Here is a 72089-nt window from a genome sequence, read left to right on the forward strand (position 1 = left end):
TTTGTAAAATATTTTCTTAGCAGGCAACTGCTCTTTTTCATAAATGCTTCAGAGTTTCCGAGTGGATTCGGTGTTTCACTGCTTACTGATTATTAGCATAACAATTTATTCTTTGCTTTCAGAAATTATCCAACTCTGTTTATCATTCTTACATATTTTTCCCCAACAGAGAACAGAAACATTTTTCTGTAAAGGGCCAAATAATAAGTATTTTTGGCTTCATAGGCCACACTATCTCTGTTGCAATTACACAACGATGTTACTCAACTCTGGCGCAGCCATAGACAGTATTTAAATGAATGGGCATGTCAGTGTTCCAGTATAAGTGTAAAGAAACATCAAAGATTAAATTTGGAGTACAGGCCATTGTTTGCTGATTTTTGTTTTATCATCTGGACCTATTCTACTTTACCAACCTCAGTATTTCACATTCCGCTAATTCTTCAATGTGCTAGTCATTCCAAACTCTGCACAGTTCTCCAAACAAACATGGCATGCATTCTAATTAATCCCTGCTTTGGTTTGTATTCTCTATATCTGTACCTCAGCTTCATATTCTCTTTATGCACAGTATTCTACTTATTTTTATAAAAGTCTTCTATATAGTATGTGTGCTGGTTATTCTTCCCTTTCTCACTCCCCTGGCCCATTGGATTCTTTATCTCTTCTTCTCTGTACCTTAGAAGGCTGAATCATCTACATAGTACCTCATCCTGGGATTCTTTTACCTGCTGGCTTTTGCTAAAGATCGCCCAATGGGAGTCATTGGGAGGACATCAAAGGGTGGGTGGAGAGGTTGTGTTTTCCCATTTTTCTCCCTACTTAAATGTTGTACTGATGGAAGTGGCTGTGTCCCTACATGACATAGTCTTTTCAGGAGTCTAGCTTTCATGGATTGGATAATTTTATTTCTTTCCTTGTTCTTTCTGCCTGGGAGTGGTAATAATTTCATACTATTGTTAGTCTTTGGGTGCTTAAGTTTGTTTTAGTCCATATATCTGTAAAAACAGTCTTTTTAGTAAGCCATCAGGGTAAATTCTGCTTTTCGAAAGAAAAGAGACTCTCTGGAAACCAGTATAGCGTGAGACCAATATAGCATGTTTTATAGTGATTCTCAACTTTATGATTCCTTGTACATAAATGATATGACATAGTCAACTTAGTAACAGTGACATTAATCTTCAACTGTAGTTTTATTAGAATTGTTGTTAGGAGGAAGAAAAGGGGCAAAGTAATTGTATTTTTTAAAAAAGAGTCCCATCAGGTGTTCTTACAAAACTCATCCTGACAAAATTGTCCCCACCCCACCTGAGCTGGGAAGATGAGGTCCAGGAAGAAGCAGTCCATGGAGAGAGGTGCTGTCTGCTAGGAGATAGAACTCAGGAGGAGATGCAGCCATATGCAAGCTTTTGGAAGATAGTTTATTGGAATTAGGGTAATTCATGGCTTTGTATTTGCCAAATTCACATGAAAAGAACATTATGGAGAGAATTGTGGCCAGTGTTTTATCTCAGAAATAACTAGTGCCTTTTTTTCATGATTTCTCTAGTCCCTGAGAAACTATGAGGGCTCAGCTGGTCTGTTAATCTATAGGACATTTTTATGACAATTAAAATATCACTCTAAGGAGGGTCTTTTGTTCCACTGTCAGGTTTTATTGGCTAGTATAAGCTAATAAAACGTAATAAAATTATACAGCTCATATTACATTTAAAACATAGATTTGTAACACTAAGGCTATACCCAGAAAATATACTGGACTTTGGTGTCAACCAAACAAAATTAATCACACAGATCCTTAATATGTGATTATAATTTTTCCCTAAGTGTAAGTTTCTTTGTTTGAACCACTTAACAAGTTTCATCCTCCACAACATGATGAAAATTTTAACAGCAACTAAAATTCATTTTATATTCTTTTGTCAGACACTTGCAATGGTTGAATATAAATAAATCTAACTCCTTTCAAAAAAAATTGTCCCCACCCTTAAAAATTAGTATCTTACATTATATTCTTAGTTTGATCTGTAAAAATGCTAAACACATTTCTACCTTAGGGTCTTTACACTTGCTATTCTCTCTGCCCCACTTCACCATCCACTAAAAATAATAATCTCTCTCTTTGTCCTTTTATCTTGTTTTTTAAAAATACATAGAATATATCAATTCTTAATGTTCTGTTATGTATTTATTTATTGTATGAATCCCCTTTTAGATTATAAAATATGTGAAGGCTGATATCTTGTTAGTTTTGTTCATTATTGCTTCCTTAAAAGCTATGTTTGGCACACAGTAGGTGCCCAGTTAACACTTTTGAAGTGAATCAGTGAATGTGTGTGATTCACCTCCTTGTGTGGAGCACATTGGAGAAAGTGTTTTACTCACAGGTCTATCACAGGATGTGGCACATGATGCTTATTGAATGAATGAACAAATGAATGAGTGGATGAGTGCTGTATAAATGATTCTCTTCTTGATTGCCTCTGAGTGCATCCTGGTTTATCCTTCTATAATATACTAATGATGGTTTTAATTTGGGGAAGTAATTGTATTGAAACTTTTAGTACTTCTTTTTACGTATTTACTTATAAAGACCTAGAATCTTTACATAGAAGGTAAAAGTATATGAAGAGAAATAGAAAGATTTTTCTAATGTTATGTTTTTATTTTTCAAAAGGAAGCCTCATGTCAGTTACAGTTAAAGGAAAAAAATAATTCTCTAAGAATTATTTCTGCAGTTATTGAAAGCATGAAGTATTGGTGTGAACATGCACAGAAAACTGTACTTCTTTTTGAGGTGTTGGGTAAGTATAATACTTTAAAAATATGTCAGGTCATACTGTCTGGACAAGTTTTTAATATTGATAGGAATATCTAAGGGATCTTGAAGAAAAAAATTTTGTGAAAGGAAAATATGTTTTATTAGAATTTTTTAAGTTCTTGGTTGGGTGTGTCATTGATTTGTATGAGTTAAGTATTTGTGGCAGTATTCTTCTGATTTATAGTGTTATAATTGAAAAGACATTTGCATGTAATCTATCCTCTTGAGTTATATGAGGAAATTGGCCAAATAATTAAAATAGACTTGATTAAAATTATGAAGCTAGTTAGCAGCAGAAATTAGCCTAGAATCAAAAACAGCATACTAATGGAGCACAGCCACATCAGTGTTTATAGCAGCACAATTCACAATAGCTAAACTGTGGAACCAACATAGATGCCCCTCAGTAGATGAGTATATAAAGAAAATGTGAGATATATATATATATATATATACACACACACACATACACACACACACACACACACACAATGGAACATTACTGAGCAACAAAAGAGAATAAAATCATGGCATTTGCACATAAATGGATGGCCTTGGAGAAAATAATGCTAAGTGAAGTTAGCCAATCCAAAAAACCAAATGCTGAATGTTTTCTCTGATATAAGGAGGCTGATTCATAGTGGGGTTGGGGGGGCATGGGAGGATTTGACGAACCCTAGATAGGGCAAAGAGGTGGAAGGGTAAGGGAGGGGTCATGGGAGTAAAAAAGATGGTGGAATGAGATGGATATCATTATCCTAAATACATGTATGAAGACACGAATGGTGTGAATATACTTTATTTACAACTAGAGATATGAGAAATTGTGTTGTATATGTGTAATATGAATTGTAATGCTTCTGCTATCATATATAACAAATTAGAATAAAAACAAATTTTAAAAAAAGAATCTAGAATCTGAATCTCCTTATTCTAAATCTAGCATTTGAAGCAAAGCTCATCCAAATATAAATTAAATCATATTTGAAATACTCTGAAAGAACATTAAGAATACTGATAAGAATAACCACCCTATAACTAATCTGTTTTCTAAATTAGCATTTAAAAGTAGGTGAGTTTTGTAGAATGTTTCTGGAACTTGATCTTACCTAGAATGAAGAGATAAACAAGTAAGATTTGAGATTCAAAACATATTTATTTCCATTATTTAAATTTAATAATAGTATTTATTTAAATTACAAAATAATCCAAACATATGGAAATGTACAGAGAATATAATAAATATCCATATGACCATGTCATAGGTATATTTGATGCCCCTGTATATTTGCCTCTCTAGAGAGAGCTACTGTAGTATCTTTTATGCCCATGATTTTTATCATTTTATAGTATACATTTGATTCCATAAGCTTATATTTTTGGTTTATGTATTATAGAAATACAAAGCTTGCATTTTCAGCCAGTATACTTTTTGAGATTTAGATATGGTGTTTCTTCATTGTTTTAACTTCTATCTTGGGTAGTTCTTTCCCTCTGAAATAAAAGTCTTATTTCTGCTGCTCCCTGAAGTATATTCAAAGAATTGCAGTTTTCATAATAGTAATGACAATTGCAGACTTAATAATATCTATGGTAGACAGACTGTTGGCACCTCAGATGTCTGTGTCCGAATTCCCAAAGCCTACGAATATTACCTTATGTGGTTGAGGGACTTGGATGATATGGTTAAATTAAGGATCTCAAAGTGGGAAGATTATCTTGGAAATCTTGGTGGGCCTGACATAGTTACAAGGGAAGCAGGAAGGTCAGAGTCAGGGAAAGATTGGAATATATTATCCTGCCAGCTTTGAGTTAGAGGAAAGAGTCATAATTCAAAGAATGCAGTGTCTAGAAGCTTTCAAAAGGAACACGACCTTGCCTGACCTGTTTTAGATTTACACCACATTGTCACATTTTTAGATGAATTTCTTTTGGTTGCTCTTTCCCAGAAATAAACTAATGGACTTTTGGGTATCATTATTTCTGAATGGTAACATACCCATCACTGAAACCCTGATCTGTGTATCTGGGGAATGGAATATGCTTTGGCTTAAGTCACAGGTCACCCCTGGATCTGTGGGTGAGAACAAAGCTCACCCACATCTAAAAATAGAATAGATGTGGTTTCCAATAGAGGTTTCCTAAAGGAAAATCTGGATCTTATTAGGATAAATGTAAGTGAACCTCAAAATATCAAATGCCTACTACTAGTAGATGTTTACTGAAGGAATAAACAATGTAATTTGATAAAAATTTCTGAAGATAAGCATGGATTAGTATTTGTATTTTACAGGTAAAGAAATAGCTTTGTAAAGAGGTTGAACAGTTTGCTCAAGGGGAAGGAAATGGGGAGATATAGGTAAAAGGGTACAGATTTTCAGTGTTGTAGGGTAAACTTAGAGATCTAATTAATGTATTCATGGAGGAGTATAGTTAATATATTGTATGTTGAAAAATTGAAGAGAATAGATCTTAGGTGCTCTTTCCACATGAAAAAAGGTAACTATGGAAGGTGATGGATATGTTAATTTGCTTATCTGTACTAATTATTTCACATTTTCAGTACCGTATATGTATGTATCTTGTTATATACCCTAAATAATACATTAAAAATAAATTTAAAAACCAATTTCTTGAAGTTACAAAATATTAGTAAGTTGAAGAACTGGGACTGGAATGCATGACTTCTGATTATAATTCAGTGTTTTTACATTAAGCTGTCATGCTTATTATAATAATGTACTTATTATTATAATACAGTAGACTGGTCTGGGGATTTAACCACTATAGAGAACACGGTCTATGGAAAAAGTTTCAGATGGCCCACCATTGCCAATTGTACGAACTTGATATATAATCTGTTTCTAAATAAGAAAGGGCTCAAATATTTACTTTTCCATAAAATTGTTTCAGAAATATCATTCCTTTTAAAAATGTCTTCTTTATTACTATAAATAGAACTTTAAGAGGTTGATGTGGGAGTTATTTAAACATAACTTTTTGTTACATTTTATTTTATTTATTTGCATTTCTAATGTTGATTTTCCCCCTTATTTCAATGTGGTTTAGCTGTACTCGATTCGGCTGTTACACCTGGCCCATATTATTCAAAGAATTTTCTTATGAGAGATGGGAAAAATACTCTGCCTTGTGTATTTTATGAAATCGTGAGTATTTTTTAAAGCATTCTTTGCAAAGACCATGCCAACAAAACAAAAAATGCAGGCTGTGATTTCAGTGTATTAGAAATTCAATTTGTTTAGTACTTGAAACATTTTGTTTGCTTGTAGTTCAGATATTAAAGTTATTTACTTAATCTGGAGAGCTTCCTATGTGTCAAGCACTGCATTGGATGCAAAAGATATAATGTGAAATACAGTGATAAATGGCTTCTTCTCCTAAAGAATTTCTAATTTCAAATAGAAAGACAAATACATAAATGTTATAATGTTATATGATAGAGGTATAAGAAGGATGCTACAGATGTAGATAAGAAGAGTGGGCCAGATCAGAGAAGGATGTTCAAAGAGATCATCACCTGTATTATCTTAGATATTTAAGAACCCATAAGAGCCAAATAAGCCCAAGTGTTGGTAGGGCAATAGGTGGGGAAGATTCATTTTAAGGTGAGGGGGCAACATATGGCAAGACATGAAGCTAAGAGAAAGTCTGACTTGTTCAGGGAGCTGCAAGTAATATATAATTACTACAATGAGAAATTAGTAAGTGAAGGGGTTGGAGGTATGGGATTCTGAAGTTAAAGCAGGAGTGGCTTGGGATATAAGCAAAGGCTAGGTAACAAAGGCTAGAGATCCCAAAGGAGGCCGGAGACCTTTTAAGACCTACATGTTTTATGAAAGGTGTTGATTTTAATTCTGAAATTGGCCTCAATTCTGAAATCACACTTGGATTCCAATGTTTAGTATACTTCAGTATTTACCAGCTTTATGACATAAGTAAGCTGCTCAAACTATTTGAGCTTCAGGTTTTTAAATATCTGCAAATGGGGAGATGAATTCCTGCTTTGAAAAGTTGTTGTGGAGATGAAACGATAAAACAAATGCACAGTGCCTGACACACAGTAGGTGATCAAGAAATAGTAATTGTCATGTTAATTATTTTAATATCTTGGATGTTTATTTTTTCCAGTGTAAGTATTTTTTAAAACCCTGTTATTGAACTATAACATATACAGAAAAGTACACTATTTCTAACTGTATAGTGATATGAAGCATCAAAGTGAACACTTCCCAAGTTAAGAAGTAAAATGTTGTTGTCATCTCTGAAGCCCTATTGAACTTCTTCCCATAAATTGTATCATATGGTATATCTTTTGAAAAATGTGTGGTTGTTATCACTCAACACAATGTTTGTAGGATTCATCTATGTTATTGCATGCAGCTATAGTTCATTCATTTATGTTGCTATGTATTTGGTTATGCAAATATTCCACAATTTGGAATTTTATTGTATTGTTGATGGACATTTGGGCTAGTTAAAAGGTTTTTTTGCCGTTATGAATAATAAGCATAATGAATATGAACTTTTTTGTATATATTTCTTGTGCATATGCATGCATTTCTGTTTGGTGTATCTGTAGAAGTAAAATTGCCACGTTATAGAGCTAATATAGTGGTTATTGCCAAAGGATTTTCCAAGGATTGTATCAGTTCATACACCAACAAGGAGTGTAGGAGAGTCACGGTTTCTCTGCATTCTGTTTTTTTGTGTGTGGTGCTGGGGATTGAACAAGGCAACACTATACCAACTGAGCTATATCCCCAACCCCTCTCTGCATTCTTATCAACACTTAGTATTGTCTTTTTTATTGTAGCCTTTCTGAGCAAGTTAAATGTTCCTTCATTTCTTTGCCTGGTGACCAGTGTTGCTGAGCACGATTTCATATGTTTATTGGCCATTTAGATAACTGCTTTTGTAAAGTCTGTTAGGTCTCTTGCTTTTTTCCAATTGAATTACTGGTCTTTTTCTTATTGATTTATGGAATTTTTTTGAAAAGCTGTTCTAGGCACAAACTTTTTGTTAATATTTACTTCAGATATTTTTCTCATACTCCATGGTTTGCTTTTTCACTTTTAATGGTGGCTTTAATGGAGGGAAATTCTTCATTTTATTGTAGTCCATTTTAAAAATCATCAAGTCTTTTCCTCTGTTTTAAGTCATAACCTTTTAGTGAAAGAAGTTTCTGAATGCTTTAGTTTTATTCATGATTGAGGGGGTTTGGAGATTTCTGGTCTTTTATTCTGATTCACTAGTTCCCTTAAATGTGTAGTTTTGTTTTGGTTCCAACCCTAAACCTGGGGTGGGGTGGGAGTGATTGCTAGAATCTCTTTTCTTGGGATCATCAGACTCCATTTTTTGTTTTCCCAGCTCTAAGACTGTTAAAAATCTCTGCTCACTTCTTAGATTCTAAATTACCTTTCTGTAATGGCAGATATCTTAAGGGAGAATGCATCCCCAAATCAGGCTTCATCTTGAACTTTCATGCTGTCCAGATGAGGTTTATGTAACTCCTCACTGCTTTGATATGTCTGATGCCTATGCAGGGGATTTTAAACATTTTTTTTAGTACAGCTATTCTACTTCTCAGCTGGTAGTTAGTTGATATGAACCACCTTTTTTCTGCCATGTACTGAAAGTGGAACTCTTGACAGTCTGACAGAAGAATGGATAATTTATGTGCCATTACATTAAGAATTATTAAGTTATTTAATAAGCAGCATCTTGCTCTATCTTGTAAGAAGCCCTGTCCAAGTTCATGTCTTTACTCTGTGACGGGGCATCCATATATGACTAATTGTCATAGACTTTGTCAGCAGTGGGGCCCTGACTCAGGTGAGGAAAGTATAATATTTGGGGTGATTATTTCTAGTTGTTACATTATTTGTTAAAAAATTAAAATTTAGATGAAGTAACAAGTTTTAAAAAATATTTATGTTTTGAAAAACAGGATCGTGAACTTCCAAGACTGATTAGAGGCCGAGTTCATAGGTGTATTGGAAACTATGACCAGAAAAAGAACATTTTCAAATGTGTTTCTGTCAGACCAGCATCAGTTTCTGAACAAAAAACTTTCCAGACATTTGTTAAAATTGTAGATGCTGAGATGAGTTATTATACTAAAGTAATGAATGAAATTTAGATAGTATAAATTAAAGCATTTTCTGATATTGTTTAATTTTTTGTTTGTATAGTTATGGAGCTACTGTGTTTCTGTGTTTTACTTCTTGAATTAAAATGTTTAAATCCTTTTAAAAACGTGGAAATAGTTTTTGAAAGATGGGATGTATTTACTAAAATTCAGTGACCATTTTAGATAAAAATGCCCACTATAATAAAAATAGACGGATACTTTCTCAACATGGGATAATAATATATCTGAGGCAGCCCAAAAGCCAGTGTCTCACTGAAGGGGGATCACTGAAGGCATTGTGACTATCAGTACCATTCTTCTTAAGTACTATTATTAAACATTGTTCTGGAACTGCTGGTTTATGTGGTTCATTTAATTACTTCATTTTTTAAATTTCAAGAACAGCATTTTATTCTTCTGGTGTATAAAATACGAGGAAAAAGTTAAATCAAGGACTTAAAAGATGCTTGCTTAATATAGTTTTAAACTATAAAATTATTTCTCTGGAGGCAACTAACCTTACATAGCTTCAATCACAGTTCAACAGAGATACCAAGAAACACATCCTGTGTTCCTTTTCCTTGGTATCAATTTATTTCATTTCATTCTATTCCTTCTATTCTGTATCTTATATCACTTTCCTTTCTTCTTTCCCAACCCTCTTTCTGCCTTTTGGACAGGCTATTGCAGTCAGATCCCAGTTGGTGTCTTTCCTTGGTGGTTAGGATAGTAGATAGATGAAGAGATATGGACTAGTGATATCTCCTAAAACTTTTTTTTTTATATTAGTTGTTCAAAACATTACATAGCTCTTGACATATCATATTTCATACATTTTATTCAAGTGGGTTATGAACTCCCATTTTTCCCCTGTATACAGATTGCAGAATCACATCGGTTACACATCCACGTTTTTACATACTGCCATACTATTGTCTGTTGTATTCTGCTGTCTTTCCTATCCTCTACTATCCCCCCTCCCCTCCCCTCCCATCTTCTCTCTCTACCCCATCTACTGTAATTCGTTTCTCTCCTTTGTTTTTTTCCCCCTTTCCCTTTACCTCCTCTTATATGTAATTTTGTATAACGATGAGGGTCTCCTTCCATTTACATGCAATTTCCCTTCTTTCTCCCTTTCCCTCCCACCTCTCGTCCCTGTTTAATGTTAATCTTCTTCTCATGCTCTTCCTCCCTGCTCTGTTCTTAGTTGCTCTCCTTATATCAAAGATGACATTTGGCATTTATTTTTTAGGGATTGGTTAGCTTCACTTAGCATAATCTGCTCTAGTGCCATCCATTTCCCTGCAAATGCTATGATTTTGTCATTTTTTAGTGCTGAGTAGTACTCCATTGTGTATAAATGCCACCTTTTTTTATCCATTCATCTATTGAAGGGCATCTAGGTTGGTTCCACAGTCTAGCTATTGTGAATTGTGCTGCTATGAACATCGATGTAGCAGTATCCCTATAGTCCGCTCTTTTAAGGTCTTTAGGGAATAGTCCAAGAAGGGGAATAGCTGGGTCAAATGGTGGTTCTATTCCCAGCTTTCCAAGGAATCTCCATACTGCTTTCCACATTGGCCGCACCAATTTGCAGTCCCATCAGCAATGAACAAGTGTACCCTTTTCCCCACATCCTCTCCAGCACTTATTGTTGTTTGACTTCATAATGGCTGCCAATCTTACTGGGGTGAGATGGTATCTTAGGGAGGTTTTGATTTGCATTTCTCTGACTGCTAGAGATGGTGAGCATTTTTTCATGTACTTGTTGATTGATTGTATGTCCTCCTCTGAGAAGTGTCTGTTCAGGTCCTTGGCCCATTTGTTGATTGGGTTATTTGTTATCTTATTGTTTAATTTTTTGAGTTCTTTGTATACTCTGGATATTAGGGCTCTATCTGAAGTGTGAGGAGGAAAAATTTGTTCCCAGAATGTAGGCTCCTTATTTACCTCTCTTATTGTTTCTCTTGCTGAGAAAAAACATTTTAGTTTACGTTGTTATTGTTGATTCTTGTTATTAACTCTTGTGCTATGGGTGTCCTATTAAGGAATTTGGAGCCCGACCCCACAATATGTAGATCGGAGCAAACTTTTTCTTCTATCAGATGCAGTCTCTCTGATTTGATATCAAGCTCTTTGATCCATTTTGAGTTAAATTTGTGCATGGCGAGAGAAAGGGATTCAGTTTCATTTAGTTGCATATAGTTTTCCAAGCACCATTTGTTGAAGATGCTATCCTTCCTCCATTGCATGCTTTTAGCCCCTTTATCAAATATAAGAAAGTTGTAATTTTGTGGATTGGTCTCAGTGTCCTCTATTCTGTACCATTGGTCCACCCGCCTGTTTTGGTACCAGTACCATGCTGTTTTTGTTACTATTGCTCTGTAGTATAGTTTGAAATCTGGTATCACTATACCGCCTGATTCACACTTCCTGCTTAGAATTGCTTTTGCTATTCTGGGTCTTTTATTTTTCCATATGAATTTCATGATTGCTTTATCTATTTCTATAAGAAATGCCGTTGGGATTTTGATTGGCATTGCATTAAACCTATAGAGAACTTTTGGTAATATCGCCATTTTGATGATGTTAGTTCTGCCTATTCATGAACAGGGTATATTTTTCCATCTTCTAAGATCTTCTTCTATTTCTCTCTTTAGGGTTCTGTAGTTTTCATTGTATAAATCTTTCGCCTCTTTTGTTAGGTTGATTCCCAAGTATTTTTTTTTTTTTGAGGATATTGTGAATGGAGTGGTTGTCCTCATTTCCATTTCAGAAGATTTGCCGCTGATATACAGGAATGCCTTTGATTTATGTGTGTTGATTTTATATCCTGCCACTTTGCTGAATTCATTTATTAGCTCTAGTAGTTTCTTTGTAGACCCTTTTGGGTCTGTTAGGTATAGAATCATGTCATCCCCAAATAGTGATAATTAAAGTTCATCTTTTCCTATCTTTATGCCTTTAATTTCTTTTGTCTGTCTAATTGCTCTGGCTAGTATTTCGAGAACTAAATTGAATAGAAGTGGTGAGAGAGGGCATCCCTGTGTTGTTCCAGATTTTAGAGGGAATGCCTTCAGTTTTTCTCCATTTAGAATGATGCTAGCCTGAGGCTTAGCATATGTAGCTTTTACAATGTTGAGGTAAGTTCCTGTTATCCCTAGTTTTTCTAATGTTTTGAACATAAAGGGATGCTGTACTTTGTCAAATGCTTTCTCTGCGTCTATTGAGATGATCATGTGGTTCTTATCGTTAAGTCTATTGATGTGGTGAATAACATTTATTGATTTCTGTATATTGAACCAGCCTTGCATCCCATTGATGTATCCTATTTGATCTTGGTGTACAATTTTTTTGATATGCTTTTGTATTCGATTCGCCAGAATTTTATTGAGGATTTTTGCATCTAAGTTCATTAGAGATATTGGTCTGTAGTTTTCTTTCTTTGAAGTGTCTTTGGTTTCGGGATCAGGGTCATGTTGGCCTCATAGAATGAATTTGGAAGAGCTCCTTCTTTTTTTATTTCTTGAAATAACTTGAAAAGTATTGGTATTAATTCTTCTTTGAAGGTTTTGTAAAACTCCGCTGTATACCCATCCGGTCCAGGGCTTTTCTTGGTTTGTAGTCTTTTGATGGCTTCTTGTATTTCCTCCTTTGTTATTGGTCTGTTTAAATTGTGTGTATCTTTCTGACTCAATCTGGGCAAATCATATGAGTTATGAAATTTATCCATATCTTCACTATCTTCTATTTTATTGGAATATAGGATTTCAAAATAATTTCTAATTATCTTCTGTATTTCTGTAGTGTCCGTTGTGATATTGTCCTTTTCATCCCATATGTTAGTAATTTGAGTTCTCTCTCTTCTTCTCTTCATTAGCATGGCTAAGGGTCTGTCAATCTTATCTATTTTTTCGAAGAACCAACTTATAGTTTTATCAATTTTTCAATGGTTTTTTTTTGTTTCAATTTCATTGATTTCCGCTCTGATTTTAATTATTTCTTGCCTTCTACTACATTTGCTGTTGTTTTGCTCTTCCTTTTCTAGGGTTTTGAGATGAAGTGTGAGCTCATTTATTTGTTGGTTTTTTCTTTTTTTGAGGAATGAACTCCAGGCAATGAATTTCCCTCTTAAAACTGCTTTCATTGTGTCCCATAGATTCCGATATATTGTGTCTGTATTTTCATTTATCTCTAAGAATTTTTTGATTTCCTCCTTTATGTCTTCTGTAACCCATTGATCATTCAGTAACATATTGTTCATTTTCCAGGTGATGCAGGATTTTTCCTTTCTTCATTTATCATTGATTTCCAGTTTCATTCCATTATGATCAGATAAGATGCATGGTATTATCTCCACACCTTTATATTTACTAAGGGTTGCCCTATGGCATAATATACAGTCTGTATTTGAGAAGGATCCATGTGCTGCTGAGAAGAACGTGTATCTACTTGATGATGGTTGATATATTCTATATATGTCGGTTAAGTCTAGGTTATTGATTGTGTTATTGAGTTGTATAGTTTCTTTATTCAACTTTTGTCTGGAGGATCTGTCCAATGGAGAGAGCGGTGCGTTGAAGTCACCCATAATTATTGTGTTGTGGTCTATTTGACTCTTGAACTTGAGGAGAGTTTGTTTTATGAACGTTGTAGCACCATTATTTGGTGCATACATATTGATAATTGTTATGTCTTGTTGGTGAATGGTTCCTTTTAACAGTATATAGTGTCCTTCTTTATCCTTTTTGATTAAATTAGGTTTGAAGTTGATTTTATTCGATATGAGTATGGCCACTCCCGCTTGCTTCCGAGGACCATATGAGTGGTATTATTTTTCCCAACCTTTCACCTTCAGCCTGTGTATGTCTTTTCCTATCATATGAGTCTCCTGAAGGCAGCATATTGTTGGATCTGTTTTTTTAATCCAGGTTACTAGCCTATGTCTCTTGATTGGTGAGTTTAAACCATTAATGTTTAGTGTTACTATTGATATATGGTTTGTACTTCCAGTCATGCTTATTTATTTATTTATTTTAATTTGGCTAGGTTTTCTTCTTTGGTTATTTTTTTCCCCCTTTACTGAGTTACCTCCCACTGTTTGTTTTGGGTGCTGTTTTTCAATTCCTCTTCTTGTAGTGTTTTGCTCAAAATGCCTTGCAGTGCTGGTTTTCTGGTTGCGAATTTTTTAAACTTTTGTTTGTCGTGAAATATTTTAATTTCATTGTCAAACCTGAAGCTTAATTTTGCTGGATACAGTATTCTTGGTTGGAATCCATTATTTTTCAGCGTTTGAAATACGTTGTTCCAGGATCTTCTTGCTTTCAGCGTCTGTGATGAAAAATCAGCCGTTAACCTAATTGGTTTACCCCTGAATATAATCTACCTCCTTTCTCTCGTAGCTTTTAATATTCTGTCCTTGTTCTGTATGTTGGATATCTTCATAATTATGTGTCTTGGAGTTGGTCTATTACGGTTTTGTATGTTTGGGGTCCTGTAGGCTTCCAGGATTTGGCAATCCATTCCATCTTTCATATCTGGAAAGTTTTCTAAGATTATTTCATTCAACAGATTGTTCATTCCTTTGGTTTGAACCTCTATACCTTCTTCTATCCCAGTGACTCTCAAGTTTGGTTTTTTTTATGATATCCCATATCTCTTGGATGCCTTGCTCGTGATTTCTTACCATCCTTTCTGTGTTGACTATATTCTTTTCGAGTTGATAAACTTTGTCTTCATTATCTGATGTTCTGACTTCTATTTGATCTAGTCTATTTGTAATATTCTCGTTTGAGTTTTTAGTTTGGTTTATGGTTTCCTGCATTTCTAGGATTACTGTTTGATTTTTTTTTTAAAATCTCTATCTCCTGGTAGAGTTCATTTTTTGCTATTTGAATTTGCTTATGCAATTCATTTTCAAAGTATTCTTTCATTGTTTGGCTTGCTGTCTAATGACTTCTCTAAGATTCCATTCCATCTGAGTCAGGTATGCCTTGAGTTCTTTCTCTGTCCATTTTTCTGATGCCTCTAGGTTCTCCTGTAAATTTAAGTTGTGATGCATTGTTTGTAATCCTTTTTTTCCCTTGGTTTTTCATGGTGCTCACATTACTTTCCAACTCTGTTTGACTGCTGTGTTTCTGTTTTCTCCTATAAATTTGTTTTGGTTTTTATAGCTCCAAGATCTCTCCTTTGTGTTGGGAGACAGAGTTTAGAGATGTTGGATTTAATTGTGATTTAAGGTAAATTCATTAGTTTCATTAAAGGCCTACAGATTTTGATGGCCTATAGAGAATTGAGGTTTGAACTTAGGATTTTATGTAAGGTCGGGCGATTTGATAGTATGGAGGTTAGTATATGTTAGCTTCTTTGGGGGGTTGCTCAAATGCAGGCAGATATTAACAAGAGAATTGACAGGAGTATTTGGGGGTAATTAAGGGCTTAGGCGGACTATAGACCGACTCGTAGTATTCATCTATTTGCATTTAGTAAATTATACGTAATTGGAGTGGTCATGCTTAAGAGGAAAGATAGGGAACAGGTAAGGAAGCAAACAGAGAAAGAGAGAGGGAGAGAAGAAAGAAAGAGAAAAAAAGAAATGATAAAAATAAAATACAGTAAAATAAAAATTACAATTAAAAAAATTAATTAAAAAATTAAATTTAAAAAATTAAAAAAAAATTTTTAAAAAAGGGCACTGTTAGGCTTCTGTTTTCTTCGCTTCCAGTAGGTGGTGCTGTACCTTCCGGGCCAAGATTTTGCCCTCCGGCTGTAGGAAACAATCCGTGCGAGGCCGCTCCCACCTCCCCCACCTGGTGTCTCTCCAAACCTGTTAGCTTAGGTTTATTCCTGGTCTCTAGTCTCCTCGCTTCTCCTGCCAGACAGGCCTTCCCCAGTGTGATACCTCTCTGCAGTTCAAGCTACACTCTGGGCCTGCAGTTTCCTGGATGTGGAGCAAGGCTATTGGGAACCGGCCCCCTGTTGTTTTGATTCCCTCCGATAGCCACTCTTCGGAGAGCTGGCGAGACACGTTTCATTTTCGCTGCTGGTGGGAGTTGGAGGTCAGGTGCCTTTACCTTTCCCCACGCCTCTATTCACGCTCACTCTGTTAATCACGCCCCCGGAAAGCCAGGGAGAGATTTTATGCGATTTCCCCGCTGTATGGGAGATGGGCTAAATGTCACACACCTGTTCTATCACTGAACTTGCTGCGATCTGTGGGAAACTGGCGATGGTGACGTCAGCTCTCTAAGATGGTGGCCGCTGGCTTCCTCAGTGGGCTGTCCGGTGTGAAGGACAGAACTGGACCGCTTCCTTCTCCTGTTTCAATCCCAGAACTCAGCCCGGAGCACAGTGAGGGCACAGCCGGCAGGACCCCACAGAATCAGCAGCACTGTTCCTCTGCGTTGCTGGCACGCCGTTTCTCAGTGCGCCGCAGTCTCTAGCAGCGGGGCGGGCCGTCGATCAATCAGCCTGAATCTCCGTGCACACGGTTCAGTCGCGATTGAGCCCCAGTAACCGATCCTCGGGTGATGGAAACCCTTCCTCTAGGTTTTGGTGCACCCCAATTTTGCTGGAAATTCCTAACAAGATAGCTTTTGGCCGTTCTAACTCGTTATTCACCTGCGCAGTGACGCGGTACACGGCGGTGATACACTCTATTTGCCGCCATCTCCCCCAGTCTGAATCTGAATGTATTAATGCGTCTCTCTGTCCCCGTGATTGAGGAGGTACTGAAAGTGCTGCCTCCCTGCCTGCCGCCATATTGGGTCTCCCCTAAAATGTTTTAACAACAAGTAACAAGGTATAAACTCTAGTGCTAGGTATTTGAGTTCTTTCCCACTAGTTACAATCTTCAGCTGTACTAACCTGCCTGCCGTTTCTCATTCTTAAATGCTTCTTTTTAAAATTTGTTTTAATTAGTTACACATGACAGTACAATGATCTTGACATATCATACATTTGAATCAGATGGGATATAATTTCTCATTTTTCTTGAAATGCTTCTTTTTCTTCCTTAAAACACAAACCTGTTTTTATATGTTAATGACATGTTTGTCTCTTAAGAAAGATATGGAACGCTTCATGCATTTTATCTTGGTGCGGAGGCTATGCTTATCTTCTCTTTATCATTTGGATTTTAGTACATTTGATTTAAAGCACTACTTCAAATATTTATGAGAATCTACTCTATGTCCAATATTTTTTCAAGTTTGCTTGGAACAAAGTACTAAACAGAATAACAAAAATTAAGAGTACTAGAAAAGTCATTGTAGTCTCTTATTATAGATTATGACATGTACTTTGAACCAGAAACCCACATATGGTGCTGTTTTTCCCATAGACATGATTCACAGTTCTGGGAATCAAAGGGATGATAACAGGATGTCTTTCATTATTAAGCCAAATAACACACTCACAGAATTTTTGCTTCCCACCACTACAGTTTGGGGCTTTGTTGGCTTAGAGATTATAGATTTTACTTTCTTTCATAGCCTGTTAATGCCCTTCCCCCCAATTTTTTTTTTAAAAAGCAGAAATGTGATTGACGTCATTATCCAAAGTACATGTCTGAAGACAGGAATGGGTATCAACATATTTTATATACAACCAGATATATGAAAAATTGTGCTATATATATTTAATAAGAATTGTAATGCATTCCTCAGTCATTTGTTTTTTAAAAAATCAATAAAGAGACTTGAGACAAAGTCTTAAGTGCAAGTTTGAGGATTGTATCTCATTGTGAGAAGTGAGAAATATAGGAATATTAAATAGCGAAGACGATATACCCAATACTAGGAAGGCTTAATGACTTGGCTCCATTAAGAGTGACTGAAGCCTGTATTCATCAGCATTTAGCACCTGTAAGAATTGATATTAACTCCTCTGCACTTACCAGTTCTGCATGTGTGAGAGTTGAGCTGTTTTTTTCCATGATATTCCCTCCATGGAATCAGAGGGACCTAATGGCAGGACATAAGGAGCATATGGAACATGTCTGAGGTAATGCTGTCAAACTAACTACACAGGCTAGTGGTTGAAATCTGTGCAGAACTGCTTATTGCAGCCATGTCTTAAGTAAAAGATGATGGCTGAAAGAATTTGAAGTGGTACACAAGAAGTGTCTGCTATAATTCACAAGGAAGGAATGCTTCTACCAAGAATGCTTCAGTGGTTTCATTCTGTCAGTTAGCAATTTAGGGTTCTTTATGTCACTGAACAACAGACAAATAAGAGAGTTAGTATATTGCCTGAGGCAATCCAATCCCAGTTAATAAAGGAAATTTGCCTTTTTCTACGTAATGAGGAAAGGAAGAGACCATTCTGATATCCAGGAGATTCTGGGGGAGGGTGTCAAAAGTAAATGTTAATGGGAAATTATTATAGTAACCCAATAAAGGGGGAAAATACTGGGGATTCAGATTCCCTAGGAATGAAGGTTGAATGTAGCCAAAGTTATGAAAAAGGAAACATGGAAGAGGTTTTGAAGAAGGAGTTATAAATATCAATTATAGTTTCATGATCAATTGCAGGGTAAGGAAAAACTGGCTGCAAAATAATCTGACAGAGACTGGTTGGGAGCACGGTGGTGATGGGTGCTATTAAAATTTTCCTAAAGAGGTAAGGAGCTAGAATTAACTTAGTGGGATGCAAATTTGGATTTTCTTTTTATATTTTGGCCTGAGGAAAAATGGAACAAGATCTGTGAGAGTCCATCTTTTATCCCTGTCCTTCCTATATATCTACATGTCTTTGGGTTGTTGAATTCTAATCCCTGTAAAGAAGGCTTATTTCTCTCCTGTAGTGTGGTTATGAGGAGTTCAGTTGTAGTGAGAGATTCTTTTACTCTTGAAAAATTCTTGAAATATGTGTCTTTCATGGTGTTATTCAACTCAGAGATTACTTATAGCTTCTTGTCCAAAGGGTAAAACATCAACTCTTATACTCCTGAGATATTCACAGTCTGGCTTTTGCTTAATTTATGGTTTCTTCAAATACTATTCTTTATCTCCCAAAATATAGACTGCAGTTATACAAGACTACTCCACTCCTTAGGCCGGCAGTGAGAAAGCATGCGTCATGGAGCTTTTCTCCATCCCCACCTTTCCCCAAAGTATAGTCAGGTGTGATCAGTGGCTGTAATCAGTCAAAAATACAAGACTCTGAGAAAACTTGTCCTAGGGAGGTACTGCATAATTATTTTGTTTTTAATGAGTTGCTCCAGGATGTGGACTCCTCTGGGATGCAGAGCCCCTTAGGCCCAGGGATAAGTACATTGAGAAATGAAAGCAGGTGCAGGACAGACATGGGTGATGACTACAGAGGCTGTGACTTCATAGCCCATAATGAATGAAGGGGAGCAATATCTTGGCTCTGGGCCCTAGAGTCATCCTCAGACACTCTGGGTAAGTAGTCAGGAGGGTGAATGAGCTGGTGTCTTAGTGTCTGTCTGCCTGAGGCTCTTGATTCCCCAAGTTGTATGATATTCAGGATACTTTTCTTGTTTTAAAGATTAAAGAAGTTGATTATTGGGAGAAATGTGCGTGGCAGGGTCTCCACCCTCACTCTCTGCAACTCCCTTCAACCTTTCTAGTTGTGTATACATAGTGAGATTACAACTAGCAGGGCAAAGGTTTTTTAAATCTTATTTAAAAGAAGTGTGCACTTGTGCTATTTCAAACTAGTATGAATTCTGATAAAGAGGTGGCTTCACAGATCAGTTGGCGAGTTCTCTTTTAAGTCAGATTTAAAAATCCAAAAATCCTTGAATATTTTAGTATAAGTCTATCTCACTTGATATAAATAACACACAACCCAAGAACTGGATTTGCAACACAATAAGATGATTTTGTGTATTTCCAAAGGGGTCACCTTTTGGTTTCTTCCAGTGAGTGACTCCCCTGTTTTGTTCACTAAGTGACTTCAACTTTTCAGAAGTATGTGCACAGCATAAACCAAAGTACACTTGCATTTTTATTAAAGGTGTCCCCAAACTTTTCAGTCATCACTCTTATCATTTTTCACAGCTGTCTTTTTTTATATTTATATATATATGTAAAAATATTATATATTTATAGTATATTAGTAAAATATGTTAGTATATATTAGTAAAATATATATATGTATTAGTATACATATTCATATAGTATTAGTATACATTAGTATACATATACATATTAGTATTAGTAAAAATATATTTTTACACACACACACACACACACATATATCTATATATAAATTAAAATATGTGTGTATTTTAGTTGTAGGTGGACACAATACCTTCATTATTTATTTATTTTTATGTGGTGCTGAGGATTGAACCCAGTGCCTCACAGATGCTAGGCAAGTGCTTTACCATTGAGCAACAACCTCAGCCCCACACAACTATTTTCTTAAAGGAAAAAGTAAAACAAAATTCTCCTTCATCCATCAACATTGTCGACCATTCAACAGTAAATTCTTACCAGTAAGATTTTAAACACACTGGGCTCAGAGCCTGTGGGATTCCTGAAGCACAAGAGGCCTCACATCATTTTCCAGGGTAGATTTGTAAAAACAAAAGCAAGATAAAGTCCACAGTTGACTTAAACTATATGATCCAGATATAAACAGGACCCTGCCCCAACTACAGGAGATATGAAACCAGGGTTGCTGGCACATGGAATCAAGAACCACCTTCTGTGTGTAGAGTACAAGGTAACCTGCTGTAAGCATCTTCCAGCTTCCTTGCAAAATAGCCAGCAAGAGCCAGGAACCAAGAGCCAAATAGGGAGACAGGGGGGGGGGGGTCACAAACTGGCCGTCAACAAAGAGGGCTAAGCATTCGAGATGCTGAGAAGTAGGGAGAGTAGCTTGTTCTTTCCCACCCATGATAGTGATGACATGGGAGTTAGTGGCTCCAAGCACTTAGAATGGGCAAAGCTATTCCAAGTCCTTTCATGAACATGTACTCCTAATTCCTGTCACAGTTCCACGACAGTGATTATGATATGTCTTGAACACTCTTTAAGAACTGAGAACCCCAAAGATGGTTGTGTGTGTGTGTGTGTGTGTGTGTGTGTGTGTGTGTGTAGATTATATCCATTGATAGTTATATGGTGATCTGGCCACCACTGCCCCAGATCTGAAAGCACCCAGCTCACAGGCACCGAGGGCCAGAGCCAGAGCCAAGTGCAGGAGCTGCGCTGCTGACAGGTGAGGCCCTAGCCTCAGACCATGGCTACTTCTCACAATGCCCTTGAACAGAAAGTTTGCAGACTCTTCCTGAGCACAGCCACTACCCTCCCTTCCTGCTCTTCCCATTCTTCTCTTCAGGATACTTCTTCAGGTATGATAAATTCCTGTTTTCCATCAATTTTCCATGTTGTAAAAATATTCTGACTAAATTTTCCCACTTAACAATTTTTTTTTATTAATGATAGCATTCGTTAGTATTACTATGCAGTGTATTCTCTCAAGATTGTATCATTTAGCATACTGATGTGTCTATGAGGTAGGCATTTACAAAAGTTCTTTATCTTTGTATAATTGAATTATTCAAGGAGCTTTAAAAATGCCATAGTCCCCCTCAGAGAGATTTTGATCACATTTGATGGGGGATGGCAAAGAAATTGGTACTTTAAAAATAAATATTAACAATCCACAATAAAAAATTAAAAATTTACTTTAGTGTTAATTAAATCTTACATGAAAAAAATAAAAATGTTTGATGTTATTACTCAAAGTATAGTCTGTAGATCAGTAGAGTTAGCACCACCAAATGTGAAATTTTATCTTTTAAAATGTTGAATTTTAAGCAAGTCCCACAGTAAAACTTTTAAATCCAAACCAAAATTTAACAACCATGTGCTTCATATGTTAGATTGCCATTTTGGAAGCACTATCTTTTGTGAGTCTTATATACAGTCTAGACTCAGAACTACAGATGTAGAGGTGAGAAAGATGAGAGGTGGCATTATGGGAGCAATAAAATGCTTATGCCCAATCAGTGGCACCATCTGAGAGTGGTTCTGTACTTTGTGATTCCCAATTAAGACCCCTGAAGCCAAAGATGCATCCCACTCATTTCCCAGGGAAGCCACATTCTGAGGAATTATGTGTATAAAATTTCATTGATCACTTTCCTGTCTGAAATACCTGTATATTATGGCAGATGTAAAAACCATTAATGTGACTACGTTAGACATCATCAGCAGGGTGAAAATTCCAGCAATTGGATTCAGTATGTCTGTTTAAGGAAGGAACTTCCCATGTACCTTAATGTCCCCCTTCATTTTCCTTATCTGTGAGGTACTCTGAGTATGGATATCTGGAGAGGAACTGGAGTGAGGTCTCAAAGGTAGAAAATATCTTCATTACTTTAATTCGCCCTAAATTACTAAACCTCTCTATTGGATTAACATTTTTCACACCGATATCAATGAGTCATGTGAATAACAACACAAGAAGCAAAATGTCAGTGTGGTCAGGATAAAGACTAATGTGATTGAGTTATCTAATATTCTCCATGGATCTTAAGTCATGTATTCTGTAATAAATGGTCAAAATCTAATGTACACAGTTCAAGCTAGTGAGTTCTTCTGGGAGGATGTAGGTAGGAGTAGTGATTCTAACCTCAAAGGGAATTTGTTGCCTTTGAACTTTTCCTGATTTTATTATTTATTATAAGCTTACAATCAAAATAGTATTTTAATGGATTCTTTTTAGTTATACATATATTAGGGTTCATTTTTGATATAATTACAAAAGCTTGGAATATAATTTGCCCTAATTGAGTCCCCAGTGCTTTCGTTTTTCTTCACCACTCTGACCCCTGTTCCCTTCCTATGAAGGAAACAAAAGGAAATGTTCAATGTGCAAGGCTGAATGGCAGAATGCCCCTTGTCCAAGCTGCCAGCTTTATTTATATCAATAGGTTACATTAGGTCACTGGCATCAGTAGTATATTATTGTTCATTATGTCATTAGGCAGGTTACAGAGTTAGCAACATTATGCAGCTTATTCCTCAGTTACATACTATAGTTGCAATGTTAGGAGTTTTGTGGAGCTCTCAAGAAAATTCATTGTTTCAAGTTACTGTTATGTGGACAGGTTCAGGTGCAGCAGAGCTTGGTGAAACATTGTGGTTGTTTAAAAGAGAGTTTCTTTATTTCTAGGAGCTGTGTGCCTGAGATCAAGGGTGAGGCTGATAAGACTCTAATATAGAGCCTTCTCATGCAGAGCATTGCTACAACAGCCAGGCATTTCCTAGGAGCCAGGCATTCAGTGCCATTGCACAGAAACTTCCTTAGCCATCAAGCATGCCACAATCATGAAGCTGTCATCAGAGACCCTAATCCCAAACACAGAACTCTTACACCTTCCTTCTACTCTGATTTCTCTGCTATTAACATATAGTTGTTTGTTTTTCTTTTACATTTTTTTAGTCATAGATAGACACAATATTTTTATTTATTTATTTTTATGTGGTGCTGAGGATTGAACCCAGTGCCTCACACTTGGGAGGCAAGCACTCTACCACTGAGCCACACCCCTAGCCCTAATTGCTTGATTTTTAAATTAGTGCTTTGTGATATACATAATGTTTAGATACACTGTGGTATATTCACACATGTACATAGGAAAGTTAGGTCAGATTCATTACAAAGCTTCTGTGAATTTTGCTGAATGTATATCTCAGCCTTAAGGACAGCCAACAAATATTCATGAAACACTGGCCATATTCTGGTACCATGCCTTATATTGGCTCTGTTGCTGTCATGAATGTAGACATGGTCTTTCCTGCATGGAGTTTATGCTCTGGTGGGAAGTCAGCTAAAAATAAGAGTTTGATGAGTAGGATAAGAGTGGGATGAAAGTGGGATGAGTTTTGAGGGAGAGAGAGCATGGAAGCAGGGAGATGAAACAATAGGCTGTTCTAAAGTCCAGACAAAGTATGTCCTCAGCCCAGTCCAGATGTGGCAGTTGGGATAAAAGGTAAATGAATTAGAGAATTAAGTGATATGCCGACTGCCTGGTCCAGCTTGTGGCACTTGGGATAGAGTAGATGAATTAGAGAATGAAGTGGCAGAATCTATAGGGCTTGCTAGGTGAGCTGTTGATGGAGAGGGAAATGAACAGATACAGTACAGCTTTTGGGTGTCTGACTTGAGCCTGGATTCCTTTTATTGAGGTATGAGAGACTGGAGGAGTGGAAAGGGAGAGGGTAGAGTGCATCATGAGTTTCATTTGGGATCTGTTGAGCTGCAGATGGTTGTGGTATACCCATGGGAAGCTAATCAGTAAGCTGTTGGTGACAGGGAACTGAAGGCGATAGAGCTGTTCATCATCTGTTTAGATGGCAATCAATGCCATGAGATTAGGTGAGCATGTAAAGGTCTGTATCTACAGAATTATAAGAGAAGAGTATTTAGGGAAGAGCTCAGAAACAATGATATGCAAGACACTGTCAGAGAAGAAAGCAGTCGTAATTGTTGATAATAAATGTCCATGGAATATCAGAAGAACCAATATGATCACACAGAATCTAGTAGATGAGATTATATCAGAAGGGAGAGAAGAGTCAGCATTGTTACGTTCAATGATAAGTGAGGAACCTAAGTCTGAGAGATGGCTTGGATTGAATGGTGTGTCATAATCTCATTGTAGATGTGGTTTTGAATACTGAGTGCATGATCAATGAGATCAAATATGCAAAGAGACTGCACATCATAGAAATAGGTTTGCTTATTATTTATATTTTAAAAGAACCCTATTATTTTCTCTTAAAGATACTGGAGATAGAGCATGATAGGAAGAAACCAATCTATCATCTCAGAATTCCTCCTCCTGGGCCTGCCCATCCAGCCAGAACACCAAAACCTATTCTATGCCTTATTCCTGGCCATGTATCTTACTACTGTCCTTGGGAATCTCATCATTATTGTCCTCATTTACCTGAACTCCCATCTCCACACTCCCATGTATTTGTTTCTCAGCAACTTGTCCTTCTCTGACCTCTGCTTTTCCTCTGTTACAATGCCCAAATTGCTACAGAACATGCAGAGTCAAGTTCCATCCATTCCCTATGCAGGCTGCCTGACCCAAATGTACTTCTTTCTGCTTTTTGGAGACCTGGAGAGCTTCCTTCTAGTGGCCATGGCCTATGACCGCTATGTGGCCATCTGCTTTCCCCTACATTACACCACCATCATGAGCCCCAAGCTCTGTCTCTCCCTGGTGGTACTGTCCTGGGTGCTGACCGTGTTCCATGCCATGCTCCATACCCTGCTTATGGCCAGATTGTGTTTCTGTGCAGAGAATGTGATTCCCCATTTTTTCTGTGATATGTCTGCCCTTCTGAAGCTGTCCTGCTCCGACACTCATGTCAATGAGTTGGTGATATTCATCACAGCAGGCCTCATTCTTCTCATTCCATTTGTCCTCATTCTTCTTTCCTATGGGCGCATCGTGTCCTCCATTCTCAAGGTCCCTTCTGCTCGAGGTATCCATAAGGCCTTCTCCACCTGTGGCTCCCACTTGTCTGTGGTGTCGCTGTTCTATGGGACGGTCATTGGACTCTATTTATGTCCATCAACTAATAACTCTACTGTGAAAGATACTTTCATGGCTTTGATGTACACGGTGGTGACTCCCATGCTGAACCCCTTCATCTACAGCTTGAGGAACAGAGACATGAAGGTAGCGATGGGAAGAATCTTTAAGAAAATTCCCTTTAGCTTATGATGGTAATGCTTGGGAACATTGCATCATTTTCTGTTGCAAATGATGATATTGATATATTGATACTGATATTTGAATGTTATTCCAGACCTTTCTTCCTATATGTTACTATTTAAACATAATACAGTATAATTATCCAGTAAATAAGACAAGTATAGTTGATGTGTATTTTATATAAAAGGTTCTCAGAATCTTCTAGTAAGACTTTTCTATTTGTTAAATCTAGCTGAGGGTAAGGAGGCATAAGGTAAAAAACCCTTTTAATTGAAATTTCTCTCTGTAACTGTTAAGCCACTAATTAACTTGTGTTGTTTTTTATAAGCACTGTCTTGAAAAGCCATATCGGTTATAAGCCATATTTGCTTCAAATGATATTCTCTCCTTTCATGCTAATACTAAATCTCAATATGTGTACTATTCCTTATTTTAAATTTGACTTTCATTATTGAATAAAAAATTTCATTCTTTCTTTCTTAGAAGTGTTCACATCCTGTTTCTCTTAATCTTTTTTAAAAAGCTTCCTTATTTTCATGCCTTTTTTAACCCGATCTTAACCTTAAGTGAACTTTCAGTTTGCTCTGTTATAATAGTTTTGTTTGAATTTATCTGAGAACTCTGTAATGTCTGGGATCCTGAACATCATTCCTTCAAGCATGGAAGGAATATTTGAAGAATGTTTAAGAAATTCAGAGTTTGCTTATCAACCTCACTCTTTGATGATCTCTTTTTCCTCCTTGGTATTTTAAAAATCTATCATTAAACTTTACATCTGTCATGTTATTTTACTATTGTGAAGATTTAAGCATGGAAATGAAACTATTACTGTTAAAGACTGAAAAATGTGGAATTTGAACTTGCCAAGGTTCCAGTGTGGCGATGAATTATCCAGTTTTGTTATTTAATACTGATTACTGACTTATTTTAATATTCTCAACGTGTTGCTAAAGCTGCGCTAATTGCTATAATGGATAGGCTCTCAAAATTCAGTTAGTACTGAAATGTGGGAGGCACATGTTTCATGCTATCCAGCTGGTGAAGGCACTGTCATCTTCAACATATGGTTTCCATATTCAATTGGAAAAAGATAATGGGTAGAGGATTACATAGAAGAGTTTTATAAGCCAAGCCTAGAAGTTGCATATATCATTCTGATCTACATTTTTCTCTTCAGAATTCAGCCATATTCCTCAACTGAGATGCAGTTTTGGGAGGTAGTGAGAGATTTTTTTTTCACCTGAATTCTATTCAGAGAGTCAAGATTTTTTATGGTCCATTTTTTTCCCATTGAAAAATAATAATTATACAGAATAGGGGGATTCTTTGTGGAACATTTGTATAAGCACATAACAAAATTTGATCAGTTTTATTCCCCAGTATAGCCTCTTCCCTTCTCTTTTTCCATCTCTCTGATCTTTTCCCTCTAGCCTAGTAATGTCCCTTGTATTTTCATGATGTCCTTTCTTTTTTTATGTAAAAAATGAGGTCAAATACTAAAAAGAGACTTTTTAATTTATATATGACAGCAGAATGCATTACTATTCCTATTACATATACAGAGCACAATTTTTCATATCTCTGGTTATATACACAGTATATTCACACCAATTTGTGTCTTCATACATGTACTTTGGATAGTAATGATCATCACATTTCACCATCATTAATTACCCCATGCCCCTCCCTTCCCCTCCAACCCCTCTGCCCTATCTAGGGTTCATCTATTCCTCCCAAGCCCCTGCTCCCTATCCCACTATGAATTAGCTTCCTTATATCAAAGAAAACATTTGGCATTTAGTTTTTTGGGATTGGCTAACTTCACTTAGCATTATCTTCTCTACTTTATCCATTTACCTGCAAATGCCATGATTTTATTCTCTTTTATTGCTGAGTAATATTCCATTGTTTATATAGGTCACATGTTTTTTATATCCATTCATCTATTGAAGGGCATCATGATGTCCTTTCTTACTCCTTATTTTTTTATACCTTTATTTATTTATTTATTTATTTATTTATTTATTTATGAGGATTGAATCCAGCGCTTCGTATGTGCTAGGCGAGCGCTCTACCACTGAGCCACAACCGTAGCCCCATCTTACCTCTTATTTTCTGTCTTCTGCATATGAGAGAAAACATGATCCTTGACTTTTTGAGTCTGACTTAATTCACTCAACATGATGCTCGCATTTTCCTGCCAATGTAGGAACCATGAACTTTTGCCCTATGTTTAGGTGTCTTGCTATATTAACTCAGGGAAGTTATATGAAATAACTATAAAGTCCAGAAAGGAAGACTAAAGGGAGTCACTAAACTATGTACATTTGGCTTAAGATACCATATGATTTATTGTCAAAATGTATATATTTCTAAAATTTTTATTGTATAATTATAGAATTGCAACTTTAAGACAAATCACCAAAATGTCATTGGTACCTCTCCCAGATTACCCTAATGGTATAAATTTACACACTAGAATACATTATCAAAACAAACAAATTGATGTTTGGTGAAAGGTAATTAACTGGACCACAGAATATACTTGGATTCCACCAGTTTTTTTTATGCATCATTTTACAATGTGGAGTTCATGGTATTTATCTCATGTATGGATTCATATAACTCTCCCCACAATCAGAAGCTTGGGTTGAATAGTGTACAACTGGCTATGAGGGTGAATTCATGGTTGATATTACATGTCAGAATGAGGATCTTGTGGATAAGTGGGCACAAAATAAAAAGGCATTTTTATTTTTGGTATAGATTTATTAGAATTCTTAAAATGAAATATAAGTTTTAAAATTGTTTATGTTTAACTTAAATGTTTAACTGATACCTTAAAGCATAAAAATTGTACATAATAGCCTGGGGTGGTGATACATGCCTGTCATCTCAGCTACTTGGGAGCCTGAGGCAGAAGGATCACAAGTTTGAAGCCAGGCTCATAATTTAAGCAAGACCCTGTGTCAAAATTAAAAAGAAAGGGCTGGGGAGTGTCTCAGTGGAAAAGTGCCCTTGGGTTCAAACCCCAGTACAAAAAAATATTTATGGTGTATCATGTAATGTTTGGATATATATATTTATTGTGTAATATTTAAATAATGTCAAGGGGCTGGGGTTGTCACAGTGCAAGGGTGGGTTCGAGTCTCAGCACTGCATATAAATGAATAAAACAAAAGTCTATCAACAACTAAAAAAATTTTTTAAAAAAAGTCACACTGAATCCTCAAATATTCATCATTTCTTTATGGTAAAAATATTCAGAATTCTTTTTCTGTTTTTTTTTTTTTTTAATTTACAGCACATTATGGTTATCTATAGTCACCAGAGCATCTTACTCCTAACTATAATTTAGTACCTATTGATCAATCTCTCCTCTTCTGGCCCTATTTACTCCTGTCCCTTGCCTCTATTGATAAATGATTTTATATAATTATGGGTTACAGTGTGAAGCTTATAAATATAGTCATACTGCACATGATGACTTTAAGTCAATGATGGGCTAAACATACAAGGGTGGTTCCATAAGTCTATATTATTGAATGACATCATAGTTGTGTTATTGTAAGTATATTCAGTGATGTTTATCATTGTTAGCACAATGATAAAGTTGCTAACAACACACTACAAAGAACATGACCCAGCAAAAGCTGTCTTTAAGAATTCAGAATTTATGGGAAAATATGAACTTTACTAAGTAAACAAATACTAGACCTGCCCTATAGAAAATACTAAGGAAAATTCATTAAATGGAAACAAAAGTCTACCAGTTAGTAGCATAAAACTCAAAGGAGTTTAAAACCCAATGGTATAAGTAATACTGAGCAATATTCAGAATACTCTGAGACTGTGAAAGCAGTGAAGTAATTTTATACCTAGTACAAGGGGCAAATAACAAATTATTAATTGCAGCAATCATTGAAAAAAACTGTCAAAAGATATATATTACAAAATGATGTAAATTCAGACATTAAAAACTCAAAATATAAGAGTTTCAGTGTAAAGTTGTTATTTTAAGTCCAAGTTAAGTTGCTGTCCATTTGGAATCAGCTATTACAAATGTAAGATCTTTTCTGTACCCCCAGTGGGAACAGTAAGGGAAAGATCTCTATGAGACACACAAAGAAAAATAAAAAAACAAAAGAAAAATAAAAAAAACATTCAAAACGTACCACTCCAGAAAACCATCAAATCACTAAGGAAGGCAACAAGAGTGGAAGAAGCATAATATCTACAAAAACACTAAGCAAATACCAAAACAATAATAGTAGTGAGTCCATATCCATCAATAATAACCTTGAATAAAGAAAATAGATTAAATTATTAAATAAAAAGACATTGAGTGAATGTACAAGACAAAAAACAAACACACAAACAAACAAAAAACCAAGACTCACCTCTAAGCTTCCTATAAGAGACACTTCACTTTTGAAGACACACTGAGATTGAAAGTGAAAAGATAGAAAAAGATATTCTATACAAATATTTATGCAAAAAAGAGGAGAGGGAGCAATATGTTTATCTGACAAAATAAACATTAAATAGAAACTATCAAAAGAGACAAAGGACATTATGTACTAATAAAATGATCAAGTTGTCAAGAAGATATAACAATTTTAAGTATATATGGAATTAACAATGGGACACCTAACAATGTGAAGCAAATCCTTTTAGGCCATTTAATAGGGGATCTCAGCACAGCACTTTCAGTATTGGACAGTATCCAGACAGAAAATCAATAAGGAAAACTGGACTTCAACAACATTTTAGAGAAAATGGAGCTATTGGACATATAGAGAACATTTCATCCAACAGCAACAGAAGAGATGTTCTTCTCAAATGCACATGGAACATTCTCCATATCATATGTTAGGCTAAAACACATCTTAGCAAACTTAAGAAGACTGAAACCATACAAAAGGCCTTTTCTGAATTCAATGCTCTGAAACTAGAACTCAATAATGAGCAATTTCAGAAAATTCACAATTACATGGCAATTAAGCAACATGATTCTGTGCAACTAGTGGGTCAGTGAAGAAATTAAAAGGGGAATTTAAAAATATCTTGAGGCAATGAAAACAATATCTTGAGGCAATGAAAAAATTATGGGATGTAGCAAGAACAGTTGTAAGATAACAGTTCTTTGCAATAAACACCTATATCCAGGAAGAAGTAAAATAAACTACTTTATACTTCAGGAAAATAGGAAAAGAACAACAAATCTTAGTTTGTTAGCAAAGCAAGGGTATAATAAATATCAGATCGAAATAAATGAAATAGAGGCTAGGAAAACAATACAGTGAAACAATATCTATGAAACAGAGTTTGTTTTTTGAAAAAATAAAATTAACAGACAATTAGCAGTCTAGACTGATGGAAGGAAAATGAAGTGAATCAAATAAAATCAGCAATGAAAAAATAAACCTTATAACTGCCTCCTCAGAAGTACAAAGGATCATGAGATGGTTATGAACAATTATATGCCCCAAATTGGATACCCCAGAGGAAGTGGATAAATTGCTAGACCCAAAGAACCTACTAAGATCAAATCACAAAGAAGCAAACAAATTTGAAAAGACAAATAATGAAGAGAAGAGATGGAGTTGGTTAAAAAAAGTCCCATCAAAGGAAGGCCTAGGACCTGAGGGTTCCACTGTTGAATTCTACAAAACATATTAAGACCTAATATAAATTCTCCACAACTCTTCAAAAAATTGGAAGAGGGAGAAATATTTCCAATTTTTACAAAACCAGAGTTACCATGAAATTATAGTCTGACAGGAACTTCCCGACAAAAGAAAACTATAGGCTAATATGCTTGATGAACACGGGTGCAGAATACTCAGGTGAGTTCCACAGCACATTAAAAAAAAATTATTCATCATGACCAAGTGAGATTTATCTCTGAGATGGAAGGATGGCTCAGCATTTGCAAATCATAAAAGGGATACACTTCATTAACAAAACAAAGGACAAAAAATCATGTGATCATCCCATTAGATGCAGGGAAAACATGAGAAAATTCAACATCTTTTCATGATAAAAATCACAACTAGTTAGGTATAGGAGGAATGTATCTCAACACAATAATGGTAAAGATATGGGAAACCCACAGTGAGCTTCATAATTGAACAAGGAAAAGTTCAAGAGTGTTTATTCTAAGATCTATAATAAGACAAAGATGTCCATTTTCATCACTCTTGCTCAAGATAGCACTGGACCATGCAAATGACAGTAGAAAGAAAAATGAGGCATCCAGATTGGGAAGGAAGAAGTAAAATGATCTCCATTTGCATATGATATGATCTTTTGTATTGGCATATACTAATTTATAGAAAAATGGGTTTCAGTTTAGAATATTTGTACATGCATATAGCACTTGATTATTTTCTGTTGCTCTCCCATTACTCACTCCTCTGATCCCCTTCCTCTTTTCTAATAGTCTCTCTTTTCCTTTCATGCCATCATTTTTATTTTTTCTAGATTTCACATATGAGAGAAAGCATGTGATACTTAACCTTTTTTAGTCTGGCTTATTTTGCTTAATATGAAACTCTTCAGTTCCATCTATTTTCTTGCAAATGACATGATTTCATTTTTCTTTGTGGCTGAAAGAAAAATAAAATTATGTCATTTGTGTATGTATACTACATTTTATTTACCACTTAATCTATTGACAGGCACCTAGACTAATTCCACAACTTGGAAATTGTGAATTGTGTCACAATACACATTGCTATATGTGTATCCCTCAAGCACTGACTTAAACTTTTTTTGGTAAATGCTAAGGAGTGGGATAGCTGAATCACATGGTATTTTGATTTTTAGGTTTTTGCGGAATCTCCAAACTGATTTTCATAAGGGCCATACTAGTTTATATTCCCACCAACAGAATATAAAAATCCCGTTTCTCTCAACTTCTTACCAGCATTTACTGTTATTTTTGTTCTTGATGAATGTCATTCTGTCTGGAATGAGATGGAACTCATTGTAGTTTTGATTTGCATTTCTTAGATGCTAAATATATATAAATGCTGGCCAGTTTACTACTACTAGTACTACTACTCCTACTACTACTACTACCACCACTACTACCACCCCTCCTCCTCCTCCTCCTCCTCTTCTTTTTCTTCTGTCCTTCCTTCTTTCCTTTTTTGATAAGTATATTTTTAGTTCATTTTCCCCCTTCTTGATTAGGGTTTTCGTTAAATGTTGTTTTTTGTATACTTGATATATTCTGCATATTTATCCTCTGTCAAAAGAAAGGCTGGCAAAGATGTTTTCTCTTTTTTTAATTGGTTGTTCAAAACATTACAAAGCTCTTGACATATCATATTTCATACATTAGATTCAAGTGGGTTATGAACTCCCATTTTTACCCCAAATACAGATTGCAGAATCATATCGGTTACACATCCACATTTTTACATAATGCCCTATTAGTAACTGTTGTATTCTGCTACCTTTCCTATCCTCTACTATCCCCCCTCCCCTCCCCTCCCATCTTCTCCCTCTACCCCATCTACTGTAATTCATTTCTCTCCTTGTTTATTTTCCTATTCCCCTCACAACCTCTTACATGTAATTTTGTATAACAGTGAGGGTCTTCCTCCATTTCCATGCAATTTCCCTTTTCTCTCCCTTTCCCTCCCACCTCATGTCTCTGATTAATGTTAATCTTTTCTTCCTGCTCTTCCTCCCTGCTCTGTTCTTAGTTGCTCTCATTATATCAAAGAAGACATTTGGTATTTGTTTTTTAGGGATTGGCTAGCTTCACTAAGCATAATCTGCTCTAGTGCCATCCATTTCCCTGCAAATTCCATGATTTTGTTATTCTTTAGTGCTGCGTAATACTCCATGGTGTATAAATGCCACATTTTTTTATCCATTCATCTATTGAAGGGCATCTGGGTTGGTTCCACAGTCTAGCTATTGTGAATTGTGCTGCTATGAACATCGATGTGGCAGTATCCCTGTAGTACGCTCTTTTAAGGTCTTCAGGGAATAGTCCGAGAAGGGGAATAGCTGGGTCATATGGTGGTTCCATTCCCAGCTTTCCCAGGAATCTCCATACTGCTTTTCAAATTGGCCACACCAATTTGCAGTCCCACCAGCAATGTACAAGAGTACCCTTTTCCCCACATCCTCGCCAGCACTTATTGTTGTTTGACTTCATAATGGCTGCCAATTTTACTGGAGTGAGATGGTATCTTAGGGTGGTTTTGATTTGCATTTCTCTGACTGCTAGAGATGGTGAGCATTTTTTCAAGTATTTGTTTGATTGATTGTATGTCCTCCTCTGAGAAGTGTCTATTCAGGTCCTTGGCCCATTTGTTGATTGGGTTATTTGTTATCTTATTGTCTAATTTTTTGAGTTCTTTGTATACTCTGGATATTAGGGCTCTATCTGAAGTGTGAGGAGTAAAAATTTGTTCCCATGATGTAGGCTCCCTATTTACCTCTCTTATTGTTTCTTTTGCTGAGAAAAAACTTTTTAGTTTAAGTAAGTCCCATTTGTTGATTCTTGTTATTAACTCTTGTGCTATGGGTGTCCTATTAAGGAATTTGGAGCCCGACCCCACAATATGTAGATCGGAGCAAACTTTTTCTTCTATCAGATGCAGTCTCTCTGATTTGATATCAAGCTCCTTGATCCATTTTGAGTTAACTTTTGTGCATGGCGAGAGGAGGGGATTCAGTTTCATTTTGTTGCATATGGATTTCCAGTTTTCTCAACACCATTTGTTGAAGATGCTATCCTTCCTCCATTGCATGCTTTTAGCCCCTTTATGAAATATAAGATAGTTGTAGCTTTGTGGATTAGTCTCTGTTTCCTCTATTCTGTACCATTGGTCCACCCGCCTGTTTTGGTACCAGTACCATGCTGTTTTTGTTACTATTGCTCTGTAATATAGTTTGAAATCTGGTATCGCTATACCGCCTGATTCACACTTTCTGCTTAGAATTGCTTTTGCTATTCTGGGTCTTTTATTTTTCCATATGAATTTCATGATTGCTTTATCTATTTTTACAGGAAATGCCGTTGGGATTTTGATTGGCATTGCATTAAACCTATAGAGAACTTTTGGTAATATCGCCATTTTGATGATGTTAGTTCTGCCTATCCATGAACAGGGTATATTTTTCCATCTTCTAAGATCTTCTTCTACTTCTCTTTTTAGGGTTCTGTAGTTTTCATTGTATAAATCTTTCACCTCTTTTGTTAAGTTGATTCCCAAGTATTTTATTTTTTTTGAGGATATTGTGAATGGAGTGTTTTTCCTCATTTCCGTTTCAGAGGTTTTGTCGCTGATATACAGAAATGCCTTTGATTTATGCGTGTTGATTTTATATCCTGCCACTTTCCTGAATTCATTTATTAGTTCTAGTAGTTTTTTTGTAGACCCTTTTGGGTCTTCTAGGTATAGAATCATGTCATCCCCAAATAGTGATAATTTAAGTTCTTCTTTTCCTATTTTTATGCCTTTAATTTCTTTTGTCTGTCTAATTGCTCTGGCCAGTGTTTCGAGAACTATATTGAATAGAAGTGGTGATAGAGGGCATCCCTGTCTTGTTCCAGATTTTAGAGGGAATGCCTTCAACTTTTCTCCATTCAGAATGATGCTAGCCTGAGGCTTAGCATAGATAGCTTTTACAATGTTGAGGTAAGTTCCTGTTATCCCTAGTTTTTCTAATGTTTTGAACATAAAGGGATGCTGTACTTTGTCGAATGCTTTTTCTGCATCTATCGAGATGATCATATGGTTCTTATCTTTAAGTCTATTGATGTGGTGAATAACATTTATTGATTTCCGTATATTGAACCATCCTTGCATCCCAGGGATGAATCCTACTTGATCATGGTGCACAATTTTTTTGATGTGCCTTTGTATCTGACTCGCCAGAATTTTATTGAGGATTTTTGCATCTAGGTTTATCAGAGATATTGGTCTGTAGTTTTCTTATTTTGAGGTGTCTTTGTCTGGTTTCAGAATCAGGGTGATGTTGGCCTCATAGGATGAATTTGGAAGAGCTCCCTCTTTTTCTATTTCCTGAAATAACTTGAAAAGTATTGGTATTAATTCTTCTTTAAAGGTTTTGTAAAACTCCGCTGTATACCCATCCGGTCCTGGGCTTTTCTTGGTTGGTAGTCTTTTGATTGCTTCTTCTATTTCATCCATTGATATTGGTCTGTTCAAATTGTGTGTATCTTCCTGACTCAGTCTGGGCAAATCATATGACTTAAGAAATTTATCGATGTCTTCACTATCTTCTATTTTATTGGAATATAGGTTTTCAAAATAATTTCTAATTGTCTTCTGTATTTCTGTAGCATCTGTTGTGATATTGCCTTTTTCATCCTGTATGTTAGTAATTTGAGTTCTCTCTCTTCTTCTCTTCGTTAGCATGGCTAAGGGTCTGTCGATCTTATTTATTTTTTCGAAGAACCAACTTTTAGTTTTGTTAATTTTTTCAATAGTTTCTTTTGTTTCAATTTTGTTGATTTCCTCTCTGATTTTAATTATTTCTTGCCTTCTGCTACATTTGCTGTTGTTTTGCTCTTCCTTTTCTAGGGCTTTGAGATGAAGTGTGAGCTCATTTATTTGTTGGTTTTTCCTTTTTTGGAGGAATGACCTCCAGGCGATAAATTTCCCTCTTAAAACTGCTTTCATTGTGTCCCATAGATTCCGATAAGTTGTGTCTGTATTTTCATTTATCTCTAAGAATTTTTTGATTTCCTCCTTTATGTCTTCTGTAACCCATTGATCATTCAGTTCATTTTCCATGTGATGTAGGATTTTTCCTTCCTTCTTTTATCATTGATTTCCAGTTTCATTCCATTATGATCAAGATAAAATGCATGGTATTATCTCCACCCCTTTATATTTCCTGAGTGTTGCCCTATGGCATAATATATGGTCTATTTTTGAGAAGGATCCATGTGCTGCTGAGAAAAACGTATATCCACTTGATGATGGTTGATATATTCTATATATGTCAGTTAAGTCTAGGTTATTGATTGTGATATTGAGTTCTATAGTTTCTTTATTCAACTTTTGTTTGGAGGATCTGTCCAATAGTGAGAGAGGTGTGTTGAAGTCACCCATAATTATTGTGTTGTGGTCTATTTGATTCTTGAACTTGAGGAGAATTTGTTTTATGAACGTCGCAGCACCATTATTTGGTGAAAGATGTTTTCTCATCCTGTAGTTTATCTGTTCACACTGTTGTTTCCTTTGCTTGGAGATGCTTTTTAATTTCATGCCATCTCATTTAATATATATCAATAAAAATAATGAATTTTAAATGATAAAGCTCTGTATAGTAAATAAAAGAAACTTGATTCCTACCTAGACAGACTTTTACAGAAATTGTTTTTCATTTAGAGTAACTATACAACACAGTCAACTGGCAACTTAACCAATAGATTATAACAAATAGTCTTTGTTCTAAAAGTTTATTTGCATAATCTTATTATTTAGAAATTGGAATAAACCACTGTAATAAGATGTCTCTAATGAATCAGGGTGAATATCCAGAAGAGATATAGCTGGGTCATATGCTGGTTCCATGCATAGTGTTTTGATGAATCTCTATACAGATTTCCATAGAGGTTGTATGAAATTAGAGTCCCACCAACAAGTGGGACTATCTACATCTTCTCTAGCATTCATTATGTATTTGTGTTCTTGATGACTGAAATTTTGACTGAGGTGAGATGCAATCTCAGTGTAGTTTTGATTTGTATTTCCCTAATTGCTAATGATTTTGAACGTTTTTTCATGTACTTGCTGGCCATTTTGTATTTCTTCTTTCTTGAGAAGTGTCTGTTTAGTTCATTAAACCATTTATTAATTGGTTATTTGATTTTGGGGTGTAAAATGTTTGAGTTTTTTATATTGTAGATATTAATCCTCTATCAGAAGAGGAGCTGGGAAAGATTTTATTCCATTCTATGGGTTCTCTCTTCACATTTCTAATTGTTTCCTTTGCTGTGTGTTTTAATTTGATGCTGTTTCATTTTTTAACTCTTGGCATTATTTCCTGAGCTTTAAGGGATTCTATAGAGAAAGTCATTGCTTATGTCTAAAAGCCTGAGTGTTGACCCTGTATTTCCTTCTAGGAGATACATAGTTTGAGGACTAATTCCTATGTCTATGATCCATTTGAGTTAATTTTTCGCACAGGGTGAGAGATAAGGGTCTCGTTTTTTTTTTTTTTTCCTGCCACTTACAGATAACCAGTTTTCCTAGCAGTTTTCCTTTCTTTTAAAGGCTGTCTTTTCTCCAATGTGTATTTTTGGCACCTTTGTCAAGGATCAGATGACTATATCTGTGTGGGTTTGTCTCTGTGCCTTCTATTCTGCACCATTGGTCTATGTGTCTGTTTTTATGCCTGTACCATGCAGTTTTTGTTACTATAGTTCTGTATTCTAATTTGAAGTCAAGTAGATGCTAAAGATGTATAAATGCTGGCCATGACTCCAGCATTGATTTTTTTTGTCTTAAAATGACTTTGAATATTCTGGGTCTTTTATTCTTCCAAATGAATTTTAGGACTATTTTTTTCTAGTTCTGTGAAGAATGCCATTGGTATTTTGTTTGGAATTGCACTGAATTTGTATATTTCTATTGGTAGTATGGCCATTTATCAATGTTAATTATCCATATCCATGAAAATGGGAGGTCTTTCTATCATTTGAGGTCTTCTTCAATTTCTTTCTTCAGTGTTTTTATAGTTTTTATTGTAGAGGTATTTTACCTCCTTTGTTGTTATTTATTCCTAGGTGTCTTATTTTTTTAGGCTATTGTGAATGGAATTGGAAAAACATTCTGTTGATGATGAACCCAAAGATATTGTTTTGTTGTGTAGTGTTCACCTTAATTCCAAAAGGACTTCATAGTGTATTTTCCCTGTGCTTTCCTTGGCTGAGATTAGTGGGACTGATGCTGTGCATACAGTGTTGGAGCCCGAGAGGTCTGATTACTCTGTAGGTTTTGCAAGACTGGGGTCCTTCTTGTTGTTCAGTCAGTATGTTGTAGAGAGTGAAGTATTTGGGGTGCACTTTCTCCAGTTTTGGAGGTTACTCCTCCAATTTTGTCAGTGATGTACATTCTGAAAGGGTGTAGGAGTGACCTGTGATGAGGTTTTTCATAGGTGCTATGTCCTTAACTGTTAATTCTTTCTACCATTGCTAATGGCATGAATGTCCAGAAGTGGGACTTTAGGCCCCTCTAGCTTTGTCCACTTGGAGCTGGGTCATCAGTTGATGGTTATCTCCTCTACTATTTAAGTTGAATATCCACCAGGGTTCAATTAGGGTTAGGTTGTGGTTGGAGTAAGGCATAGTTTCTCTCAACTGAACTCAGAGAGAAAGCAAACAGCCACACAATGTGTTTGAAGTCTTAGGATTTATCTGAGTAGCACTCAGGATAAAACAAGCAACAGTAACAACAACATAAAAACAAATAACATAAAGGCCAATGAATATCAACAGTAAGTACAATGTCAATAACAATAGAAATGAAAGGGGAAAAATAATCTAGAACACAATGAAAAATTCAAAATGAATAAGAATAAAATTAATAATAAAATGGGAATGAAAAAAGAAAGACTTAACAAACAAAAGAAATGAGAAAAGATAGAGATTAAATTGTATTAATCCAATTAAATTACTAAAACAATAAAATTAATTAAAAGTAAGAAAAGAATGAGAGGACAAAAAGAAAAAGAAATTTAAGGGAAAAAAAGAGAAAAAGGGAAACTTCCTTGTAGCCAGGGTACTGAGAGTGGAGAACTTCTTTCAGGAGCCCCTAATATTGTAATCTTCCAGATATGGGGTGAGTAGTGGTCATAGCTAAGGGAAATTGTAATTTCTCTCTGCTTTCACTAAACAGGTCAGTGCCATATGTAGGGAGAACCCTGCCCAGAGTCTTCCCTCAAAGCTGGTTAAGTTAATATTGTCTGTGGCAGCCCTGTATACACTCCAGAGGCATTTTGTATGCATACCAATCATGTGGTGTAAGTGGGAGCTGTCTGTAAGCCTTTTTACCTGATTGTTCTTCCAAAATTTTGTAGACTGGCCAAGTGGGTATACAAACTCACTCTGTACTCACTGCTGAGAGCTTAGGGAGAAGGCAAATGTTTGAACCACAGCATATTCCCAAATGCCTTGGTGTGCTAAAGCAAATAGACCACCATGTCACTGTGTTCTACCAGAGAGGGGCCCACAGTTACCAGGACAATGAAGGGCAGATAATTGACAATTATGTATTAAGAAAATCCATGAGTCCAAAAGAGACCACAAGGAGTCTTATCAGGCAGGCAAGGATCTGGAAAATGGAATCCAGAATGTCCAACCTTTCCCAGGCCTAGGTAACTATAATACCTTAAGGGAACTATTATATAAAAACTTGGGGAATCTTATTGAAGCTGATAAGCTTCATGAAAATGGGACTTGACATATCATAATGCCCTCCAGCCATAGTTAATTACAATCTCTGAAGGGAACTACTATTTCCAGTAGTAATTGCACTTTCTGTGACCAGGTTGCCATGACCTTCCTTCATCACTGAAACTTATTCATAATTACCCAACCAATCCTTGTTATCGGGACATCGAGAACCTCACAAAGTATACTGAGGGCTATTCACAGAGGGTAGTAAACCAATAAAGGGGATATGTGAAATCAACCCAGGGACAGGGGACTCAAAACCCTTAAAAACCCAACTTTGTTAGGGCCATGTTGACCTCCCAGAGGTGGCCCTAGTCAGATTGTCATAGTCATTTTTACCTCCATCTTTCCTAATGAACTCTGGCATGTTACTCTGTGTGACTCACTTGAAGTTCTTCCTACAATATTGCAAGAACTAGTGGCTAGAACCCCCATGGCTGTTTGGGCTCCTTGGGTTAATCTTCTCTGTAACAATAGGAGCCATCTGAATATTATTCTGGTTATAGCACTCTGAGAGATGGTCAGACATATAAGAGATTGTTCTGTAAAGCTAGTTTGTTATGCAGGAGGAGTCACATTCAGTTCAAACCCTAGTACTGGATTTAAAGCTTATAAGAACCATGGGTTTTTCCCTAGGGCTAGGATTGCCTGTCTACTATTATCATCAATGTTGGCTGCCCTCTCCAGCTTATCTGATGCTTAGCTTGAGGTTCTTCTCCCCTGCTATGGAGATGTGTTTGAAGTTTCAGATTGCTTTGTATTATATCTGAGTTTCCTTTCTGTTTCTCTGTTTAGTGTTCCTATCACCTATTTGTTGGTATCCAGAGCTCTTCTCTTTTTTTGCTTCAGAATACAGTTTCTCTTTAGTTGCCCTGACACTTCTTACTTGCAGAGTCACACAGAAAATACTTCTATTCCTCCATCTTACCTCAGAAGTCCCCTTGTGAGGGCTGATTATGTATCTCATTGGGAGAGGGCTTGCCTTGTATGCACCAGACCCTGGGTTCAATCCCCAGCACCAGAAAAAAATAATAAAAAGTCTATGATGCTTGAATGTGAGTGGCATCTTATAGACATGTTTTCTCTTTCAATTCTGAGCAATTGGTGTCCCCTCTCTTTAATTTTTAGCCTGGCTGTAGGATTTTCAGTTTTATTTATCTTTTCAGAGATCTGGCTTTTGGTTTCATTGTTCTTCTCTACTGATTTTCCTCTTTTTAAAAAAATTTTAATACTTATTTATTAGTTTTTGGCGGACACAACATCTTTGTATGTGGTGCTGAGGATCGAACCCGGGCCGCATGCACACCAGGCGAGTGTGCAACGGCTTGAGCCACATACCAGCCCCTGAGTTTCCTCTTTTCAATCATAAATTTCTTTTCTCGATTAATTCCCTCTTGTTTCTAGGTTCCCAAGATAGAAATGTGTATGACTGATTTCAGATTGTTCCTTTAAAAATATATATCTATTCAATTTTATAAATCTCTTTCCAAGAACTGCTTTTGCTGCATCCCTCTAGTTTTCATAAGTTGTGTTTTCATTTTCATTTAGGTCAAAATATATTTAGGGATTATTGTCTTATTGTAAAATTGACCTCTTTGCTACTATATAGTGGGAAAGGCGAAGAAAAAGAACTCAAACATATACTTATTGAAAAGAAAGAAATAAACAATTTCTATTAAAAAATAACATGTTTGAATATGAAGAATCTGTAGGAATCTAAAACAATGTGCTAAAACTAATAAGTGAGTTCAATAAGGACATAAGATATGAGGTTAACCTATTAAAATGTTGTAATTTTTGTATGTGAATATATAATATTAGTAAATTAAAGTTATATCAAATAGCAATGGACAGAAATTGGGAAAAAAAAACCTAAAACACCCATTAAAATAAGACTAAGTTCTTTAACATTTAAGTACAAATCTTACACTATCTATGTCTCCTCCTTTTTCTGTAGGTGATACATTCCAAGACCCCCAGTGGTTACTGAAATTATAGATAGTATTGAATTGTATACATACTGTTATCTTGTACTATACATATATGGAATTTAATTTATAAATTAGGCATAGGAAGAATTCCCAAAATAACTAAGAATAAAATAGAACAATTGTAATAATATACTGGAAGAAGAGTTATGTGAATGTGATCTGTCCCTCTCTAAAAATATGTTAACTGTAGTGTACTCATTGTTCTATTTGTGATGTGATGATGCAATGCCTCTCCATTGAGATGAAGTGAGGTGAATGATGAAGGCATGAAGAATTAGGTTACTATATGAAGTTTAGTAGAAAACAGGCCCTGGGAAACCGCCACATCAAACTGATACCTGAGATGGCTACTGAGTGACATAAGTGTTTAGCAGTTACAGTGTGGATATACCAGACAGAGGATGATTCATATCCCTGGCAGGATACAGTGGGACAACAAAGATTTCATCATGCTACTCAGAATGGCATGTGTAAATATAAAACTTATGAATTGTTAATTTTTAGAATATTCCATGTAATTTTTTTTTTAACCATGGTTGTATACAGGTGACTAAAGCCATGGAAAATGGAAACACAAAGGGGGAACTTCTGTATGTATAAGATCTATATCTTTAAAAATATGAAACACTGATTTAAGACATTAAGACTTTAGAAATGGATATACTATTTTTCTGAAGTAGAAGACTCAGTATTTGTTAGATGTTGATACCTCAAAAATTCATGCTAATCATGAATCCAATAGGAATTTTTGTGTTTAAATTGAATATAACATTTATGTGTAAATAACATTTATGTGTAAAGCAAACAAACTAAGAATCAAAATCAATTTTGTAAGAGAGGAACCAAGAGGGAGAACTCATACTGATTGGCTTCCAGTCTATTAAGTGACAATAATCAGGGAAGTATGATATTAGAAAAAAATCAAATATACATCAGTATGGAGAATACAGATACCACAGAGAATGTACAAATAGATCTACTCTTATATTCTTCACTGATATTTGAGAAAGTGCTAAGGCACTTCAATGGAAAGTAGCTTTTACTACAAATGGAAAAAATAAGATTTTCATATGCAAAAACAAAATTTAAAAAGTTAACCTCACTCTGCCCTTCTTACTCTATAAAATAACTCAAAATGGGTCACAGACCTGGGATGGTGTTGTGGCTCAGTGGCAGAACACTTGCCTAGCACATGTGAGGCACTGGGTTCCATCCTCAACACCACATAAAAATAAATAAATAAAATAAAGGTATTGTGTCCATCTACAACCAAATTAAAAAAAATGGATCGTAGATCTTAAGGTTCATGTGAATATTGAGGTGATTTCCTATGACATCTTTCTCTGGAGTCAGAGAAATCCCAGAGCAAAAAAATTAGAAGCAGGTGGAGAAGGATTGAAGTGAGGTGTTGTCAAGTTGCATTTACTAAAGCTGGTTGATTATAGTACAGAGTTGGATACTGCAGCTGTGACTTAAGTAAAAGATGAGACTGATGCACCTAAAATGGTGTACCACAGTATGTAGTTCTCAAAGTTTGGTTCTTTTACCAGGATATGTAGAAACTGTTTCACTGAATTGGAAATTGAGCCCACCATGCATCCATTTTTTTTATTCTTATGGAAAACAATATACCAAAAGCAGAGGTGTCATTCTATCTGGGATGACTGATACTCACAGCATGAGAAATCCTGTTAGCTCTACATACCTGGAACAAGGAGGACTGTGTCTGAAATCTTGGGGCATTTCTTTGGTATCACATACTATTTTCATGTCCAAAAATAAATGTTAATATAATCTATAACAACCCCCAAAAGAAAAGATGAATGAGGATGAAAAGGATAATTTTGAGGAGGACAATTCATATTATGAACCTAAGTAAACAAACAAACAAACAAAAAACCTCATGCAGCTGGTGATTTATACAAGCGAAACCTGGAACAAGTAGTGAAGAGTGAATAAATGTCAGCTATAGCCTTGTGATCAATTGCAGGGACATAGAACATAGTATTAGGAGGACACATAGGGAGAGTGGCTGGGATGATGGTGGGTACTATTAATGTTTTTTCAGAGGTAAGGAGGCATAAGTGACTGACTAGGGTGGGAATCTGGGCCTATCTTTATCTATCTTGACCTAAGGAACAGTTGAATATGATCTGGTGGAGTTCATTTTTTCTCTTATACCTGCCTTTTCCATATATTGAAATACATGGAAAATGGGGTCATAGAAGTCTGATCCTTGTTAGCATTGTAATCCCATTACCTAGGGCTGTTTGATGTGAATCATGTTGTATTTTGAGACCGCCATTGGGGAATCTTTCCCTAGCAGTTGTCTTTCTTAGTGGTATTAGGATTCAAATACTTGCTAACTAGAGTTCATCTATTTCTCCCATGCTCCCCCTCCCTACCCCACTATAAATCAGCCTCCTTATATCAGAGAAAACATTCAGCATTTTTTTTGGATTAGCTAACTTCATTTAGCATTATCTTCTCCAATGCCATCCATTTACCTGCAAATGCCATGATTTTAATCTCTTTTATTGCTGAGTAAAATTCCATTGTGTATACATGCCACAATTTTTTTTTATCCATTCATCCACTAAAGGGCATCTAGATTGGTTCCATAGTTTAGCTATTGTGAATTGTGCTGTTATAAACATTGATGTGGCTATGTCCCTGTAGTATGCTGATTTTTAAGTCCTTTGGGTATAGACCTAGGAGAGGGATAGCTGGGTCAAATTGTGGTTCCATTCTTGGTTTTCCAAGGAATCTACATACTGCTTTCTATATTGGCTGCACCAATTTGCAGTCCTACCAGCAATGTATGAGTGTGCCTTTTCCCCCATATCCTCACCAACATTTATTGTTGTTTGTCTTCATAATAGCTGCCATTCTGACTGGAGTGAGATGATATCTTAGAGTAGTTTTGATCCAAAGTACATGTATGAAGACACGAATTGGTGTCAACATACTTTATATCAACTAGAGATATGAAAAATTGTGCTGTATATGGGTAGTAAGAATTGTAATGCTGACATTTTTTAAAAAATCAATAAAAGGATTCAAATCCACTGATGGCTTCTTGTGTAAACTCTAAATCTTCTAAGATATTTAAAATCATCTGCAGTCTGGCTTTTGACATCTTTTGTGGCTTCTGCAAAAACTGTTCTTCACCTCCCAAAATATAGGCTCCAGTTACACAAAACACTCCATTCCTTAGATGGGAAAAGTTTAAGCTTGCATCCCTGACCTTCCCTCCATCCTACCTTTTCCCTAGAGTATACACAGGTGTGATCGGTGACCTTAATCAGTCATCACTACAGGACTCTGAGAGAATTTGTCTTGGTGAGGTACAGGGTAATTATTTTGACTTTAATGAGCTCCTCCAGGATGTGGACTCCTCTGGGACACAGAGCCCCTTAGGACCAGGGATGAGTAGAATGAGGGATATGAGCAGGGACAGTGCTTACATAGGTGATGACTACAGAGGCTATGACTTCATATGCCCATAATGAATAAAGGGGGGCAAGATCTTGGTCTGGGCTCTAGAGTTACCTTCAGACACTGGGTAATTTGTCAGGGTCATGAAGAAGACTGAGTGTCCTTCCACCCTGAGAGTTTTGATTTCCCAGTTTGTATGATGTTCTGCAGGATATATTTTCAGGTATGCTATTTTTCTCCTTTTCCATATCATTATCTCCCAAGACTTTTCTTTTACCTGTAAAATTAGATGAACCTATTATCTCCCTGGACTTTAATAATTAATGACTTTTTTTCAGTAGTATTAAAACCACTGGTGTTTATTCCATAAAGCTCACTTTTAAAAAGTTTGTTCTTTTTAGATATACCATGACAGTAGAGTGTATTCTGACATACCATACATACACAGAGTATAACTTATTCTAATTAGGGCCCATTCTTGTGGTTGTACATGATGTGAAGAATCAAAGCTCACTTTTAACATTGAGAAAACTACTCTCCTCTGTACTTATTGAGGCACGGTATCAGACTGCTGGGTGCCCATGGCTGTCGCAGATCAGTGATGGCTTATAGGGTAGTCGAGAGAGAGGGAGCAGCCAATGGCCCCTCCAGGGCTCTGCAAGGTCTGAGGTCTGCACAGCGAGTCTCTGTTAGGGCTAAGGCTGGCACCTAGGTCTCACAGATATTATCCGTGAACCCAGGATGGAGGGAGGTTAGAAAAAGATGCTAGGTCAACTAAAGTGACAGTTTTAAATGGATTTCAAGAAGTAAAATACACTGAGATAAACAGGATAAATAAGCAGAGTGGAGGAGAAGCTCCAGGCAGGGGAGTGGGACTGAGGGAGGGATCCACATTGGGCCCTGGGTCCCAAGGACAACAGACAGGAGAGATCAGGAGAGGAGGAGGGACAGAGGAGAGAAGCAGGCTCACTCCCAGTCACTCCCTCTTAGGTTTCCTCTCACGACCCTTCGGCAGCACCACCTTGACTGAACCAGGCTCCTCAGAGTCAACGTGATGTCTTTGTTGTGGAGGCTGTAGATGAGGGGGTTCAGCAAGGGAGTGAGGATGGTGTAGAAGGCTGACACCATCATATCCTGCTGCGCTGTGTGATAGGAGCTGGGGAGCATGTAGGTGTAGACAGCGGCACCAAAGAAGAGCAACACCACGGTCATGTGGGAGGGGAAGTGGCCAGCGCCTACCTGCAGCCCTTGGCTGAGCTTGTCCTGCGGATGAGGAGCAGGATGAGGGTGTAGGAGCTGGAGATGACCAGGGTGGGCACGAGGAGCATGAGGATGCAGCACAGGTATAGGAGCATCTTGTAGAGGGAGACGTCAGAGCAGGAGAGCCTCAGCAGGGCAGGGGTCTCACAGAAGAAGCTCAGGATCTTCCTGGACTTGCAGAAGGGGAAGCTCATGGTGATGGGGGTAAGCAGAAAGCCATCCAGTGTTCCCAGGAACCAGCATCCAGACACCATCAGGCGGCAGACCTTGTGGTTCATCAACAGTGGGTAATGCAGAGGTCTACAGATGGCAGCATATCGGTCGTTGGCCATGGCCGACAGAAGAAAACATTCAGCTCCTGCCAGGGTCAGGTAGAAGAACATCTGGATCCCACAGCCTGTGGAGGAGATGATATGGTCTCCTGTGACCTGGCCCACCAGCATCTTGGGCACGGTCACAGAGATGTACATGAGATCCATGAGAGACAGCTGGCTGATGAAGGAGTACATGGGGGTCCAGAGGCAGGGCTCTGAGTGGATGAGAAGAATGAGGAGGGCGTTCCCAACTAGGGCCATTAAGAAAATGATGAAGGTCATAGTATAAACGAGCGTGGCATTTGGGGTGTCCCCAAAGAGCCCCACAAGGATGAAACTGGTGCCCAAGTTTGATTCCATGAAATTTCCTTCCCTGCATGCATATCTATCAGGTAGTTTCACCTAAGAAGAACAGTAAGGGCTGTGACTTTACCTCCATCACACCTGCGTGACTGTCCTAGTGAGCTTTGGGTAAGACATGTACCTTGAGCTATTTCTCCAAAAGCTATTTCTCCAGTTTAACTGGGTTAAACTGAGGTGGAATCCTAAGTTTAAATCTTAGGGAACTGAAGCTGTGTGCAGCCCCAAGTAACTGGATTAAGCAAGCTGGATTAAGCTGCTCCTGAATCTTGGGACCCGCTGGCTCATCCAGGACTCAGTGCTGGAAGTCACAGTGAGGCATCTGTCAACATTAATAATATAAATAGAGCTAAAATCATACCCCAAACCTTCTGAAAACTTGTAGTCTCCTCCAGTATTCTCTCCTCATATGTCTCCATCATGGTAGGGCAGGGAGCAGAAATGGCTGGCCACCCTCAAAATCCACATGAAGTCTAAGGGTTTTAATCCACTAACCATCCTGCAGTGACATGATATGTATAAGAAATGGCAGAAATAAAAGTTGGAGATGCCCTAAATAGTAACTATTTATTTTGAAAACGAATTAAGCACTTCTTTTTCCTTCTTGGGATGCCATTTCTCCCCTAAGATAGTGCTGGGAGCCCAACATTCCATGTGCAATGACTCCGTGAGTGAATGTAGTTGAAGGACCAGGGGAAGCAGTTGTTCTAAAACTCAGCTCTGCAGCCTCAACCTGTCCCAGGGAACCCTCTAGCCCTGCATTCCACTCGGAAAACCAGTAGAGTCCTCCCCTGGTATCCACAGCTTTGCTCAGGAACAGCTTCACCTGAGATGCACCTGCAGGTGTTCAGCTGACTGGCTGAAAACACACTGGGCATGTGGACAATTGTCCTGCACTCTGAGTTAAGGAGATGTCAGGCTGCAGACCACTGAGGGGTGGGAGTTCCATGACTGGCCAAGGCTAGTCAGCCCAGGGCTGCTGCAATCCCAGGGCAGAGCAGCACATAGAGAAAAGTCACACAGCAGCCGAGATGCAGGTACACACAAAGCAAAACACAGTGAACGGTCAGGCGGAAAAAGTGAGCGTTCAGGAAAGTTCAAGTGGGAATCATGCAGGAGACAGCAGCAAGGATCAGCATTCACAGTGTTCCCTGGTCACCTGCCCAATGCAGAGTTCAGAAAACTTGGGCAGGGCAAGCCTGTGCTTCACTCCTCAGCTCTCCAGTGAGTGAATCTACACCACAGCAGCCCAGTGAAGCTGTCCCCATCCTAAAGCCAGGCAACTGGGTACATTTAGGAGGCAAGTAGGGAGTTACATCAGCAGCTTCTTCACCTGAGGGAGCTGAGGTGAGCACCTGCTGTGTGACCTTCACCTGCTGAGCAAGCGTGGATCAGCTCCCTGGGGGAACCGAGGAACCTGCAGCCACCACTTGTCATCTATCCATCTTCCCCATGCTCGGCCTGCACTCTGACCAGGCATCCACAGTCCCAAGCTTCTCCAGAGGTTCACCTTTCTGACTTTTGTTGCTGTTGTGCTTTTGATTTGTTTTCCAGTATATTGTAACTTTCCACTCACAAGAAACATGGGAGTTGCACATATTTGCCGTTTTTGAGGTGAAGCTATAAAATACTCCATCTTGGGGGCTGGGGTTATAGTTCAGTGATAGAGTACTTGCCTAGCATATATGAGGCCCTGGGTTCAATCCCCAGCTCCACATGAAACTAAATAAACAAAATGAAGTTATTGTGTCCATCTACAACTAAAAAATATTAAAAAGAAAAAAAACCTCCATCTTTTTCAGGAGGATATGGCATATTTTTTAAAAGCATTTTTTCCAGTTTAAAATCATGTTTTCATATTTGATATTTATGAAGCCTCACTCTATAAAATAAATCTGAATTTAAGAAAGGCAGGATCATGCAGAATATACTCAGAACATAATCAGAGTAGAAACCCAGACAGGATTAAAGGTCCTATCTTTTCTCTCCTTCTTAGTCTGTAACCGCTTCTGTGTACCACCCCAAAATTGCTTCAAGTACTCTTCAATACAATCAAGCATTCCCTTCAGTACCCTAATCAAGCAAGGGTAGGGACTCCACATGCCTTCTCCATGCCACCTGGCAGACTTGTAATCCCATAGTAGGGTCACATGAAACCCATTCACCGTTTGTAACAGTCTCCTAGTTGTGTCCAACTTCACTCCATAAGCCCCAAAGTTCAAAGGAACTTGTGCCTGACATGTTAAAATCAAAACAGCTTCCCACCATCCCTTCTAATTCTGCGTGAGTGGCCAACCACACAGACACCGGGCTGTGTGGAGGAGACCAGGGGCAGGTGTAGATTACAACTGCAAAGGGCATCGGGCTAAAGCTGCAGCCCAGCTGCCCTCCTTGCTTCTGACTGTGTAATCTCAGGGTGGGGGCTCTGAGGAAGTGCTTGGAGAAGGGCTACGGCTGCCAACGCTCCCTGCCTCTCCAGTGCTGCTCTAGGAATGTTCTATCCTCAACTTTTAGAGGAGCCACAGTCAACTCACATCCTGAGGAAAGTCCTTTCCAGGATTCTTGTGGACATTTGTCTGTTGCTCTCAGTTCCATATGGTGGCTTTAGTTGAGCACAATCTTGATGACAGCTACCAACCAGCTCTGGGGAAATTACGTGGATTCTGGTGGTGACGTCTGCACAGGGGCAAATGCTCTTGGCTCCTCTTCAGCTTTAATGTATTGAGTCACAAAGGAAGAACTGGCGTGCTAGCCTAGATCCAGTACCTCGATGGTGCTTCTAATTTAAACTGTCCTATCCATGTCCACTATCAACTGTCACTCCCCGAACTCCTGCCTCAATCCCCCTGCCTAAAACCCAAAGGTCTCTTGATCCATGACACCTCCTGATAGAATCCTCCCTTTCCGTAACTCTTGTATGTCCCTATACGTTTTTTTCATAGTTGGTTACGAATTACATATGCAATTGTATTCTTTTTCCTTCTGAACTAAAAAAAAAAAAAAAAAAAAATAAGCAGCCATATGTAAAAAGAAATCTGAGTGAATTCAGGAAATTCTTTCAAAAAAATAGAACTTAGAGTTTTACTTTTTATCTACTAGATTTTAACATTTTTCATTTTAATTAGCATATTAATATATATATATTTCATTAATTAGAGTACTTAACTTTATAATTTTGTAATCATCTTCAGTGAGACATCTGAGGCTCAAGGTAAACTTTAATATGATGATGTGCTTCTGCACCAGCTCCCAGCCCAAGGAGTGGGACTGAGCCTCCTTGTGGGTATTCTAAATGCTAAAGGGGGAGCCAGACAGTGGAAGTTAGAGGGGAGGGGGAGATAACGTGAGCACAGAGCAAGTGGGGGCTAGGGGGACAGGAACTGCAGGCTGCTGGGGAGGAGGCTCCCATTCGCGGTGCTGACTTGAGGGTGAAAGTAGGAGGAGCTCCCGGCTCCACCCTGCTGGTAAGACTGGGGAGGGCACAGCTTTCATGTGGTGACAGCACCTTTTCTGCCCTGAGTCTGGCAGGATGCTCCATACACCTGATGTCATGGACCATCTGCCTCCAGTCTGTAAGAGAGCCATGATTGCCTCAGTTTCCAAATGGCAAAGTGTGCTCAGGGGGTTTATGTGACTTTGCCAGTGGTACCTAAGCAACAAGGGGCAGGGCATGTACCAGAACCCAGGCCCATCTGCTCCTGGGCCCATACTCTGTGTGGTACTAGCAGCACCCTCCAGGGGAGGACACAGACAGTAGCTGCTCAAGGAGGGACTGGGACCTGTCCTGTTGCCTGTGAGGATGTTCTGCCTGGGTGTTCCAGTAAGATGACAGGTGCTGTCTACCAAGCAGTTGTCCCCAAGGGAGCACCATGAGTTAGTGGGCTCATTCAGAGACTTGGACATACCTAGATTTAAGTCAAATCTAGGAGCACACAGAAGCCTCTTTCTACAGAGCAGGGTAAAGCACAAGGCCAAGGTTGTCAAGATGAAAACCAAAGCCTCGACCAAGTCCAGGGCTGAGCTGAGCCAGGTCAAGACAAAACCAAATGCCAAGATAAAGGCCAGGGCAACCCTGTCCTAGACACACCTGAGCCAAGCTCAGCTGACATTGGATAGGCAGCAGGACCAGGTGTGCTGAGGCAGGGCCAGGTGTGGTGGTGCCGGGTACTTGCTCCCTCCACAGGCAGGTCTGGGATCATCCTGGGCCTGATGTTGGCTCTTGGCACATCAGTGTGTGGATCTTTAAAAAAATATATATGTATTTGTTGATGTGTGGTACCTGGTAGGGAATCCAGGGGCACTCTGCCAGACTTTTTTTCTTTTTAATTTCAACACAGGGTCTCACAAAGTCATCCAGGAAAGCTTCAAACATGTGATCCTCCTGCCTCAGCCTCCTGGTACCTGGCATTAAGGCATGGCCACTGCACCAGGCTCTATGGATGTTTTGACCCGGTGACCACACTCAATGGAAGACTTGTGCACACTGCAGTGTGAGTTCCCACGTCTCTTCTGGAGTGACCTTCTGGCAGATTCTGGGAGTCTCCTGAGTTTCTAGAGGACAGTCAAGGATGGGGTAATTCTAATCTTTGGCAGGGAATGTGGCTGCAGAATATGCCCCTGACTAGGGCTGATATGATGGGCCCAGTCCATGAATGAAAGGGACAGATTGACAGGGACCTTAACTAAAAAAATCTGACTCACATGGTTTGAGGAATGACACAGATCTGAAAAGTGCAACTTGCTGCCCCTACAGGGAAGAATAGGTTGTAGGGAAAGGTAAATAAAAACATATGCCATCCCCGCAATGCAAAGGCAGTGTTGGCACTTTGGAAAATCCAGACTACAGATGTCCACTGCCATCTGCGACAATGGCCTTGCTCAGCCCTGCCGAGTAGTAAAGGGAAGGCCTCGTCCAGCCCTGGTCAGAGGTGGAGTGGAGGCATCTGCTAAGTACCTTCCAAGTCAGCTTCAGGAGCGGAATGTGTAAGGCCTCCATCTTCCTGCTCACAGACCGCAGAGATGCCCGCCTGGCTCTGGGGCTGAGGTCTCCTGTGTGTCTCCATGCAGGCCACAGCTTCCTCCGGCTCTCACCTTCTCCACCTTCCCCAAGGTTTCCACAGTGACGTGTGCTGTTTTGTAACACAATAAAGATAGAATTTAATTGCAGATAGAATATTTTCCCAAAGACCCTGAGTGTGAGTTAGCAGCCAGGGTCACCTGGTCACGGTTGTGATGCCTCATTGACCCCACACCTGCGGCCTCCAGGAACCTGCCCCTGATCTCAAGACAGTCTCCCAACAAGAACTGCAGGATCCACACTTTTGATGGGGGGAGGATGAGGCAGAGGAGATGTGGGATCCCTTAGCTCTACCATTGGAGGAAGGGTCTGGATTTTGGGACCATACTTGGGTGCATGTACCCCAAGGGTAAATTAGGAGAGGTTCAGGGCTCAGATAGCAAAGTTCTTCATGCATGCAGCATCGGGAGGGTGGGGAATAAGGTAGATCCCTGTTTTGAGCCCCACATCCTCACAGATGTCCCCAGTGACCATGGTGGCCAGCCCCAGAGCTCTAGAGAGAAGTGGAGGCCTATAAGGTGAAAGGGGGTCCTGGTAACTTGGACAGGACAGTGACTGCATCCAGGGAACCTGGAATCTGGGGCTGGGCAGGGGGGCAGATGCTGACCAGGGCCCCTTCTCCACTGCAAGCCCTCCTGGTGCTGCTCTTGATGGACCCCAAGCAAGTTCTTCATGACTCCAGGTAAAAGCTTAGCCTGGGAACCACTCTTTTTAAGCCTGTTTTGTTGCTCAAATTTGGCGCAGAAAGGGTCTTTTGACACTGCCTCTTAACAGTCTGTCACTTCTCCTCTGATGAGCGACCATATCAGACCAAAGGACAGGAAAAGTCTGATCCAGTGACATGGGCCCAGACTACTTCATGGACAATCAGAAAACGTTATTCCGAGACAGGGGAATTGTCAAAATGAAGATGGGCGGGTGCCAACCCTACCCAAAGCAGGCATTGCCAAGGCTTCAGAGCAGGTTTCCCAAGTTTTCCACTAGGTGGAAGCAGTGAGCATCTTTGCAAGTTGGCTCTTTTCACTCACAAGCTCAGGGTGCCCTTGAGGGGATCTCAATAAAGGGCCAGATGACAGGGAGCCCCACATCCCTCAAGACTGCAGGATGGACAAGATGGAGAGACTGAGACAAGGCCAATAAAAATCAGAAAATTTCAAAGAAATTCCACATTGCCCTTTTCTCAATCCCTGCCATTTCCTACCAACATCCCAGCTCCCTGAAGTCAACTGTCCCATGCCCAGGATGGAAGCTTTGGCCATATCAAGGCCCTGGCCCAGGAAGGAATGTAGGGCTGGAGGGAACTGATCATGTCCCCAGCAGGGTCCCCTGGGCCTACACAACTGCATCTCCCAGCTTTGTTCCTATTGATGGCAGTGCTTCTGTAGGACAGAAGAGGAAGATCAGATTCTCCCTCTGTCTCCTGTCTTCCTTCCTGCAGATGGAAGGACAGGCAGAGGCAGATCAGCTTCTTTCTCTGTTTTGGCCAAATTGTGATTCAATTCATTTTTCTGTTTGATATTGTCTTCTCTGACACTGGTGAACGCCCCAATCAGTCAGCAGGGACTTCAGATTCTTGGGTCCAGAAGTAAAAAAGTTCCTCCCCAGTGCCTGCTCCCCTTCTAGGGCTCCCAAGGGTCCCCAGTCTACAGACCCTGGGCCCCTCACTGAGGTGCTGTCCATGTCCCCTGCACAGCAGGTGTGGCTATGTGCAGCCTGGGCCTGCGATGTCCCAGCTTCCAGGGTCTTCTTAGTTCCCTCCTGAACTCCCTACCTTTCATCCCTTCTCCCCCTATAACAGGCCCCCAAATCATGTCCCCCTAAGGACATGGATCCCCCACCTCCCCAGACCACCCCAAGCAGCTCCTGGGCTTTGGGGCAGGTCGCTGAGGCACAGTTAGAGTTGGAGAGAGAGTCCAGAGAGGAGGGCCTCTGAGTTCACCCTGGAGGCCTACCCTATGGTTAATATTCCCCTCTCCAGTTCTGCATTCCAGGGGGAGACATGAACATTGGAGAAATGTGAAGAACACCAGGCAAAGTCCTTGGGTAGGAAGTCCCTGGAATCTGGACCAGCAGAAGGAAAGGCCACTTGGATGATGGGTGGAGGGAGCCCACAGCTCTAGAGCATGGGGATACTGAGTTGTGTGGTGTGGCTTCGGTCCTGTGGGTGCCCAGGGGTGTCCTTGGCTGACAGGTAGCATGAGAGCTACCTGTGTATCACCAGAAGCAGCTGGGATGGGAGGGGCTCAGCAGGGCCCAGGAGGGTGAGCCCCAGAGGCGCATGAGCCCCTTCTCTAGGACCCAAGGCCCCCTATGGCCACACCACATGGCCCCGGAACCTGATGTGCAGCCGCAGGACACAGAGACACACATGCACAGACCTTTCCAAACATTAATCATATAGTGAGCCAAAAAAAGCTTTAATAATGTTCAAAGAATGGTGTAGGTGTGTAGTATAATGTTTATGTATGTGGTGTGTGTGCAGTGTGTGTGTGTGGTGTGCATGTCGTGTGTGTGCTGTGTTTGTGTGTGGATAGTTGGGTGCTGTGCATGTTGTGTGTTGTTTGTATAGCACAGCTTGGACAGGATGGTGTGCTTTGTGGCATGTGAGTTGTAGTACTGTATGTTGAGTGGGTGTATGTGACGTGTGTGTCTTGGGTTGTGTGATGTGTAAGGAGGTGTGTGTTTGCCTGATGTGTGTCTCTGTGTTTTGTTCATCAATTCCAGGGAGATTATGCCTTTGCAGAGCCAGAATCTCAGGATCAAGGTGAACAGAGCTGGTGCCACCCATCCTGCTGATGAATAGCAGTTATGGTGATAGCAGTGATCCTGTGTCCATAGGACATCACGTGGCAGACAAGAAATGCCCCTGAGACTGACATATAAGGCAAGGCCCAAGTGTCCATCACAGGATTCCATGGCAGTCGGTTGGTGGGGCCAGTGCCCAGCAAGAGTGTGGCTTCCAGTGGCCTCATGGAGAACTTTGCCAATTTCCTCTTGGTTCTTGTCTCCTGAATTTTGAAGAATAAGGTCAACAGACAATCATAAAAGGGAAGAGTAAAAGGATCAGGATTTACTTAAGGGATAAGGGACAGATCTCGCTGTGTGGGAGGAGGCCTGATAGCAGAAAAACCCATTTTGGTGTGCCAACTTAGGAGTTTATACATGGTTCTGGGTAGAGCATCGAGCAAAAGCTATGTTAAACACTCAGAATCAAAGCCACTGTCTTCCTTTCCATCCAGGTTTCCCTCCACATGTCCTCCTATAACTTCCATCTGGGTTTACCCCCACCTTATGGTTTTCCATCTCTGGGATAAAGGAGTTGGCTGGACTGTTCCATAGGACAGTCCAGCCCACAGGGGAGCCTCAGGTCTTTTACATTTGAATTAGGCCTTGATGGTGATCATTAATGCCTACCCTTAGCCTCCAGGTGTGCTTACTGTGACTGAAGAAGACTAATAGCGATATTCTTACACAGTGTTACCACTGTTCATTTGCTTGCTTAGAACTCTTTAAAGGAAAAGAAGATTTGTCCATATGGGTTCTTCCCATTGTTCTTACTTGTACCCTCCCTTCACATCCTTCAGAGGAGTCCGGGATGTAATCTACATGATTGGCTAATTTTAGAATTAGGGTGGGCAAAAGGAAAGGGCTGTGATTGGATCCAATAAAGGCTGAATACCAGACTGTGAAAAAGAGCCACTAGACTTTCTATTTCTCACACTCAGGGCATCTTCCTGTGGATCACCCTGCCTCATCCTCCTGGGGCTGGGGCCAGAGGCTGCCCAGACCCCTGTTACAGAAGGTTTAAAGCGTCTTTCAATGTGGACTCCCACAGTGACCCTGGGGAGATGGAAGGCAGAGCTCTAACCAAGAGGAAGCTGCCAGGTAGGGCCACAGGGGGTGTCCCTGGGGCTGGGTGATGGCCCTCTGGAGCTATGGGGGTTGACAATGGCTCACAGGTAGGGGTAGCTAGGTTTTTCCTGCTCTCTGTTGATTGGTTAATTTGAACAATTTGGGTGGACAAAGAAGCATAGTTGTCCAGCCCCTAGTTGTCCTACACTGGGCCCTGGGGCTATTAGGGCAGAGCTTCCTGTTAGCAGGAGGAGGGAAGTGGTTGGGGACTGGACTTAACTGCTGCTCAAGGACCACACTGGCCAGCTCCAGCTGGAGTCTCAAGATTAGATGGAGACAACGCATAAAAATAATAAAAACCCAGCTCTGTCTCCCTACTCAGGCCAGCGTGCTGAGTGCATGGTGAGGGTCGGGCAGCTGACATTCAGATGCACCTGCAGCCAGTGGGGCAAGAGTCTGAGCTGGAAAGGCTCCAGGTTCCGTCAGTCACAGTGTCTCCACCCCATGTTCCAGTCTCCCTGCAGTGCCTGCCTTGCAGCTGCATTGGGCCTTCAGGTTAGTGAGCCCCTTGCTGGAAATACCCTGTGCTGCAAGAAATCAGGCACTGCTCAAGTTACTCAGCAAGGCAAACATTACTTCTGCAGAAGGATGTGCTCTGGAACAGTTCAGTGAGAAAGCACCCTGGGTGAGTAGGCTGCTTCTTTTTATCCCTAAGGCAGCACTGCCCCTTGCTCTGATAAGAAGCACTCAGGGCCTACCATCTATGTGATTGGCTCACTTTAAAACTGTGGGAAAAGGGAAGGGCTGTAGTTAAAATGGCTGCAACTGGCTCTTACACCAGGCTAGCTAAACACTCAATTCTGAAAATGGACCACAGGACTTTGTGGTTCTCACACCTTCACACCCATCCTCCCTGCCTGTCAGCCCCTGCACAGTCTCACTGTGCCTTTGAAGGGTAGTGCGACTTAGCAAGCACTGGCCACTGGCTGAGTGACTGTCCTCGCAGGCATTACCCCCCACTTTCCAAGTTTCTGAACTTCTGCTTGAGCAAAGGTGATCCCCTTTGGGACACTTGCTGGGGTCACTGCCAATGTTACCATAGCAACCACCAGCGCCTCCTGGCGGGACAGTCCCTATTCCTGTAGCTGATGCAGTCTCCCTGGCCAGGCATGGGGGCTGGCAAACTCAAACCCCATTTACCACCCACAGTTGGCCCTGGATGAGGCCGGTTCCTGGATGGAAATGGGCTGGCTGGGTGTGCCACAGACTTGGAGAGCGTCCGCCTTACAGGGGTGTCCAACCATTGAGTCGCATCCCCAGCCTTTTTTATTTTGAGAGAGGGTCTCGATTGGTTGCACAGGCTGGCCAGAACTTGAGATCTTCCTACCTTGGCCTCCCTGGTGGCTGGGATCAGAAGCATGGCCAGAAGGAAGAGGCTCAAGAGCAGAGGCATTCCCTCAAGCTAGCTCCCTGCTGGTCAGGGTCCGAAGCCTGGGGGAGGGAGCTGCAAGCCGCCCTGTCTTCATCCCTTGTGGGTGACGCCGGGGCCGGACCTTTTGCACCCCAGTCTCATTGTGAAGCCTGAGCGGGCGCCGTAGTAGACAGCAGCCCTCCGCGGCGTCCAGAGGGGAGCAGGGAGGTGGGTCGCCGCGTGCCCGTTGCCTAGCGCCCCCTAAAGGTTTCGAAGGAAACCTCGCGCGCGCCCCCAACGGTCGAGAAGGAAACCTCGCAGGCCAGAGGACAGACGGTTCAGGAAGGGCCAGGTGGGCGACGCCAAGGCAAGTTGTGGGTTTATCTTTACTACTATTTATTTATTTATTATTAAGTTGAAATGGAAAATAAGAGAATTTTAAGAGAACTCATGTTTTTTTATTTTAAAAATATAATTTTTATTTTTTTCTGATTAGTTATGCATGACAGTAGAATGTACTTTGATATATCATACATAAATGGAGTCTGATTTCACATTCTTCTGTTTGCACATGATGTAGAATCCCACAGGTATTATAGTCATATGTGTACATAGGGTAATAATGTTGATTCATTCTATTGTCCTTCCTACCCCCAGACCCCTGCCCTTCTGTCATTTTTGACAAACCCTTACACTACTGGTCAGGACAAGATGCTGAGGATTCTTTAAAAAGCCATCAGTTGTTGAGTGGCACTGGCCTGTATCCCGGTGCCTTGGATGGCTGAGGAGGAGGATCACAAGTTTTAGAGTAGCCTGGGCAACTTCAAGACCCTGTCTCAAAATAAAATAAAAATAGGTCTGTAACCCAGCAGTCAGTGCCCCTGGGTTCAATCCTCAGTACTACTAAATGAATTGATTACATAAATTAAATAAAAATAAATAAAGGGGAAAATCTTTGGAGCTGAGTTGGTGGCAGTGCTGCCAGAACAAAGAGAATGTTGAGCCCCACAAGTGGCTGCAGGACCCCTGTGGGCCCAGGACACTTGAGATAGGAAGCCCAGGCCTCTGGGCAGGCCCAGCTTCACCAGAACCTGGGGTTACCCTAGGCTGGAGGCCAGAGGCTGCCTGGACCTATGTTTTGGGGTTCTGGGCTGAAAGCAGCAGCCCCTGGGATGCACACTCGGGGGCTGTGTCCAGTCCCTGCCTGCTGGCAGAAGTGCCAGACCAGTTACACCAAAGTGTGGTCTTGTGCTAGGGATGCTTCTAGAGTGCCAGGAGGAAGAAGGTGAGAATGGGATTGGGGGTGAGGAATCCCTGGGGTGACAGGCTCTTTCATAGCTGCTTGACAGGAAGCAATCCCCAGGGAGCCAGATGTGACAGGCACAGAATAGCAGAGCTGGCCCACAGGACTAGAGTTAGAGCCCTGGAGAGGGATGACATGTGGACAGCCTTAGGAATCTGGAGACATAAAAGAATAAGTTGCTCTAAACAAGGTTCCCAGGTGTAACGCTAGGGCAGTCCCTGGGTCCGTGGCCAGAGCCTGCCTGCCCCCCACTTGAAATGTGATGCTTGCTCCAACACACCCCTGCTGTTGAGGTCCCCATCGCCATTATCATGAGGCCTTCACAAGAACTGAGCTGAGGCAGTTGCCATGGTTTTCCACCTTCAAAACTGAGCTAATTGGCCTCTTCTTTTCATAAAGTTAGCTGCATTGGGCATTTTGTGCAATGATCCAAGTCTGACTAACACGCAGCCGACATTCTTGCTCAGTTCCGCAGGCTCATAGTCCAAGGTCATGGCACTGGAAGACTTGGTATCTGGAGAGGGCCACTTTCTGGTTGGCAGACATCACCTCTGGCTATGCTCTCACATGGCAGAAGCTTGGGCCTCTTTCAGGAGAGCATTAATGCCACCCATAGAGTCTCTGCCCCCCTGGCCGAATCCTCTCTCCAATGCTCAACAAATTTCAACATTAAATTGGGGGAGGGGGTCAGCAAGCATTAAGGCCATGCAGTTCCTCCCAAAGTACACATCCTTCTCGAACATGTAGAATACATTTGTTCTCTTCCAGTAGCCCCAAACACCAGTTGAGGATGAACAGGTTTTCAGGAAATGGCTGGGGACTGAGAAAGAAAAAAAATCTTTCTTAGAAATTTTCTAACTTTAAATGGGCACCATTACAGTCCACTCCCTCCCCATTCCCAACTGTTACTCAGTCTTGAGGGCTCTGGAGTGCCATCATCTGACAGGCCATTTTCTGCTGGACTGCAGTGGGAACCCTATCAAGGCACCTGGGGCAGAGCAGATGTTTCTTCCTGAACATAGAGCATTGTCACAAACTGCAGAGCAGGAGGCAAGAAGGAGCCCAGGCGCAGAGGTGCCCAGGAAGCCCAGTGACTGTGCCTGGTGCAGGATGCCTCAGTACTATGGGCTGACACCAGTGACTCCATTTTGACTCTGACAATTTCCTCCTCTTGAGTGGCTTTCTCTGAAGACTTTGCTGATCTTCCACCAGGTGGTTTGGTCCCTCAGTGCCGAGGTGGACTTGCTCCATCCTTGGTCTGATGTGGTCCCACATCAGAGGGGAAGTCAGTGTGGAAAGGCCCTTTGGGTCTAACTTGGGTGACAGAGAGAGTTAGAAGGAGTGGTTCTTAGGTTGAACCTACCTGGAACCCATCATCAAGTTACATTACAGGAGCTGTCCATGGTCCTGTAAGGCGATGCAGATGCTATTACTCAGAGTTTTGTCCCTGTGACAAAACACCAGAGAAATCGACTTAGAAGAGGAAGGGTTATTTTGGCTCATGGTTCCAGAATTTCAGACCATGGTCACTGGCTCTATTGACTCTGAGCTCCAGGTAGAGCATCATGACGGGAAGCTCCTGGCAGAGGAAAGCTGCTGGCTTCTTGGGGGCTGGGAAGGAGAGGGAGAGGGAGGGCCTGGGGATGAGATCACCCTTCCTCTCCCTACGCCCCTCGTCCTTCCTCCCCACCTTCCAGTATTCTCCTCCAAGATGACCCAGTAAAGGACTGATTTGTCAGCGAGGTCAGAGTTGTCTTGATCCGATCACTTCCCCCAAGCCCCACTCTGAATACTGCTGCCCTGAAGACCAAGACTTCAACACAGGACTTTGAGGGAACAGTTCAGTTGCAAACCCTCTAATGCCTACCATGTGCACACTCCAGATGGACCAGTGCCATGTGCAGGTGCAAAATCTGGTCACTCACCAGCAACAGCAACAGCACACAACAGATTTGAATGTGAAAAGATCAAGATTTTTGTTTTTTCTTGGTCCTGGAGATTGAACCCAGGGTCACTGTAGCACTGAGCTGCATCCCCAACCCTTTTCATTTTTATTTTGAGACAGTGTCTCACTAAGTTGTCCTCAAATTCACAATCCTCCTGCCTCAGCCTCCGGAGTTGCTGGGATCACAGGCGTGTGCCACCTGGCCTAGCTTAAGATTTTTGTTTTTGAATCCTGCAAGACTTTCCTAAAACACCAAAGGGATTTTTAAAAATACATGTTAAAGAATCTAATGTAAGCAAGGGAGTGATAGAAATAGAGCAGCAGCTGACATTTTGCAGAGAAGTCCCTGCTGTCCCTGCCACGGCTGCTGGCATTGGGCCACATAGTAAAGGGATCTCAACAGGCAGAAAGGGCCAGAGCTGCTGCCTCTATCAGAATAGCCTTCGTTAGCCCACCTACCACAAAACAAAAGATGTTTGCCTTAAACTGACTGCTACCTAAAATAGAAGGTGGCTATTTTAAAGCTTCAGTATTGGGTGAGTGGCTATTTTAAAGCTTAACTATTGACTACCAGATATTTAAAATGGATGACAAAAATGATCATTAAATATCTTAAAACTTCATTGCTCAAAGTCCACTGAAGTATGTCTCCGTACGAGATTGCCTTCTAATTAAATTTTTTTTCTAGACACTTAATTGTTCCTCTAGAATAGTCATTCTCAAACTTATTAGAAGATCAGATAATCCTTGATGACGTCAGTGTTTTTCTATACCAGGAATCTGTGAACCACATGGAACAGACCCAAATGCAGTGCCTTTCAACAGACTTCAAGAAGCCAAGTACTTGATTCATACTTAGCAGAGGATGGCTTAGTATTTTAACTCACTTATAAATTATTTGGATGTTTTACTCCTATCACATATATTTATAAACACCCTATTTATCCTCACCAAATTTATTATTATTATTATTATTATTATTATTATTATTATTTGGTTGGGGATTGAACTCAGGGACACTCAACCACTGAGCCACGTCCCCAGCCCTATTTTGTATTTTATTTAGAGTCAGGGTCTCACTGTTCCTTATCACCTTGCTAAGTTTCTGAAGCTGACTTTGAACTCACAGTCCTCCCTCAGCCTCCTGAACCGCTGGGATTATAGGCATGTGCCATAGTGACTGGCCACCAAATTTATTTTTAAGTTATTTCTTGATTACCTTCTCATGAAATTTTGAGATCCCAGAGAAGCATTGTTAATTCTTTAACCTAAAACCCTAAAAATTGCTGTAGTAATACTGAATGGCAGTAAACCCCCGGCCCCAAACAAAAACAAAACAAAACAAACGTGTTTCAGTTTTGAAGTTGACTTTATTGTCTCCGACAAATCTAAATTAACCCCTTTGTCAGAGATCTTGCTAGGTTAAGATTTTAGCCATGAGACAAAGCACCATGTATGTAAGTACCAAGTCTATACACAGGCAGTTAGATCTGAGTCATGCTGTGATCTGCTGAAACAAGCTGAGGTCACATGGTCGTATTATTTAACTTTAGGATGCTATGTGCAAGTCTTTATCAAAGTCTTCCATGCCCAAACAGTCTGAGAGTTAATTTATCTTCCTTCCTTCCTTCCTTCCTTCCTTCCTTCCTTCCTTCCTTCCTTCCTTATCAGAGAGGCAATTTATTTAGGAAAGCAGATTCACATTCAGGGGTGCAGGCTAGTTAATTTGAGGACTGGTGGACAGTCCCCTAAGTAACCTTGAAAAAGTGGAGCTTACCAGCAAAGGAGCAGAGAGGGCCCTAGAGCCAAAAGCTTCCTTTGAAACAAAACAGATGTATAATTTAAGTGTGCAAAACCAAAGGATGAATTTATCACTAAAACCCCCCAAACCCATAAGCACAAAAAGACAAAAGCGAGGCAGCTGTGGACATCCTAGGTAAAGTTGCTCTGGGACTTCCAGGAAGTCTGCTCAGGTGGGTTCTGATTCAGTGCTGCAGTTTCTGGCAGAGGCTGATATGGTGGCTGAGCTGTGGTCCCTGCAGCCAAACCGTGATCCCTGTCCATCCCCGTGGGGCCCAGACACCTCAGGGCTCCTTTAAAACCACAGCCCCCTGGGGAAGTCTGTGGCGGGGGTGAAAGTTGGTAATAAGGACATGCCCCAGCTCTGTAGCCCTGGGGACACTGGGGCTAGCCTGTGGGGGAGAGGCAGGCTCTGCCTGGTCACAAGTGCCCCTGGCTGAGGAGCTTGAGGACTATGAGAGATCCCGGACCTGTGGTGGGACTTTCTTCCCACCCTTCAATGAGCACCACACAGGAGCCTATGGGACTCCTGTCAGGGACAGAAGACCCAGTGCAGCATGGCAGTCTGCATGTGCCTGAGGAGGGCTGGAGAAGGGGAGAAGAGAAAGGGGAGACCTAGGCTTCCCGGGGCTGAACACAGAGGAAACAAGGTTTAGAAACCAGGCATGGGGTCTCTATTTAGAAAGCAGCAGGCAGAGATGCCCCTGGCACCAGCAGGAACTAGATGGGAAACTGGGGCTCTCAAACTCCACAGTTACACTGTGACCCCAAACCTCTGATGCCCAGGACAGCACCCCCAATGGAATCATTCAATTCAAGGGACAAGAATCAGGAACTGAATTTGACCAAGGCTGTTCAGGTCTTTGACTTGAACCAATGGGGGCAGAGGTTATTAGGTCCAATGAAATGTTAGTCTTGAGGACACTGACACCTCTCCAAGCAGCTGTGCCTGCCCCTCCCCCACCCATTATGACATCTATAACATCCTGGATACAAAGGAGAGAGGGTGGGCGGAACCCCAAGAGATTACCTGGAGACACTTCTCAGATCACCAGTGGAGGGGAAACACTGAGTCACAGGACACGGCATGAGCAGAGAAGAACCCATGAAACCTACAGATCAGTACCAAGGTCACATCAGAACAGGAGACATCTGAGAACAGTGAGCAATAAGATATAAACTGCGTGGTGACACAGGACTTTGTCTAGCGGAACTGAGTCTATACAGGGACCTGTAGATGAGTGCCCCATGCCCAGGAATACTCAGTCCCCATGGGACATTAGTGATAGACCCTCTTGCCAAGCAGTGCTCAGTATCCTTGGGACAAATGCAGGATGCTTCAATATCATAAGTGCTGTTTCCTCTTGTCCAGCCTGGCCCAGGTAAGAAGACTTGGAGCTGATGGATACTCCACGAAAGATAAAAGGAACTCTGAGCACTATGAGTAACCAAGCTCCTCCCAACTGCTCTCATTCTGCAGGTATCTTGCAGGTAACGACCCTCGCCCAGCAGTGCTAGGCTCAGGCTTCCCTAGTTCATGGGGGTGAACACCTCTCCCTACAAGAGTGATAGACCTCCCTTGCAGGATGTGGGGAAGTGCCCCTCGCCCGAAGGTCCCCAGTGTCCTCTGTGTCCCCAGGCTGAGCACCACTGGCTCAGTCCCCTCTGGATAACTTGGCTGAGCGCCCCTCGCTCACCAGTGCCAGTGGGCCCAAGGTGCTACAGGTGCTTGCATGGTCGCCCCCCACCCCCACACCAGGGTCACAGCACTGTTCCTTTCCCAAGGGTCCTGCTAGGGGAGGGCCACTGGGTCCATAGCATTCCTTCTGCACTGCGGCCTGTGGGTGAGCGGCACTCACCCATCAGTGCCCAGTGTCCTCCGGGTCCTTTGGCTGAGCCACCTGTCTTGCGGGGGCTTGGGGGGCGCCCAGCAGGCTTTCTTGTCCTCAGGGGCCTGTGAGTGAGTGCTCCTGGCCTGAGGGTCCTTGGTGTGCCCGGGTCTCTGGGGCGAGACCCCCAGGCGCGCCAGGGACCAGTGAGCTCTGGGGCCCGCAGAGGAGCGCCCTTCGCTCAAAGGTCCACAGTGTCCTGCGTCCCGAGGCTGAGTGCCCCTGGCTCAGTCCCCTCTGGGTCTTATGGGTGAGCGCCCCTCACCCAGCAGTGCCCAGTGGGTCTCCTCTGGGGCTCGTGGGTGGCGCCCCTCCCTTGCCAGTGCTCAATATGCCCTGGGCCCTGTGGGGGAGCCGCCATCGCCTGCCAGGGCCCAGTCTCCTCTGAGCCCTAATGCCACCTGGTTCCTGGGGAGTGAACTGTGTGGGCGGGGCCTTTCCTCCTGGCCCAGGACACCCTCTTTGGCCTGAGGACTGAAGGGTCCCTGTGGAAGAGGCCACCTGCAAAGTGGAGAGTTCCTCTTGGGACACCCACTTTGGCCTGAGGGCTGAAGGGTCCCTGTGGAAGAGGCCACCCAGAAAGAGGAGAGTTCATCCTGGGACACCCTCTTGGCCTGAGGGCTCAAGGGTCCCTGTAGAAGAGGCCACCTGGGAAGTGGAGAGTTCCTCCTGGCAAACACCTCCCTTGGCCTTTGGTGCGACCCTGCAGGCAGGCTTGTGCAGAAAACCTGCGACCTCAAGACCACTGTCAGTGGATGTCAACTGCAAGGGCACCCAGGACCCGGATCCATCCATCCTGACATGCCATTTTCTGGACTTTTGGCCCATGGAGCTGTGTTCCTGTGCATGAGCGCAAGGTGCCCGGGACCCGAGGATGCGGGGGCCAATTTCCAAGCCTTGTCAGGATCTCCAGGGATGTGCCACCTGGGGGCTCTCTGGGCCCCAGGGAAGAACCCTGTGGGACCCTTGGATCCAGAGCAAGGCCCACCTGGGCAGGACAGTGGAGGTGGGGAGATTTGGCAGAGGACATCTCCCCACCTTCCTGGAGGACCCTGCTGAGCCCCGTGAAAGGGCACCACTGTCCCACCCTGGCCCAGGTAAGTGAGACATGGGGCTGAGGGACCCTCCACAAAAGGTGCCTCCTGGATTCTGAGCCTTTGGGTGAGCGCCCCTCTCCCAGGGGCGCTCATTTTCAAGGGTTCATGGGGGGGGGAGCACCCTCGGCCCCCAGCGCTCAGGCTGCTCGGGGTCCTGGGGGTGAGCGCCCCTCACCCAGCAGGGCCCCAGCGGCCCTGAGTGTGGAGGGGAGCCACCCTGGCCCTCCTGGGACCAGGCTTCCCTAGTTCCTGGGTGTGAGCGCCCCTCCCTTTGGCATGGATGGGCCTGGCCAGCTGGCTGTGGGTGAGCACCCCAGGCGGCAGCCTCCAGTCCCCATGACTCTCTGGGCCCTGCAGGTGAGCGCCCCTTGCCCTGCAGTGCTCAGTGCCTACTGGGTGCTGCAGGTGCTTGCCTGGCGGCCCCCCACCCCCACACCAGGGTCGCAGCCCTGTTCCCTTTCCCCAGGGTCCTGCTAAGGGAGGGCCCCTGGGTCCATAGCATTCCTTCTGCACTGTGGCCTGCAGGTGAGCGCCCCTCACCCATCAGTGCCCAGTGTCCTTGGGGTCCTTTGGCTGAGCCGCCTGTCTTGCGGGGGCTTGGGGAGCGCCCAGCAGGCTTCCTTGTCCCCCGGGGCCTGCGGGTGAGCGCTCCTCACCCGAGGGTCCTTGGTGTGCCCAGGCCTCTGGGGCGAGCCCCCCAGGCGCGCCAGGGACCAGTGAGCTCTGGGGCCCGCGGGTGAGCGCCCCTCGCCCGAAGGTCCCCAGTGTCCTCTGTGTCCCTAGGCTGAGCGCCCCTAGCTCAGTCCCCTCTGGGTCCTATGGGTGAGCGCCCCTCGCCCAGCAGTGCCCAGTGGGTCTCCTCTGGGTCCCGTGGGTGTCGCCCCTCCCTCGCCAGTGCTTAGTATGCCCTGGGCCCTATGGGGGAGCGCCCCTCGCCTGCCAGGGCCCAGTCTCCTCTGAGCCCTAATGGCACCTGGTTCCTGGGGAGTGAACTGTGTGGGTGGGGCCTTTCCCTCCAGGCCCGGGACACCCTCTTTGGCCTGAGGGCTGAGGGTCCCTGTGGAAGAGGCCACCTGCAAAGTGGAGAGTTCCTCCTGGGACACCCACTTTGGCCTGAGGGCTGAAGGGTCCCTGTGGAAGAGGCCACCTGCAAAGTGGAGAGTTCCTCCTGGGACACCCTCTTTGGCCTGAAGGCTGAAGGGTCCCTGTGGAAGAGGCTACCTGCAAACTGGAGAGTTCCTCCTGGCAAACACCTACCTTGGCCTTTGGTGCGGCCCTGCAGGCAGGCTTGTGCAGAAAACCTGTGACCTCAAGACCACTGTCAGGGGATGTCAACTGCAAGGGCACCCAGGACCCGGATCCATCCATCCTGACACGCCATTTTCTGTCCTTTTGGCCCATGGGGCTGTGTTCCTGTGCATGAGCACAAGGTGCCCAGGACCCGTGGATGCGGGGGCCAATTTCCAAGCCTTGTCAGGATCTCCAGGGATGTGCCACCTGGGGGCTCTCTGGGCCCCAGGGAAGAACCCTGTGGGACCCTTGGATCCAGAGCAAGGCCCACCTGGGCAGGACAGTGGAGGTGGGGAGATTTGGCAGAGGACATCTCCCCACCTTCCTGGAGGACCCTGCTGAGCCCCAAGAAAGGGCAACACTGTCCCACCCTGGCCGAGGTAAGTGAGACTTGGGGCTGAGGGATCCTCCGCAAAAGGTGCACGGGATTCTGAGCCCTGTGGGTGAGCGCCCCTCTCCCAGGGGCGCTCATTTTCCAGGGTTCCTGGGGGGGGGAGCACCCTCGGCCCCCAGCGATCAGGCTGCTCGGGGTCCTGGGGGTGAGCGCCCCTCACCCAGCAGGGCCCCAGCGGCCCTGAGTGTGGAGGGGAGCCACCCTGGCCCTCCTGGGACCAGGCTTCCCTAGTTTCTGTGGGTGAGCGCCCCTCCATTTGGCATGGATGGGCCTGGCCAGCTGGCTGTGGGTGAGCACCCCAGGCGGCAGCCTCCAGTCCCCAGGACTCTCTGGGCCCTGCAGGTGAGCGCCCCTTGCCCTGCAGTGCTCACTGCCTACTGGGTGCTGCAGGTGCTTGCCTGGCGGCCCCCCACCCCCACACCAAGGTCGCAGCCCTGTTCCCTTTCCCCAGGGTCCTGCTAGGGGATGGACCCTGGGTCCTTAGCATTCCTTCTGCACTGTGGCCTGCAGGTGAGCGCCCCTCACCCATCAATGCCCAGTGTCCTTGGGGTCCTTTGGCTGAGCCGCCTGTCTTGCGGGGGCTTGGGGGGCGCCCAGCAGGCTTCCTTGTCCCCCGGGGCCTGCGGGTGAGCGCTCCTCACCCGAGGGTCCTTGGTGTGCCCAGGCCTCTGGGGCGAGTCCCCCAGGTGCGCCAGGGACCAGTGAGCTCTGGGGCCCGCGGGTGAGCACCCCTCCCCAGAAGGTCCCCAGTGTCCTCTGTGTCCCTAGGCTGAGCGCCCCTGGCTCAGTCCCCACTGGGTCCTATGGGTGAGCGCCCCTCGCCCAGCAGTGCCCAGTGGGTCTCCTCTGGGTCCCGTGGGTGTCGCCCCTCCCTCGCCAGTGCTCAGTATGCCCTGGGCCCTAAGAGGGAGCGCCCCTCGCCTGCCAGGGCCCAGTCTCCACTGAGCCCTAATGCTACCTGGTTCCTGGGGAGTGAACTGTGTGGGTGGGGCCTTTCCCTCCAGGCCCGGGACACCCTCTTTGGCCTGAGGGCTGAGGGTCCCTGTGGAAGAGGCCACCCTGAAACTGGAGAGTTCCTCCTGGGACACCCTCTTTGGCCTGAGGGCTGAAGGGTCCCTGTGGAAGAGGCCACCCCGAAATTGGAGAGTTGCTCCTGGGACACCCTCTTTGGCCTGAGGGCTGAAGGGTCCCTGTGGAAGAGGCCACCTGCAAAGCGGAGAGTTCCTCCTGGGACACCCTCTTTGGCCTGAGGGCTGAAGGGTCCCTGTGGAAGAGGCCACCTGCAAAGTGGAGAGTTCCTCCTGGGACACCCTCTTTGGCCTGAGGGCTGAAGGGTCCCTGTGGAAGAGGCCACCTGCAAAGTGGAGAGTTCCTCCTGGGACACCCTCTTTGGCCGGAGGGCTGAAGGGTCCCTGTGGAAGAGGCCACCTGCAAACTGCAGAGTTCCTCCTGACAAACACCTCCCTTGGCCTTTGGTGTGGCCCTGCAGGCAGGCTTGTGCAGAAAACCTGTGACCTCAAGACCACTGTCAGGGGATGTCAACTGCAAGGGCACCCAGGACCCGGATCCATCCATCCTGACACGCCATTTTCTGTCCTTTTGGCCCATGGGGCTGTGCTCCTGTGCATGAGTGCAAGGTGCTGGGGACCAGTGGATGCGGGAGCCAATTTCCAAGGCTTGTCAGGATCTCCTGGGACGCGCCACTGTTGGCTCTCTGGGCCCCAGGGAAGAACCCGGTGGGATCCTTGGATCTGGAGCAAGGCCCACCTGGGCAGTACGGTGGAGCGGGGGATATTTGGCAGAGGACATCTCCCCACCATCCTGGAGGACCCTGCTGAGCCCTGTGAAAGGGCAACACTGTCCCACCCTGGCCCAGGTAAGTGAGACTTGGGGCTGAGGGATCCTCCGCAAAAGGTGCAAGGGATTCTAAGCCCTGTGGGTGAGCGCCCCTCTCCCAGGGGCGCTCATTTTCCAGGGTTCCTGGGGGGGGGAGCACACTCGGCCCCCAGCGCTCAGGCTGCTCGGGGTCCTGGGGGTGAGCGCCCCTCACCCAGCAGGGCCCCAGCGGCCCTGAGTGTGGAGGGGAGCCACCCTGGCCCTCCTGGGACCAGGCTTCCCTAGTTCCTGGGGGTGAGCACCCCTCCCTTTGGCATGGATGGGCCTGGCCAGCTGGCTGTGGGTGAGCACCCCAGGCGGCAGCCTCCAGTCCCCAGGACTCTCTGGGCCCTGCAGGTGAGCGCCCCTTGCCCTGCAGTGCTCACTGCCTACTGGGTGCTGCAGGTGCTTGCCTGGCGGCCCCCCACCCCCACACCAAGGTCGCAGCCCTGTTCCCTTTCCCCAGGGTCCTGCTAGGGGATGGACCCTGGGTCCTTAGCATTCCTTCTGCACTGTGGCCTGCAGGTGAGCGCCCCTCACCCATCAATGATGCCCAGTGTCCTTGGGGTCCTTTGGCTGAGCCGCCTGTCTTGCGGGGGCTTGGGGGGCGCCCAGCAGGCTTCCTTGTCCCCCGGGGCCTGCGGGTGAGCGCTCCTCACCCGAGGGTCCTTGGTGTGCCCAGGCCTCTGGGGCGAGTCCCCCAGGTGCGCCAGGGACCAGTGAGCTCTGGGGCCCGCGGGTGAGCACCCCTCCCCAGAAGGTCCCCAGTGTCCTCTGTGTCCCTAGGCTGAGCGCCCCTGGCTCAGTCCCCACTGGGTCCTATGGGTGAGCGCCCCTCGCCCAGCAGTGCCCAGTGGGTCTCCTCTGGGTCCCGTGGGTGTCGCCCCTCCCTCGCCAGTGCTCAGTATGCCCTGGGCCCTAAGAGGGAGCGCCCCTCGCCTGCCAGGGCCCAGTCTCCACTGAGCCCTAATGCTACCTGGTTCCTGGGGAGTGAACTGTGTGGGTGGGGCCTTTCCCTCCAGGCCCGGGACACCCTCTTTGGCCTGAGGGCTGAGGGTCCCTGTGGAAGAGGCCACCCTGAAACTGGAGAGTTCCTCCTGGGACACCCTCTTTGGCCTGAGGGCTGAAGGGTCCCTGTGGAAGAGGCCACCCCGAAATTGGAGAGTTGCTCCTGGGACACCCTCTTTGGCCTGAGGGCTGAAGGGTCCCTGTGGAAGAGGCCACCTGCAAAGCGGAGAGTTCCTCCTGGGACACCCTCTTTGGCCTGAGGGCTGAAGGGTCCCTGTGGAAGAGGCCACCTGCAAAGTGGAGAGTTCCTCCTGGGACACCCTCTTTGGCCTGAGGGCTGAAGGGTCCCTGTGGAAGAGGCCACCTGCAAAGTGGAGAGTTCCTCCTGGGACACCCTCTTTGGCCGGAGGGCTGAAGGGTCCCTGTGGAAGAGGCCACCTGCAAACTGCAGAGTTCCTCCTGACAAACACCTCCCTTGGCCTTTGGTGTGGCCCTGCAGGCAGGCTTGTGCAGAAAACCTGTGACCTCAAGACCACTGTCAGGGGATGTCAACTGCAAGGGCACCCAGGACCCGGATCCATCCATCCTGACACGCCATTTTCTGTCCTTTTGGCCCATGGGGCTGTGCTCCTGTGCATGAGTGCAAGGTGCTGGGGACCAGTGGATGCGGGAGCCAATTTCCAAGGCTTGTCAGGATCTCCTGGGACGCGCCACTGTTGGCTCTCTGGGCCCCAGGGAAGAACCCGGTGGGATCCTTGGATCTGGAGCAAGGCCCACCTGGGCAGTACGGTGGAGCGGGGGATATTTGGCAGAGGACATCTCCCCACCATCCTGGAGGACCCTGCTGAGCCCTGTGAAAGGGCAACACTGTCCCACCCTGGCCCAGGTAAGTGAGACTTGGGGCTGAGGGATCCTCCGCAAAAGGTGCAAGGGATTCTAAGCCCTGTGGGTGAGCGCCCCTCTCCCAGGGGCGCTCATTTTCCAGGGTTCCTGGGGGGGGGAGCACACTCGGCCCCCAGCGCTCAGGCTGCTCGGGGTCCTGGGGGTGAGCGCCCCTCACCCAGCAGGGCCCCAGCGGCCCTGAGTGTGGAGGGGAGCCACCCTGGCCCTCCTGGGACCAGGCTTCCCTAGTTCCTGGGGGTGAGCACCCCTCCCTTTGGCATGGATGGGCCTGGCCAGCTGGCTGTGGGTGAGCACCCCAGGCGGCAGCCTCCAGTCCCCAGGACTCTCTGGGCCCTGCAGGTGAGCGCCCCTTGCCCTGCAGTGCTCAGTGCCTACTGGGTGCTGCACGTGCTTGCCTGGCGGCCCCCCACCCCCACACCAGGGTCTCAGTGCTGTTCCCTTTCCCCAGGGTCCTGCTACGGGAGGGCCCCTGGGTCCTTAGCATTCCTTCTGCACTGTGGCCTGCAGGTGAGCGCCCCTCACCCATCAGTGCCCAGTGTCCTTGGGGTCCTTTGGCTGAGCCGCCTGTCTTGCGGGGGCTTGGGGGGCGCCCAGCAGGCTTCCTTGTCCCCCGGGGCCTGAGGGTGAGCGCTCCTCACCGGAGGGTCCTTGGTGTGCCCGGGCCTCTGGGGCGAGACCATCAGGCGCGCCAGGGACCAGTGAGCTCTGGGGCCCGCGGGTGAGCGCCCCTCGCCA

At 42.4% G+C, this 72089-nt stretch overlaps 2 protein-coding genes, 1 non-coding gene and 1 pseudogene across 3 annotated transcripts in view; 2 read left to right on the forward strand and 2 right to left on the reverse strand.

The window, feature by feature from the left end:
* Spata22 (spermatogenesis associated 22) overlaps window positions 1-8981 on the forward strand; it is an 18035-nt gene extending 9054 nt beyond the window's left edge. The window contains exons 6-8 of the mRNA XM_071603321.1: window positions 2678-2804; window positions 5891-5988; window positions 8790-8981. Of these exons, the coding sequence (XP_071459422.1) occupies window positions 2678-2804; window positions 5891-5988; window positions 8790-8981 (417 nt within the window). The remainder of the gene's footprint in view (window positions 1-2677; window positions 2805-5890; window positions 5989-8789) is intronic.
* An 8055-nt stretch (window positions 8982-17036) lies between these two features.
* Window positions 17037-17140, reverse strand: LOC114080615 (U6 spliceosomal RNA). The gene has a single exon (XR_003580629.1). It is a non-coding gene; the product is annotated as a U6 spliceosomal RNA (small nuclear RNA).
* Window positions 17141-24759: 7619 nt separating this feature from the next.
* On the forward strand, window positions 24760-25698 carry LOC114080610 (olfactory receptor 1468). The gene has a single exon (XM_027922180.2). The coding sequence runs from the start codon at window positions 24760-24762 to the stop codon at window positions 25696-25698; it is 939 nt and encodes a 312-aa protein (XP_027777981.2).
* A 20844-nt stretch (window positions 25699-46542) lies between these two features.
* LOC139702491 (olfactory receptor 2T3-like) lies at window positions 46543-47510 on the reverse strand (annotated as a pseudogene).
* Window positions 47511-72089: the final 24579 nt, after the last annotated feature.

This window comes from Marmota flaviventris, chromosome 17 (genome assembly GCF_047511675.1).
Source record: "Marmota flaviventris isolate mMarFla1 chromosome 17, mMarFla1.hap1, whole genome shotgun sequence".
In the NCBI taxonomy this organism is placed as follows: Eukaryota; Metazoa; Chordata; class Mammalia; order Rodentia; family Sciuridae; genus Marmota; species Marmota flaviventris.

Excerpts from the sequence above, each read along its gene's own strand:
- LOC114080610 (XM_027922180.2), top strand. The coding sequence starts at position 24,760 with ATGATAGGAAGAAACCAATCTATCATCTCAGAATTCCTCCTCCTGGGC.